The following is a 72,089-nucleotide window of genomic DNA, read 5'->3' as shown; positions in this document are numbered from 1 at the left end:
AAACTGTGTCAAAAACTGTGTCAAAGCATTTTTTGTCAAATTTTGCTCCAAATGGATAAAAATTTGTCAGAGAGCTCTAATTTATCATTTTTAATCATTTTATAACTCAAAACTGCAAAAAAATTGAAACTGAAAAAAAATTTTTCCTTTGACATAGTTTTGTTTTAAAAACTAAATCAAGAGCAAAAAAACTGTGTCAAAAACTGTGTCAAAGCATTTTTTGTCAAATTTTGCTCCAAATGGATAAAAATTTGTCAGAGAGCTCTAATTTATCATTTTTAATCATTTTATAACTCAAAACTGCAAAAAAATTGAAACTGAAAAAATTTTTTTCCTTTGACATAGTTTTGTTTTGAAAACTAAATCAAGAGCAAAAAAACTGTGTCAAAAACTGTGTCAAAGCTATTTTTGTCAAATTTTGCTCCAAATGGATAAAAATTTATCAGAAGGCTCTAATTTATCATTTTTAATCATTTTATAACTCAAAACTGCAAAAAAATTGAAACTGAAAAAAAATTTTTCCTTTGACATAGTTTTGTTTTAAAAACTAAATCAAGAGCAAAAAAAAACTGTGTCAAAGCATTTTTTGTCAAATTTTGCTCCAAATGGATAAAAATTTGTCAGAGAGCTCTAATTTATCATTTTTAATCATTTTATAACTCAAAACTGCCAAAAAATTGAAACTGAAAAAAAATTTTTCCTTTGACATAGTTTTGTTTTAAAAACTAAATCAAGAGCAAAAAAACTGTGTCAAAAACTGTGTCAAAGCATTTTTTGTCAAATTTTGCTCCAAATGGATAAAAATTTGTCAGAGAGCTCTAATTTATCATTTTTAATCATTTTATAACTCAAAACTGCAAAAAAATTGAAACTGAAAAAAAATTTTTCCTTTGACATAGTTTTGTTTTAAAAACTAAATCAAGAGCAAAAAAACTGTGTCAAAAACTGTGTCAAAGCATTTTTTGTCAAATTTTGCTCCAAATGGATAAAAATTTGTCAGAGAGCTCTAATTTATCATTTTTAATCATTTTATAACTCAAAACTGCCAAAAAATTGAAACTGAAAAAATTTTTTTCCTTTGACATAGTTTTGTTTTAAAAACTAAATCAAGAGCAAAAAAACTGTGTCAAAAACTGTGTCAAAGCATTTTTTGTCAAATTTTGCTCCAAATGGATAAAAATTTGTCAGAGAGCTCTAATTTATCATTTTTTATCATTTTATAACTCAAAACTGCCAAAAAATTGAAACTGAAAAAAAATTTTTTTCCTTTGACATAGTTTTGTTTTTAAAACTAAATCAAGAGCAAAAAAACTGTGTCAAAAACTGTGTCAAAGCATTTTTTGTCAAATTTTGCTCCAAATGGATAAAAATTTGTCAGAGAGCTCTAATTTATCATTTCTAATCATTTTATAACTCAAAACTGCCAAAAAATTGAAACTGAAAAAATTTTTTTCCTTTGACATAGTTTTGTTTTAAAAACTAAATCAAGAGCAAAAAAACTGTGTCAAAAACTGTGTCAAAGCATTTTTTGTCAAATTTTGCTCCAAATGGATAAAAATTTGTCAGAGAGCTCTAATTTATCATTTTTAATCATTTTATAACTCAAAACTGCCAAAAAATTGAAACTGAAAAAATTTTTTTCCTTTGACATAGTTTTGTTTTGAAAACTAAATCAAGAGCAAAAAAACTGTGTCAAAAACTGTGTCAAAGCATTTTTTGTCAAATTTTGCTCCAAATGGATAAAAATTTGTCAGAGAGCTCTAATTTATCATTTTTAATCATTTTATAACTCAAAACTGCCAAAAAATTGAAACTGAAAAAATTTTTTTCCTTTGACATAGTTTTGTTTTGAAAACTAAATCAAGAGCAAAAAAACTGTGTCAAAAACTGTGTCAAAGCAATTTTTGTCAAATCTTGCTCCAAATGGATAAAAATTTGTCAGAGGGCTCTAATTTATCATTTTTAATCATTTTATAACTCAAAACTGCCAAAAAATTGAAACTGAAAAAAAATTTTTCCTTTGACATAGTTTTGTTTTAAAAACTAAATCAAGAGCAAAAAAACTGTGTCAAAAACTGTGTCAAAGCATTTTTTGTCAAATTTTGCTCCAAATGGATAAAAATTTGTCAGAGAGCTCTAATTTATCATTTTTTATCATTTTATAACTCAAAACTGCCAAAAAATTGAAACTGAAAAAAAATTTTTTCCTTTGACATAGTTTTGTTTTGAAAACTAAATCAAGAGCAAAAAAACTGTGTCAAAAACTGTGTCAAAGCATTTTTTGTCAAATTTTGCTCCAAATGGATAAAAATTTGTCAGAGAGCTCTAATTTATCATTTCTAATCATTTTATAACTCAAAACTGCCAAAAAATTGAAACTGAAAAAATTTTTTTCCTTTGACATAGTTTTGTTTTAAAAACTAAATCAAGAGCAAAAAAACTGTGTCAAAAACTGTGTCAAAGCATTTTTTGTCAAATTTTGCTCCAAATGGATAAAAATTTGTCAGAGGGCTCTAATTTATCATTTTTAATCATTTTATAACTCAAAACTGCCAAAAAATTGAAACTGAAAAAATTTTTTTCCTTTGACATAGTTTTGTTTTAAAAACTAAATCAAGAGCAAAAAAACTGTGTCAAAAACTGTGTCAAAGCATTTTTTGTCAAATTTTGCTCCAAATGGATAAAAATTTGTCAGAGAGCTCTAATTTATCATTTTTAATCATTTTATAACTCAAAACTGCCAAAAAATTGAAACTGAAAAAAAAATTTCTTTGACATAGTTTTGTTTTAAAAACTAAATCAAGAGCAAAAAAACTGTGTCAAAAACTGTGTCAAAGCAATTTTTGTCAAATCTTGCTCCAAATGGATAAAAATTTGTCAGAGGGCTCTAATTTATCATTTTTAATCATTTTATAACTCAAAACTGCCAAAAAATTGAAACTGAAAAAAAATTTTTCCTTTGACATAGTTTTGTTTTAAAAACTAAATCAAGAGCAAAAAAACTGTGTCAAAAACTGTGTCAAAGCAATTTTTGTCAAATCTTGCTCCAAATGGATAAAAATTTGTCAGAGGGCTCTAATTTATCATTTTTAATCATTTTATAACTCAAAACTGCCAAAAAATTGAAACTGAAAAAAAATTTTTCCTTTGACATAGTTTTGTTTTAAAAACTAAATCAAGAGCAAAAAAACTGTGTCAAAAACTGTGTCAAAGCATTTTTTGTCAAATTTTGCTCCAAATGGATAAAAATTTGTCAGAGAGCTCTAATTTATCATTTTTAATCATTTTATAACTCAAGCTCTATAAGCCAATTTTGGGCTTCTTCCAATGCTTGATGAATTATCTCCATTTAAAAGAACTAGTAAACTTATCACCGCAAGAAATACCAAAAAAAACTGTTCATCCTACTTGCTTCTTTTACGATGACAAACGCACATAACTCAAACTGTTCATTCCCAGTAGGAAGAGTCTTACGTTTTTTTTTCTTTCATATTATAAAACTATATTGATAAAACCAACAATGAAAAGTTTAACCTATATTTACTCAGCAATTGTCTTCCGCCAAACAATGTTATCTGTCATAAAAACGGAACAATGTAAAAGCGGTAGTATTATGCTTGTTTGCTATCCTCCCGCTGTGCACCATCACCATTGCTGCCGCGCGTCGTTTCACATATCAAAATCTTTTGCACTGCTTTGTTGAAAACGTAACTAACAAGACGCACAAAAAAAAAGCAGCTATGAAAACGTCATGCCTTTTAATTATCATCTTTGGTACTTTCGAAATGCTGCCTACCAAAGTTGTTTGTCGCAGTTTAATTGTTGGATTACCCTCGAACGACCATCGCTTGGCATATCGGTAAGACCACATTTCTTTTTCTCCCATTTCTTCGGATAAAAATGTCTCGTTTTACTGATAAAATTCCGTACGCAGCAAAATCCACTGGCGTATCGGATTTCCCGGAATCATTGGAACGGAAGACGTGAGTTATACGGGATCGGATTTTATCACGTACATCACATGCATCGATTTGGCTGCGAACGACGATAAAAGGGATTCTCTTGCTTCGATCACCTCTGGCGGGCTGTTCAGTAAATCGGTTTCCATTCACTTGAGTTCGATACTGCCCGGAAGGGGTTTTCGATACGAAATTTCCATATATACCTGATCAAAAGTGCAGCTCAAGCTCATGGAAAGAGATGTAATTGAATCAATTATTATAAGGCAAGATAAATATATTTTGACAGAGCGTGCCAAAAAGGCGTTCTTCGACGTGAAACGTGTTAAAATTATAAAATACATACACGAAAAACAAATCCCTTATATTTACTTATGCTCTTGCCACTGTTCTTGATATGAGTATTGTCGACATTATTATATCAGAAAAAGTTTAGTTTCTCAGAAGCTAAAAATTCACAAGACTATGGGAAAATTTAGAAAAAATAAATTAATTAAAAAAAATTATTTAGGTACCTAAATAATTAATTTTTAAAAAAATTAAATTAAATCAAATTATTAATATAATTAATTAATTAATTAAAAAATTTTAAATGTTCACTAAATACATTTTAAAAAAATATTTTTATTTTATTTTAAATTTTTACATAAAAAAAATAATTTTATATTTCTTTAAAATTTAAAAATATTTTTTTAAATTTTTAATAATTATTTTTAAAAAATTTTAAAAATATTAAAAAATTAACCAAAAAATGTTTTAATTTAAAAATTCTTCAAAATCGACATTTTGAGTAAAATTTTATCATTTTTGATGAAAGTTTTTTTTTTGTATTTTTTCAATTCTTGTAAAACCTATTATAAAAAATTTTCAAAAGAAGAATAATATTTTTTTTTTGCGAAACACCAATTTTTCATAATATTCGCTGTGAGAAAATAAAATTTTTTGCTCAATGCAAATGCAGCAACGGTGCATTCCTTAAAACATCATATTTGATTTACATATCAAAAACAGTTGAACATTTTGGTATGCATATCATTCATAAAATAACATTTTTTCTCCTCATTTCTTTCTATATTTTTGCATTTTTATCTCCTTTCCAACATGCAACTGCAATTTTTTTGTAGCATTTTTATCGTTTAAATCTTTTTTTATTACGACATCTCTATCCCACTCGCATGTCTTTTCAGATGCAAATAGAATGAATATTTTACTCTTCACTCTTTAAATAGACAAATTTGATGCTTCCATGCATGCATGTATTTATCTTACCTCGCTTTGTGTTCTTAGACAAACACGAGACTTTTAACATCAAATTATGTGCCAGCTAAAAACTTGTTCTTCTCCAGACAAAAAGGAGAATTTAATAACAAAAAGATGAGTGTTTTGGTCCCAAGAAAATGGGGTAAGTGAAAAGGAATTTTGTTAATCGTTCGGCTTTTTGCAACTTTAAACGTGGGTGAATGTTATTAATGGCAAAATAAGAACGAAAAATTATTTGATTATATCGCGATGCTTTTAGCGAAAAAACCGAACAAGAAAACAACGAAATTTAATTTGCAGTTGCTGGCTTGATGGAATTTTTTTTATGAAAACGCTTACAGGAGTAATTTGTGAAATAATTTTTGAGAGATGAATAAAAGTCAAAAAATTTAGTAAAAAGGGGATTTACTACAAATAATTTTTTCACGATGGTTATTAACTACATAAAATTTAAAAATATTGAAATACTTAGAATTTTTAAAAAAATTATCAGGCATTAGAAAAAATATTTCTTTTTATTTTTTTGTTGAAATTGATTTATTAATTAATTGTTTTAATTAATTTTAATTTAGTTAATAAATTATTTTAATGAATTATTAAATATTATCAGAGTTTTTTTATTTTTTTTTAACGTTATACAGGGAAATTTTTTTTATAATTTTTTTGACAGATTTATTTTTTTTTATTTTAAATAAATAAAAATTAATTTATTATTAAATTATTAAAATTTTTTAATAAAATTTAATTTTTTTAATCATCTAAATATTATTTAAAAAAATAAAAAAATATCATAAATAAATTTTTTTCACAGATTTTATTTTTTTTCAATTTAAAATAATAAAAATAGAAAATTAATTTATTATTAAATTAATTAACTTACTAAAATTTTTTAATAAAATTTAATTTTTTTTTAATTTTCTAAATATTATATTTTAAAAAATAAAAAAATTATTAAAAAAATATTATAAAAAAATTATAAAATTTTTGGCAAAAATTTTTTTCTTTAAAAATTATCCCATTTTTTCACCACAGAGAACTTCAAAAGATAAACTCTATGAGACTGAACGAAAATGCATTTTATGTAAAAGTAGATAAGAAAATTGCTTTCGCTAACTTAATTTATGTGAATTTTTTCGTGCAACCAAGTGCTGCTGCTACCATTAAAACCTAAAAGTAATTATCTTGACAGTTTTTCAGCAATACACCACAAAGGTTGCTGTAGACGAGGAAAAACAATTCCCCGCGTACCGAACAACTTGATGAAGGTTTTAGCATAACAAATTCAGGCATTAAACCTTCTCTTCTCTTGTCTTTTTCGTCGTCGTCGTCGAAGACAGACAAAATATAATGAAGCACTTTTAATAATTTCTCGCAATTCGAACGAGTTTTCTTTCGCAAAATCGATACCCTCGACACTATCATGGGAATGCAAAATTATTATTTTATCCATAAATGATGATGGTAAAACTATTATCCTTATCATTTATGGATTGAAAAATAATAAAGAGCGATGTTAATGCAAATTTAATAGTTTTTTTCGCGATGGAAACTCGGGTGCTGCTAATACAAATAGTTATCTACTTATGAAGATTGACTTTTTGATACGTCTAGCATCTCGAGTCAAGGCACAAGATACTCGTTAAGCGTCGGGAGAAATAATAGGAGAATATCATTGCATTTTATTGACAATTTTCTATAAATTTTCTCTTTTAAATGGTCATTGTCAATGGATTCTTCTGTATTTGAAATGGAATTTTCTCTTCTTTCAATATTATTTTGCAGTGAAATAGACGAAGGACTGTGGAAGAAAATAATAAAAATTGCATTGTGTGAAAAAGGAAAATAGTTCGAGACCTTTTCTTTATCTATTGTTCATTTTAAATTCCGATTATTTATTTATTTGATGCTTTTCTTCCGTCATGTACATTTCAGCGATTTTTTTTTAAATAATAATAAAGCCGCGGAAAATTTAATTAAAATTTGAAGAATTACAAAAATGATTTAAAATTAAGAAGAAACTAAGGTGTTTTGAAAATTATTGAAGAATTTAAGAAAAAAAAAATAATTGAAAAATTTACTTTTAAAAATTAATTAAATTAAAATTAATAAATATAAAAAATTTAAATAAATAAATTAAAATATTTTTTAATTTAAATTAATTTTAAAAAAATCAATTTATTTAAAAAATAAATAAAAAGAATAAAATTATATTAATAGGTATATCAAATTTTAATTTTTTTTTTTTATTTTTTTTAATACATATTTTATTTTATTGAAAAAATAAAATTATTGTTATTATATTTTAAATATTATTTTTAATTTATTTTTTATTCTAATTTAATTAAAATAAATTTATTTATTTAAATAAAAAATTATTAATAAAATTAATCAATTTAATAGTTTATTTAAAAATTTTAAATGTATTTATTTTATTATTTTTTTTTTAAATTAATTTTCAACTTAAAGTACTCAAAACTTTTTATTCGAAAAAAAATATGTAAATTTATTTTTTTTTTTATTATTCGATGTCACGCTACTACTTGTCAGATCAATATTTTCGACAATTCCATAAAATAAATATAGCAAACATTGCAAAATGCAAATTCGCTAACAAGCTAAGCAAATTTTGAAGCAATTAAAATTCACGAGTGAATATTTCGACACAATTAAATTTTGTGTACCATTGTAGTTTTTCCCAAATACAACGAAAATCACGAAATTTACATTTTAGTTATTTGTTGTACAAATATTTCAAAATATCCGCCAGTTAAATCATTTTTGCGCTGCACACTTGCACAGCAGGCTGGTCGTTGCGAATTAATTGAAGCTCGCTGGGGGATAATGGTTATTGAATTGCGATGATTGACGTTAATCAGTTGTTTGCCGCAGGTTAAATTTTTTTTTTTTGTAACTTCATATGGGAAAAATGAAAATGAAAAAAATTTCACAAAGAGAGGAAACGAGGATACAAAAAAGTAATTAACATTTAAAAAATTGTTTCCCTGTTGGAACGTGCCAGCCTTTGTAGCTTTTTTTTGTAAAGTAAACATCGAAAATAATCGGGAAAACGAATTAAACTGTAAGCGAAAATCAGGATGTGAAAAATGTTTTTTTTTTCGTTGAATAGCTTAATTTGATAGTGCATTTAATTAAATTCAAACGGAAAATATTTTGTTATCGATTGTATTTCATTTGTGAAGAATGCGCGAATTAATGAAGGAAAAGCTTGAATTTCATTTTGAAATAAACGGATGAAGTAGGTAAGTGAATTAAAATGTATTTTATTGATTTTTCGGAAAATTTAAATATTGAAAGAGAAATGTGAGAAAATTATCCCAGTCAAAAGTTAATAATAATTTTCTATTATTTTGGAATAATTTAAAAAAAAAACAAAAAAAATTAATTCAAAAAAAAAATTCATGAAAATTAAAATAAAATAATGAAAAAAAAAATAAATAAATAAAATTAAAATGAATTAAAATGTTAATAAATAAATATTTTAAAAAATAAAATTAAAAAAATTTATTAATTAATATTAATAATTAAATAAAAAAAATATAATTTAAGTTTGATTGAAAAATTATTTTTTTTTTCTTAATTCTAAAAAAAATTTTTTTTTAATTTAATGTAGAGATTTCTTCTCAATAAAAATTCAAAAGCATGATAAAATGAAGAAAATCTTCGAAAATTTTCATAAATTGTCTTGAATTAAATTTAATATTTATTCTACTTCAAATAGAGCTCCATTTACTTTAATTTAAATTTTCTGTACAAATTACTCAATACAAATTTGTCAATTTTCAAATACGTAAATTTCCAATTACCAGAAATTCAAGTAATCAGGATGCTTTTAAATACATTACCATTAATTTCATTTTAATTTTACAAATTCAATTTGGCTCAACACGCTTCATTCGCACCCAAAAACTTTGTCCATTCCAACTAAATTGAAATCTGTATCATCGCATTATCATCATTATGCAGCAAAAAAAAAACTTGTAAAATGTGGTGAAAATCCAATAATTGCTCATCATTATAATCTACCGCAGTACAGTTCCCATGAAAAAACCGCTAATTGATAAATTTTTAATAAAATCAAATTACTTTCACTTAATTGTCACTCTGATCGCAAAAAATTGATAAAATTGTCAATATTTCGCACCTTTTTTGTGCTGCTCATCATTATTTTCGCGAAACCTACTTTAGTTTTGTATAAATATTTGTCATGGTCTCTCGTTAAGTTTTTTTTTCTCATCGCCATTTGTGTTGATTTTGACCTGCAAACTGGAAATGATGAGCAAACGAAAAGTGATGAGACGAACATCATTAAGTTCCCTTTAAAACTGCTCGAAAAATCTCTTAACACTCTATTAAATAAGGTGATTAAATCAATTAAGTTTGGCCTTGGTACGCGTTCTAGGCTTGCGTTGTTGTCGTAACGGAGATCTAAATGGACATACGCTCAACTATTTATAGGTTAAAATCTCTCTGATGAAACATCAGGTCAGATGCGTACTCGAGATGAAAATTACTTAATCCCATCAATTTAATCACTCTTTATTTAGTACAGTTGCATCTGTATTGCAATTGCAGCTGCTCTGAGGATTTAAAATGGATGAAATTAACAAAATATGTAATTTTTTTTTTTTGTCAAAGCTTAAGTTAAGCTATTGAAGACTTTTTAAAGTCATGTAAATTTTCATAGTTATTTTTTTTTTAATGTTTTTGGAATTTTTGTAAATTTAATATTTAATTAAATAAAACTTATTTTAGAAAAATTTTTTTAATTTAATTTATTAACTAAAAAAAACTAAAAATTTAAAAAAATGTCATCTGGGGCGGAAAATTTTAAATGTGCTTTGGGTAAAAATTTTTAAATGTACATTAGTAAAAAAAACTTGAATGTGCATTGGGAAAAATATTTTAAAATGTCAACTTAGGCAAAAAAAATTAGAAAATATAATGCTTTAAAAACTCAAAATATGCACTTGGACGAAAAATCCAATTGCACACTGGGCTATTTTTGATATTTTCTTATATTTCATCAAAGAGAAATTTTTTTGCAATCGATTTTTTTCCCAAGAAATCGATTTAACCTTTTTTGGAATTGACCATCTTCAGCTCCAAAAAGTTAATCTTATTAAAAAAATATTTTATACCTTAAGAAATTATTTTAACCCCTTAAGATGCTAAAAAAATTAGGATTAGCTACTTATGGGGTTAATATAATCTCTAATGTATAAAATTAATTTTTTAAAGGCATTTAATTTTTTTAAGCTGAAGATGAACAAATATCAAGAAGGTTTCAAAGAAAGAAATTTTCAGGATCTAAAAATGTTATTTAGATGAAAGATATTAGCAAATATCAAAAATAGCCCAGTATTTATGTAAATTTTTCATCCCAGTGCATATTTTAAATTTTTAATATATTATAATTTCGACTTTTTCGCCTAAGTTGACATTTTTAAATATTTACCCCAATGCACATTTAAGATTTTTGACAAATATACATTTAAATTTTTTACCCATACACATTTAAAAATTTTGCCCCAGATGACATTTTGAATTTTTTTTAAATTAAAATTTTTTCAATATGTTTCTTTTAAAAATTAAAATTTAAAAAAAAAATTAAATTAAGTTAATTAAAAAAATTAATTGAAAAATTAAATTAATTAAATTAAATTAAATTAAATTTAAATTAATTAAAATTAAATTAATTTAATTAAATTAAAATTAAATTTTTAAAAAATCTTCTCAAAAAATTTTAAAACTATAAAAAAATTTCCTTTGAAATATTTTTCCAAAATAATTTGTTAATTTCAACCTTTTTTAATTTATAGTGTAAGATGCTGCTAAACTGACATGGCAATGCAAAAGAAGACCACACACAAACGCAGGCACGCACGTACCAACCGATAAAATCAAGTATTCCAGCAACGTACACTTGTTTACATTTGCACTTCATCCGCTATGCCGATCATCTGAGTCAATGTAGCTGACGACGATATGCACGCACGTTCGCAGTCACAAACAAGATTTATGATGAAAAAGAGCTGACATACAGGTTTTTGATGCATTATTCAAGTATTGGATTTTGTATGAAACCGAAACGGAGATTTCGCTGCATGCCTCGTCCAAAAACGATGAAAATCAGGAAATTATTCAAAAACTTCTGTGCAAACAAGATTATAATCTGAAAATATTTTAGGGATACAACGAATGATATGGTAATGCAGCCAAAACACATACCGGCACCTGTTGTTTGGTTTGCCTCATCACGCCGCCACGCAGCTGACTTGTGTTTGCGTTAAAGGTGAATGTAGTTAAATTTTACAACGAGGATCGATAAATTTCAAGCGGATACGGAGTGGAAATAGTTGTAACAGTTGGTTTATTTCCAGCGCTTGATTGCAACTTTTTTTTTCTGAGCGTATAAGAAGATTATTTATGAACTTTTATGACGGTTCATCGATAAATATTCCAAAATGTATCGCAACAATAGGCGGAGTATTTTAAAAGTTTTACATAGAAAAGTTCTCTATGATGTCAGAATGTTGCAAAATGTGGAGAAAAAATGTACGATGTTACTTTGAGATTGTTCCAGATCGATTAAATTACGCAAAAAGTATGAAACAAAGCAGTTGGTAGCAACTGAGTAAGCAATTTGATTCTATTTATTCAAAATTCAGCGGCGTGTTATAGTATTTTTTTATTTTTAATATGAAAATTTTTTTAAAATAAAAAATTTTAAATTAAATTTTAATTTATTTATTAATTTTTTTGTTAATTTATTTATTTTTTTATTGAATATAATTAATTTTTTTGATTTGATATTTTTTATATAATTATCATATAATAATATAATAATAATATTTAAAATTTAAATTAAAATTTATTAAAATTATTTTATTTATTCAAATTAATAATTCAACAAAATATTTTTTATTTTAATTAAATTAAATTATTTTTACTTTAATTTCATTTTTTTTAATTAAAATAATTTTAATAAGAAAAATAAAAAAAAATATTTAATATTTAACCAAAAATTATAATTTTTAAGTGACTTTAAATCTTACGTGATAAAAAATATTTTTATAATTTTTTTTTCATGTTAAAACTTTCCATGCTTCATTCCAAAAATTATCATTATTATCATAAAATAATTTCACTGCATATGCTTAAAATTCACCGAACACGAGAAAATTTTTGGTCAGACAATCGTCCTAATTTACCTCTTTCTCTCTTATTATATCACAATATCCAATATTTGCATGAAGCAACCTTGCCAAACAATAGCGCCGATAATGACAACGAGAATATTTGGCGAGAGAATAAATTAAAAACTTTATCATTAAATTGAAACTCGATGCATCCACGTTGATCGCTATCTTTGTCGTCTGCCTCATCATGACAAACAATAATAATTATCACATTGCTTGTTAAATAAAATATTGAATTGAAACTTGATTATCGGGTGACAAGAAAAAACCACATGCGAATAATTCGAAGGCTGATTGAAATATGAATGAAAATTTCTTTTTTAATTGACAACTGTCTCTTTTTCGAGAAGAAGAGCCTGAATAATAAATATATAATGTCATCCTTCTATTCGTTTGACAAGATGATGCATTTCTGATTGACATGAATTGATACGTGACGCAGGCAGCCAATTGTTATTTTTTTTGCCAGTATTTTGCCGCAAATTGATGAAAGTTGATTGAATTGGAGAAAAATCATGAGCGACGGAGAATTTTCATTTAACTTAAATGTCTGAAAAAAATATGGAAAACAGGAAATTATATAAAAATAAGTTTTGCTCGAGAGTTGTGTTGAAAAGAGGATGGAAAAATTCTTGGCAGAATTTTTTTTTCTTTCGTGGAAAAAATTTTCTTTTGTTATCTTTGTAGTTGTGTTTGTGTTGCAACATTTTGCATATTTTTACAGAAATTTTTAAATTTTATAAAAAAATATTTTTTTACTTTTTTTTTTTTTGTAATTTACGAAATATTTAAATGTAAATGTATAATTATTTTTATTTTTTAAATTTTTGCCTTTTTCTAAATTGAAATAAAATAAAATAATAATAATTTTAAAAATAGCAAAAATTTTAAAAGTTTAAAAAGATAATTAAAAAATTATATATTTTTTAATATTTAGATTTATTAAATTAAATATTCAGTAAATTACATGAAATAATTAAATAAAATTAAATATAGAAAATTAATTAATAAAATCAATTCTTTAGTTAATTCAAAAAAAAAAATTTATTGGAAAAATAAAAATTATTTTTAATTAAATAAATTTTATTGGACTTGCTTACTAATTTTTTTTTTAATTTATTATATTTTTTAAAATTATTTTTTAATTTTCAAATTATTTTCTTTTAAATATTTTATTTAAAAAAAATAGTTTTGAAAATAAAAATTAATATTTAAAATATTTTTAATTAAAATCCACAAAAGTCGCTCGTAATCTATTCAAGTAAAACTTGACATTTTGCTTTTAGGAGATAAAATAATATTACTCAACTTACGAGAACGACATATTTTTTCCACATTATTAATGCATATGTGAACCTACAAGAATTTCCTTGTCATGTCTCGTTTCGTTATTAAAGATTTTTTCGTCGTTTCTTCTCTTTTTTTCTGCATGCGATGCAGCAAAAAAATTTCCTTGCTCTCCATTTTATTGCAAATTCTTTCAAGTAGTCATGTTGCATCTAACATGCAGTTGCCGAGAAAAAAAAACTTTGTAACCTTAAATAAATAAAAGATCAAAATTTCCGATTTGCCGCTCAAAAAATTTTGCCATCTTGGCATTAATGGCGCGCCAAGCCACAGCCAATATGGCAAAATAATTGATCGCAAATCAATTTCAAATTAAAATTCAATAAATAAATAAAAATACCAAAAAGTATCAGCTTCGACCATCGATCAGATTGTCCACAGAGAGTAATCGGCGTGTTATCTGCATATAAAGTAATCATGGTTTTGAAAACATTTTTTTCCATAAACGAATGTTTCTGGCGTTGTACAAAAACGTTTTCATGTAAATCCATTAGAGACATAAAAGGATTTAGACAAGTAGTTTACGATTCACATCACCTGTTGAAGTGTATTTAAAAAAAATGTAACTCTACGATGTTATCACATTACACGTTCACATATTATCGGAAACGAACGTACGAGTCTCTCTAAACACACACTTTAATAGATATAGTCTTAATTTAATCATGTAAATAATTTACTGCTCATTACCACGTAGGTACGTTCAGTATTTTAATTGATCGTATTAGCAGTTGGATGTTTTCTCTAAGTAGCGCTTTTATCGACGAGAGTATTAAAAAAAGATGTTTACAAGTACATGATAAGGTTGTTGTTGCGGAGTGTAATTATGAAATCGTTATTGTTGTAACAGCAGTTCATCGAGGATTAGCTAGCTACTTTATGCAATTTTACAGCAATTTGGTTTACATGTTTTAAAAAATATCTAATTGGCTAAGAATGAGAACGATGAATTCTTATAAAGAAAAAAGTGTTAATTGATTGTAATTAACGATAAAGTTGTAATGCCTTAAATTTCTTTTGTAAAAAAGTGTATGGAGCAGATGTCACTTTGAACTAGTTGGCCATGATTGTCAGTATTTTTCCAAACCTAAAATGGAGAATGTAGTTTTTGAAGATGAGTTAGAGATAAAAAAATTAAAGAACATTATTTAGTAAAATGAAACTTCAACAAATTTTGTTCAGAATTCGCTTACTGAGGTTTTTAAATAAAATTTTCTCATGTTTGGTGAATTTTAAGCATATGTTGTGAAGTTATTTTATGATAAATTTTGGAATGGACAATTTTTTTAAAAATATTTTTATCTTGTTTTTAGTAAAATTTTTATGAATTTTTATTTGCTTTGTTAAATTTTAAATAAGATGTTTGAAAATCATTAATTTTTAGTTAAATATTTACTTCTTAAATCATTTTATTTTTTAACATATTTTTAATTAAATTAAATTATTTTTTATTAAAATAATTTTTAATAAATAAAAAATAATTAAAATTAATTTTTTAAAATCACAAGTTAAATAATTTTTTAAAAAATTAATTTTAATTTAAATTATTATTTAAAAAAATTATCGAACGAAGAAAAACTAACATTTCAAACATAAATTGTATTTAATTAAAAAAAAAAATAAAAAAATATACATAAAAAATAATTATTTTAAAAAAAATTTAAAATCAAAATATTTTTTTTTAAATTTAAATAATATTATTTAAAATATTTTTTTTTATTTAAATTAAAAATTATTTAACAAATCATTAAAATTAAAAACTATTTAAAAAAAAACATTATTAAAAGTTGTTTAAAAATGTTTTAATTATTTTCACTAATTTTATTATTTAATTAATGAAAATTAAAATTTTCTCTAAATAATAAATCTTTTTAAAAAATTCATAAATCTTTGAAAATTCGAATTAAATCATAAATGTACAAAAACTTCTTATTAAATTAAAATTTACAGAAAAATTCCTGCTTAAATTTAAACATTAACATTGCAACATTTTTCCCCTGCTCTTGAATGTCTATAACAATATTAAAATAAAATAATTAATTCCTTTGCGCAAAATTCACCGAATACTCGCAAGTGTTAAAATTGTGTGTCACAATTATGTCAAAACCTCACGTCTGATTGAATTGTAAATATTTCCACTAAATTTTCCTTTTTTTAACGCGCAAGACATTTATCGTGACTTTTATGAGGCGCAGATTATTTCGCAAATTTCATAAACAGAGATATGCACATAAATGGCAAAAATTTAATTAAAATGCAATTAATGTGCATAACAAAAAAATTTCAAACAACCGGTAAGAAGAAAATTTCGCAGACACATTTTATGATTAAATTAAGACATAAAATAATAAATATTCATATGCTTACTCGGCTGTCATGCATATTTATATTTTTTGTTTGCGCGCTTGCATTTCTCGAAAAATGCATAAAAATGTTTACATTTTTTTACAATGTTAATGTTATAATAAATTATCGTGTGTAGGTATATTTTTTACGACAAGTAAATTTGTCAAAAATTTTTCCATTTCATAGAATTTTTATTACAGCTGCTGGGCTTAGCGCGAAAAAAAAACACGTGACTCGGTTTTATTGACGTTCTTCAATAAATTTTTGATGTTCGTTTGACCCGAATTGCGAAAAAAATTTACAAATTAAAATTTCACAGACATGTCACAAAATTTTATTTTACAACAACAACAAAAAAACGAGAAATGCGCAACGCATACGAAAAACAATAAACATCTAACATGCATTTTCACAGCAAAATTTTGTAAAATGTCACCTGGATTTATGTTGTTCGTGTTCACCTAAATCCAGGAATTACATTTTCGGGCCATTTTGTGTAGTTTTTATGCAAAAATATCATTTATTTTAATGAAATGCGAAAGACTTGCATGTCATGTCGTTTCAAACTAAGAGACAACTCTCGGCTCTCATATATCATAAAATTTGTAACAAGCGAGAGAGAAAAAAAAGTATTTATCTCATTAATCAATTTTCATGATCATTGTCTGCTACTGCGAAAAATTTTATAATAAATTTTATTAATTTGCCACAGAAGGAAAAAAATCGGATAAATATATTTCACACTCAATTTGTCATGTCTTGCATCCACATGTCCAAATATGTAATAAAAAAAATAAATTAAATTAATCGTAAAATTGTAGCGGTTGCGGTAGGGTATGTGATTAATTACCATCATCAAGTGGGACTGTGTCGAAGGTTTGTTTGTGTTCATATGGAGATTTGTTGAAAAAATATTATTTTTTTTTTTTGTATAATTTTGATTTTTCATTGGATTATGGAAAAATTTTAAAGTATAAATTATGGTTTGTACATCAATGATTACCCTATTTGTAGGTTGTCAGTAATTTTTCATGACGAGGCGCTACTATTGAGTTATTGGTAATCATTAATTGAAAATTATAAACTTAAGTGCATTTTAGAGATTTTATATTTTAATATAATTTTAAAAAAAAAAATATTTTTTTATTTCAAATTAAATTTCTAATTTAAAATAATTAATTTAAATTAATTGACATTTCAACTTATATTTTATTTTTTTTTTCTAATTTAAATTTGCAAAAATTAATTAGGTAAATTTAAAAAATTATAAAATTATTTAAAAATTCAAACAAAAAAAAGTTAAATAATTTTTTTTAAATAAAGTGGAAAGCGACAATTATTAGAATACTTTTATATAATTGTCTAAGTTTTGTAAAAAAAAAAAAATTAAAAAGGAAAATTTCTTATATTATTCCTTAGATTTTTAATATTTTTTGGAATTATGTTTTATTATTTTTTTATGTATTTTAATTAATTAATTTTAATTAAATTTCATTTGTTAAATGTTCATTAATTTACAAAAATTTTTTAACTTTTTATTTTTTAATAAAATTATATTTTTAAAATTTATTTAAAAAAATTAATTATTAAAAATGATTAAAAAATTAAAAATTAATTAATTATAAATTAATATAATTTATAAAAATTTCTTTAACTTTTTATTTTTTAATAAAATTATATTTTTAAAATTTATTAAAAAAAATTAATAAAATATAATTCAAAAAAATTATAAAAATCTTAAATTTAAACTAAAATGTGCAAAACCTTATTAAATTATTCTTAATTGATTCTGTCATTTTTATCTATTTTATTTATTTTAAAAATTTTATTTAAGATTTTAAGAAATTTAGAAAAAAATTAATTCAATAATAAAATTACTTATTTATTTATTTTTTTTTTCAAAAATTAAATTATTAATTTTTATTTTTTCATCAATTTTTTATTATTTTTTTTTTATAGAAAATTGAAGAAAGTATAGCAAGTTGCTCTAATTATTTGAAAAAATAATTGATTAAAATTAAGTAATTTTATTAATTGATTTTTATTTATTAATTTAAAACTTATTTAATTAAAACTTATTTTTAAATTTATAAAAAAATTTTCTTTATAAAATTTAAAATTAAAAGAATTTTCTAATTTTACTTTTTCAGATAAATTCAACCCCCAAAAATATAATAAAACATTCCAACAAAATAATTTCCATTGTCAACTCAAAACTCAAATAGACAGCAACTAAATCTAATTTGTCGCATTTTTCCTAAACAACTCGAAACAACAAGCAACGAAATGCACCAACTACAAATTGCACAAAAAGCACACACTTGCATATTTGTGTGACTTCATGTCAAGTACAATATCTTGTACGTATGCACAATCAGACAACATTTTTCAAATAATTTACATTAATTCACTCGAATTTTTCAACTTTAGCACAAATGCGTCGCCAAAAACATTGCAACGAAAAAAAATCCGATCCAACACGCTGTGCTAATGACTAGATTAGCTCCAATACCCAATACGCGTGAATATTCTCCGCGATAAATGTGGTCTGATTGAAAATGCACTTATAAGTCGCATGGAGATTAAAATTGATGTGTTTTTTTCAGCAGCATTTTTTTCCCGAAGTGTTTGGCATTTGAAATGCGTTGACTTGTTAATGTTGCTCTGAATTTCGAAAATGATATAAAAAGAGTTGGTTCTATCATCATTCGTAACAGATGCAGGTCGTGCTTTGAATTGTGAAGTAAAAAATTGTTGATTAATTAACTTCTAGTGAAAAAAAGTAAAGTTGTGGTAAAATAAAAAAAGAGAGTTTGTAACCACGGGAACTGCATTTATAATGATGACGATTGTCAAGGTAAAAGTTGTTCTTTTTTTTAATCTTCGGGAATAAAGAAGAGCAAAAAAAAATAATTATTGTGAAAAAGTTTATAAAAAATATAAAAAAATTAATGCAAAAATGCATTTTTTCTACTTTGCAAAAAAAATAAAAAGAAAAAAATTCCTCGAAAAGAATTTAATGAACAAAGTTGAATTTTTTATCAAATAATGCTCATCAAAAAATGCTCTATTTTTATTTTAATTTATTTTTTTTTCCAGAAATTCCTTTTGGTTTCCTGCGTTGTGGCTTGTCTCTCGCACGCGTTCGCCGCTACTGCCCCCATTGTCGTACGTGACACGGAGGAACTCGACACCCATCCATCATATTCGTTCTCGTATTCCGTTGCTGATCCAGCCACGGGCGATAATAAACAACAGAGTGAGACACGCGACGGTGACGTTGTTTCTGGACAGGTAATTTTTTCTTGCTTTTTAATTACGAGGCGCACTTTTTAAGCCAACTAACAAGAAAGACAACGAACGGGGTGAAAAGTTGGGTATTATTACATAAAACAATATCAAATTGGTATCGGTAAATGCCATTACAGTCAATCACCTTTATGGCAAGGCAAGGGCAATAAAATGAAGTGTTTCGTATTTTATGATTATTTTAAATGGCAAAAGAAAAAAAAAATATTTTTAGATTTTTTTTTCAAGTTAAAAAATATTTAAAAAAAATTATTGTTTTAAAAAAAATCAAATATTTTTTTAACGAAAAAAAATATCTGACTAAATTTAAATTAAAAAAATAAAAATAATTTTTTTTATATTAAATTTGTTAATAAAAAAACATAAAAAAAACTTTTTGAAATAATCAAATTCAGTAACAAAAAAAAATATTAAATTATATTATTTAAATATTATTTATTATTAAAAATATTAATTTATTTAAAAAAAATATTTTCTAAACAGAAAGTCTAATTCCTTTGAAAAAATTAATTAATTTTAAAGAAGGCCAAATTTGAATTTTACTATTTATTTCCTGAATTTTTGATAGAAAAAAATTAAAATTGGAAAACTAATCAATAAAATCACAATTAAAATTGACAAAATTTATTATAATATTTTTTTATTGATTAAATTTTTTTTTTACTAAAATTTAAAATAAAATTATTAATTATTTTATTTTAAATTTGAATGTTGCCTTAAATGTTAAAAATTATTCAAAAAAAAAATATATATATACATATATATTAAAAATAATAAAATACAAGACGATAAATAATAATTTTTCAAATATTATTTAGGTAAAATTATATTTATTTAACAAAAATATTTTTTTTTGTTTGAAAAAAATTGTTAGAAAATATTTTAAATTTTTTTTTCTGAATAATTAAATTTTTTAACATTTTAGGCAACATTCAAATTTAAAATAAAAAAATTAATAAATTTATTTTAAATTTAATAAAAAAAAAATTAATTTACAAAAAAATATTAAAATAAATAAATTTTGTTAAAAAAAATCCAAAATTAATAGAATTATTCGAAATATTTAAGATTAAATTTTTAAATAATTTTTTTAAATTAAAAAATATGAAAAATTTTTTATTTCAAAAAATTAAAGCTAATAAAAAAAAGTATAAAATTTGTAACTTGCACTTGCCTAACATGAATTTTTTTCCTTCGTGCCTTTTTCACCCTAATTTTTTATGAATGTCTTTCACGTGTACGGTTTTTTTTAATTAAAAAAAACTAGATCGAAAGTGTTGTACTTATCGATTTTCAATTATTTTCAGTGAAATTGTATTGAAAAAATTCCATTTCATCGACATCTGTCCGTTTTTTTCCAAATACCGATAAGACGCGTTAGTTTCTTTTTTTTTATTTTTAGTGCGACCCACAAATTTCTCGTGCAATAAATTAACTAATAACCATTTCCAATTCCTTATTTTTAGTATTCTCTCGTGGAACCGGATGGCAGTCGTCGCACCGTAGCTTACACCGCTGACCCAGTTCATGGTTTCAATGCAGTTGTATCGAAATCCGGCGAATCGAACCACGTCGAGAGCGTTCCAGTCGTCAAACCGCTTAAATATGTAGCGCCCGCCGCGAAAATTGTAACTGCTCCCGTTCGATACGTCGCTGCTCCAGCTCCCGTTCGGTATGTTTCTGCGCCCGCTCCTATTCGGTATGTCGCTCCAGCTGTCAAATACGTTGCTCCGGCAGTGAAATATGTCGCGCCTGCCGCTAAGATCACCGCAGCACCCGCAATTACCTATGCATCGGCGCCAATTATCTCGCATGCTCCCATTGTCGAGACCCATGCACCGATTTATCATGCCACACATGCAGCGCCGTACATTGCTCATGCTCCCGTCGCCTATAGCACACATGCTGCCCCCTACTTTGCGTCGTACATTCATCATTAAGCGAAATTTAGCGCATATTTAGGACATTCTGATCATTAAATGACTCACGCATTGTTAGTTTTTAAGACTTTTATACTCACTTAGGATGCTTATTTGCACAAAATAACGAATAAAAAGAGAACTTACCTGAAAAAAATTCACAAAAATAATTTTTTTTTCACGTCACGTAATTTATTTATGCACAAATTGTCACTATCATGCACGAAGCAACAGTTTATAAAATATGCAATTCAATATTTTCCAAAAATTCAATCTCAATTTTATTTATTGTCTAAATAAAATAACGACACCACGAGAGAATTTATTCGATAAATTTATTGAAATTTCATTCAACACCCCCGAAAAAAAAAATTATTTGTTTGCTTGTTCGCTCACGGGAACACGATCCAAACTACTACTGGAGTAAAATAATATTTACCTTTTAAATGTTGTCAGAAGTAAAATAAACGCGAACGGCGACAACTACCTAAAATTGTGCTTCCCATTTTATTTCGCGTAGATAGACAGCGAGCGAGCGGTTGGTTGAACATGCGAGAGAGAAATATTTTTTCAAATTAATTTTCCTGCGTTTTGCTTTTACCGAAGGCAAGTCTCTGTGGCGGACAACTACAAGTCAAAAAGTTGCAATGTACAAACACGATGTGAACGTTTAAAGGAGTTTTAGGAAAGTTGTCGTCGTTGATGGAAAATAAAGAGTAACTTTATCGTGTTTTATAATTTTTTTAAAAGAGTTTTTGATTGCTTTAAGGATTTTAAGGACTTTTTTATATTTAAATTATTAATTTTTATATTTTTTAGCACTTTTTCATAATTTTAACGAATTTATTTTTTTTTTATTTTATAAATTATTTTTTAATAATTTTATTAAATTAATTTTTCTCAAAATTATTTACATATTACGACATTTTCTAAAATTTTCAAGTTAAAAAAAAATAAAATAAATGAGTTTTTATGAATATATTTTTTGCTTTTTACTTTTGTAAGCTTAATAAATAAAAAATTTATAATTATTTTTGAAAAATTTTTTAAAACAAAAATTTAAAGTAAAATATTAAAAATTTTTGCAGTGTTTTAAAATATTTGTTTTTCCTTGAAAATCATATTTTAGAGTTTTTTTTATTTTTATTTACTTATTCGAGATAAATTTTTAAGATTTTGAGATGATTTTAAATTTACGACAAAAAATTTATATGTTTATATTTTTTATTTTAATTTTTACAATTTTTTTTTGAATTTCAAAAATTTTTAATAAAAATTAAAGGTAATCCATAAAATTTTTTAAAAAATATTTTCAAAAAAGTTTCATCAAAAAATATTAAAAATGTCAATCTTTTTTTCTTTTTAAAAATTTTCAAAATATTTCATTTTTTATATTTTTCAATAGGTACTTCTATATTTTGTAAAGAAATTTCCATGATTTTTATTAATTTATTTTTTTTTTTTGTAAATTTTTACGGCAAAAATATTTTTATGCTTAAATTTTTTTTTATATATTTTTTTTGGAAATTTTTTTAAGATTTCAAAAAATTTTGAAAATAAATAAATGAAGAGTACAAATTTTTTTATTTTTTTTTTAATTTTTACGAAAATGTGAAAGAAATATTTATCGAGGAGTATAAAAAAGCGTATATTAAAAAAATATGTCAAAACTTTCTTCTTTTTTTATATATTTTTTTTTTTGAAAATTTTTTTAAGATTTCAAAAAATTTTGAAAATAAATAAATAAAGAAACTTTTTTATTTTTTTTAACTTTCAAGAAATATTATCAAAAAATATTTAAAAAATGTCAAAATTTCTTCTTTTTTCAAATTATGAAAAATTATTTTTAAAATTTAATTAATTAAATTAAATTAATTTATTTTAATAATTTCTTAAATTTTTAAGAAATTTCAAAAATTATTATTTTTTAAAATTTATTTTGAGAAAAAATTTTTTTTTTTTTTTTTTCAACAACGGACTAAATTCCTTTAAATAACATTTTTTTTTCTCAAAACGCCTTTTAGAAAAATTATGACGAAGACACACGCAGCACGTTGTGTCACTGCCATATTTTGCTCTTTTGCAAAAGGGATCAGTTAAAGCACACACCTTCAACGTTATATACGTGTCCTTTTTAATTCTCGCATTCGCTCAAGAACATCAACGACGACGACGACAAATGCGGTCGATCTTGTTCGTATCATATCATAGTTTTATGTGTACCTTCCATATTTCATGAGTTATGACGATATTTTATGTTTTTCTTTAGCTGCACGTTAAATTTTACATGAATGGCGCACGAAAGACTGTCAATGCTGTCTATTCTCATCAGGTAACTTTCGGAAAAGTCGGCTTTTTTGTGATATTATTATAAAATTAGTCGGGTGGAATATACAACAGCTGCTTTTTCTGCTATCCCGTCATAATAATATTGTGTGTGTGTAATGAAGAAAACTTGATAACTTTATCTTCTCCTGTATATTATTAATAAATTACCGTCGTTACGGACTTTGATACTTTTTTGTGCATTTTACAAAATATTATACAAGTTCAGAGTATCACGACAAAAACTCATCTTATATCTATATTTATGTTAAAAGTTGCGAAAGTTTAAAGTTTTTCTTGCAAATCTTTTTATACTTACTTTTTTTAAATGCACTTGAAAAAAAAATGAATAAAAAACGAACGATTTATTTTTAGCAACAAATTTATTTGTATTTACTTATTAATTATTATTATTATTATTTTACCTCTTGTATATAATAATAATAATAGTATCATGTAGTTCTACAATAATAATAATAATATTCTTCTTTTTAATATATAATATTATCATTATAACTATTATTTCCATTATTATTAATTAAATTTTCTATTCTTTCGTCTGATTCTGATGTTTTTTCTCCGTTTTTTTTTATTTTTGTGTAAATATGAATGATGTTGAATTTTCTTTTTTTATTATTTACATTTATAAATTATTTTTTTAATTATATATAAATGTAAATTTTTTCTGAGTGTTTATTTTTTTTAAATTAAATAAATAAAAATGGGTTATTTCCAAAGGAACAGACAGGATTTCTACGAATTTTTGTCTATTTTCTTTTTTTTTTATATAAGTACATTAATACTAATCATAATTATATATTGTTATACATTGTATTTAAAATCACAGATAAAAATATTTTTTATATCATTATAATATTATATACTTAAAATTAATACATTAATATAATAATTTTTGGGTATAAATTTATAGTGATTGAAAGAGTTTTGACAAAAAAGGGGAAAAAATTAAATAATTTCAAAAGTTTTTAAAAATCTACATGATTGCACTCACTAATTTAAATATCTAAAAATGCCATTCCTTTATATGAAAATTTTTAAAAATTAAATGAAGATCCACGTTACAACCTCATTATGTTTAATTTTTCGTGGTATACAAATGAAAGTTAATTTTTTTTTTGAAAGTGTCATTAAATGCATAAAATACAAAGAGTTTTTTTTCTCAAAAAGTGATTTTTTTACGTATAGTGTTGCTCTTTTTTTTTGTAATTTTAATATAATTTGTAATTTGTTTCAATCGTGTGCTCTTTTTTGTATTAATAATGTTATTTTTTTTAAATATACATTTTTTTTTAAATCTTCTCATTTTTTTTTCTTTGCACCCTGATTATTTGTACTACCGAAATTTTTATATGTTTTCTTCTAAATGATCTTTTTTTTCGCTAATTTTTTTTTGTACTGTTTTATGTACCAAAAGTATTCTGTCTGAAATTTTATCTTTCAATATTTTTTTTTTCGTATGATTAATATGACACCAAAATGTTTATTAATGATTATGTTACCTAAATTTAGTGTAGTAGTACAAACGTCTAACATCTAATCACATTCAATTTATTTATTTTTTTTTTACTCTGTGTATTCTTGCATTTGCCTAATCAATATGAATATTTTTTTTTATTATTCTACGTCTTCCCAAAAATTGTTATTAGTACAAGTATCAAGTTTAATAGTATACTCAGTTTTCGTGTTTTCATGTTTTTGTTTATTATTTATACTAGAAAGTTGTAGAAAAAGTTGTAATGCTGTATGAAAATTTTATTTCAAGGATAAAATAATAAAAAAAAAATAAAAATAGAAAAATTATATATTTTTAATTATGGACGGCTGTTACCTTTATAATAATTATTATTTCATTGTTTATTATACAGATCCTTTATCTTACCTTGATGAACAACAAACAAAAAAAAATTAAAATAATAAAATAAAAGAAATAAATTGTTTTTCCAAAAAATTATTTTTCTTAATTATTTTTTTCTTTTTCAAAAAATATACACAATTTAATAATAATAATAATATATAATTAACATAATATACATAAACAAAATAAAATAACCATATTATCAATAGTTATCATTAATAATATTTTCTAACATAACTAAACATAAGCTATAAACTATTTTAGTACGATTTTTTTTAGGTATAAGTTGAATTATAATAATCATAAATTTTTAATTCTACTAAATTCAAAGTAAAAGTAAAACATTTGAAAACATGAAATTTACTAAAAAAAATTATTTTAACAAAATAATAATAATAAAGAACAAAAAAAAGGAACAAAATATTACGTAATAATAATATTTATTGTTGGAAGTTTTAGATTCATTATTTTTTTTAAAAAAATGTTTATAGACTCCATTAGTGCGTCTGTGAAAGGATAGTGATAAATATAGTATAGATAAACTCAAAAAATATTTTTTAATAAGGAAACATAAAATTATATCATTTTTGTTGGTATTTATGTTTTTTTTTCTCTTTTTTTATATAAGGATTAGCATCACAATGTATAATATAAATCGAAAGTTCACTGGTAAATCTATACATTTTCATCATTTTTAATATTCATCCAAATTATAGATTTATACTTTTTAAAAAAGTGTTTTTCTGGTATGAATATTTTTTTTAATGATAAGGAAAACTAATATTTAATCGAAAAAAGGTAATTTATAGCGCAATTTTCATACATTTTAAAGTTAATTTTAATTAAACTTAATCATTATTTTTTCTGGTAACTTTTTACATGATTATTTTATTTTTTTTTTCATCATGATTTATTTTTAATTTTCACTTATATTTTAGTCTAAACATTATTTTTTCATTATTTTATGTGTTTATGCCTAAAATCTAGATTTTTTCTTTCATTACATTTAACGCCAAATTTTTTCATGATTTTCATTTAAAAAAGTACGTACAATCGAAAATTATATTTTAAAAAATTAACAAGTTTAATGTGTTTATAAGATATACATCATTAAAATGTACGACATTCCTAATTCCAAATAAATGCCGGGTACGTAACTAATTAAAGCCAAATGAAGTGTTAATTTATGCCAAAATATATATATACATTTGCCAAATATTTTCTAAAGTTTTTTTTTTAATAATAATAATTAATAATTATTTTTTTTATAAATTTTGAATAAATTGAGAAGAGAATTTTTCTTTCAATTTTGAATAATTTTGAATTTTGAACCTCATTTGCTTTAATTATTTTTTTTTTATAATAATATAATTTTGTATTCCTCATACCTTTTTTCACAAAAAAAAATATAATATGAGAGAGCCATTATTTTTATACATTTTAATTTTAAATGTTGTCAAATATACTGAAATATTTTTTTAAACTTATATAGTAGCGACAAAGCGGTGGGATTTAATTTTTTTTTAATTATTGGGTTAGTCAAAAAAATATATTTTAATTTTCTTATGATTTTTTTTTTATCAAGAGGAAGAAACTATTGAAATTTTTAAAGGTATGGGATACGAAGGTAAGTTTAAATTATTTTTTTTTGAAGGTCAGATCTGGATTTTGAATTTTTTTAAATTTTTATTTTTTTAGACCTTTAAATAGGCCATTTTTGTCTGAAATCGATTCATGTGTGTGGTGTTTTTTATTATACATATTTTTTTTTATTTTAATATAACATAACATTTTGAAGTTTTGCAAGAAGAAATTAGAATAAATATCTTAACAATATAAAAGAAACATAGTATAGTGATGTAAAAACAGCTTTATAAATAAATTAATCTTTCTCTATTGCAGTTATAGGTTATTTGAAATAAAATTTGAGTTCAACAGTACTGTATATGGGTACTGATAACGGACACTATTTTCTTGTTTATCATTAATATTATTAGTTTTAACTGTTTATTGATCCCATTTATAATATTTTTTTAATAAACAAAACGTGATGTGGTTGTGAAAAAAATAATTTTTAACATTTTGGATTGTATATTATTTTCTATTGCAAAAAATTATTTTTTTTTATAATTATTATTATTATTATTTATCTTCCATCTGCAAATAAATATATCATTTAATTATTTTAAAATCTATTCAATTAATATTATGTATTCAAGTTATCAACGTTAATAAGTTTCTATTGATTTATTATAGGAATACTGTGTTGCAAAAAGTCACTGGTTTATTTATTTTATGCTCGAGTGAATCAATATTAATTTTATTATTATCATATTGTTGAAAATATTAATAATAAAATTATTATTGATACACAGTTTGATTACATTTTAACTGTTGTTGTTGTTGAGATGCATTGAAAACTATATAAAACAATCAATTATGTTGCATAAATTGAAAAAGTAAATTAAAAAATGTACTTTGCTTAAAAAGAAAAAAAAATAGAGAAAAGAAATAAAAAATGTAACATGAAAAAAATTATTTTGCACAAAGTTTGACTAGAACTACGTTACTGCATTAAATCTATTTTTTTGACCAGCAAAATTATTAGCAACATAATTGACTGCATACAGTTTTTTTTTTGATGTTCTTATTTTTTTTAATTATTTATTTTTTTAATTGTTGTTTAACTTAAAACTCATCCATTTTATTATTATTTTCTGCTCTGTCTTTTCTATATCGTCTTTTCCAATTCAATTCTATTTCTCTGTTGGTCTGCAACCTTTAATCCTTTAATATTATAAAATAGCGTAAAAAATATGCCAAAATTACATTTTTTTTTCAATATTATCATGTAAATTGGTGACAAATGAGGGCCGAAATAATAAATATATATTCAAAATTTGCCGAAAATCGCGTTATTTTCTCCCAAAAGTTATTCAAAATTTCATTTTTAAAATTACTTCAACTGGGATTTTTCTAAAAATTTTTAACATTTCTTGCCTAAAAAACGTGACGTTTAATTTTAAGGATTATTTTATAATATATATAATAAGTATATATCTATTTGTTTTACTTTTTTTTATGTAGAAAGGTACGCCTAAAATTTTTTATTACGATTTTTATCTTTTTTTTTTGCCTAAACTTTAACTTTTACACAATTTTGTTTTATCCTACGTTATTAATTTTGTTTATTATTAATATATGACCACGCATAATGTTTAATAATATGTTATATACACAAATTGTATTTTTTTTTCAAACGAATATCAAATAGTTGTCATATACTTTCATGTCCGAAGATTGTGTAAATATTATACTTTTTTTGTAATTTTTTTGAATATTTATATTTTTTTCAATTAAATTTAGATAAATTGTCACCATTTTACACATTAATTAATTTTAATTTAATTTTATCTTTTTTTTTAAATTATCATTACTTTTCTTCAAAATTTTCACAAAATCCATTACTTTTAATGATTATATTTTATAAGTATTATTTTTAATATTTTTTTTTATTTATTACTCAAACATAGAAAAAATGTATTAATATTTTTTTTTTGTTTAATATTTATAATTATTTTTTTTCCATAATTTTAAAATTATTTTAAAATTTTATATTTACGCAATTTTTTTTTCGTCGAGCTATTTGATAGCTTTTTTCTTTGCTTACTTCATGTTCTTTTCGACACTCCTTGTCCTAACAATGTTCCTTTTTTTTAATTATATATTTTTTTTATTCATTTTTAATGAATATTGATTTTTTTTCCTTCTCTTACAGAAAATTCTTTCACTTGTTGGTTTGTTTTCTCCTTTCTTCTATATAATTGCTTAAGTTTTTTTTCTTATCATCATGCATGTTTAACATCTATTGCATCAGTTTAAAAAATTTCGTGTTTGTACCTAAATCAGGTCACAAAACATATAATTAGGTACTTTTCTCGTTAAATGTTTTTTTTTACATTTATTTTATTTTTTATTATTACAAGTTTTTGGTTGATGTTTAAAATTGATGTTTTTTAAAAATAATAATATATATGTTATAAAAATTAACCCGTTTTTTGTGTTTCTATTGTTTTGTTGTACTGGTAGACTTAAAAAATATAAAATATTAACTTAAATTTTAATTCCTGAGTTGTTTCTTTAAGTTTCAAGAGGTAGATGTTTATTTTTTTGTAGATTATGTGACATGATTCCTGAGCATGATTCATTTTTTTTAGAAGAACTCTTAGTGATATTTTGAGCTTTTTTTCCTGAGAGATGTTGAGTTTTGGCTGCTTTTTTGTAAAGTATGTAGTATATAGTGTGATATTTGTTTTAAAAAAAATATTCCAAAAAGTTAGGAATAAAATATTAATTTGCCTCCGTTTGGTGTAATTCAGACTTGTAATGATTAAGTTGAGACAAAAAAATAACTTGCATAAATTTTTGGAATATTTTTGTTTGTTTGTTAGTTAGTTACATAAGAAAACTAAAGATATTTAACAATAAAATAATCTTATCTGACTAAGTTTTCATTTTTTTTTAATATAAGGCTTCTTTTTAAGATCCTTACAAACTGCATTATAACTCTCTATTATTTTTTTATTGTAATATAATTAATAATAACTAAAATAAAGAAACAAGAAATAATAATAATAGTCGTCTTATTTAAAAATAAACAAAAAGCATTCACATATAAGTAGTATAGTAGGTAACTGTCAACTTTGGGAAACGACGTTAGTTAGCGTTCCCTTGCGTTTTTGCGGTTTGAATATTTAAACTGTTACAAAAAATAAAGAAATATTTCCAGACGCACTTTTTATTATATATGTTGTTTGTTGTATTGTTTAATTATTATTTTTAAATTAAAAAACAATTATAAGCATCATCATTATTATTTATAATATAGGCACCCGGTTTAGATTATTATTTTTTTTCTTGTCTATATGTTGATTGTTTGTACATAATTTAATATTTATTATAATGTTGCAGTAACTTTTATACATTTTTATTTTTAAAAACATTATATTTGTTCTCTTTTGTTATATGTTTATATTTTTTATTATATTTACACAATATATATTGCCTTATATTATTCATTTTTAATAAAAAATATAAAATTATTATTTTTTTTGCAGGTACTCTGTGTTGCGTTTCATCATTTATATATTACTATTTATTATAAATTATAATCTAAGCAGGTATATTTTCGCGTATTCTTAGCTTTTTCTTTAAGTAGTTTGCATTTTTTATTGTAATTTTTATTATTTATAATTTTAAAGAGAACAAATTATGTTGGTATAAATGTATAAAAGTTACGAGGGAGACACTTGTGGTTTCTGGCTATTATTATGTTAAAATTCAATTCAATTATTTTTATTGCAAAGTTGGTTGTTTATGGACTTTGGCGGCGTTTCTTAATGTAAGAATCGTCTTGCGTGAAAAAAAAATTAAAATTTGTTAAAAAGTGCGTCTGGAATAACAGTGTTTGTCTTCTTATTGCATTTAATTCATCATTTAATATTTTATCTTTTGTTGCACGGGAACAAAAGAATTTAACTATTTCTTAGTATTTATCTATATTTATCGGTTTCTTTAAATCATTTGACTATTATTATTATTTTTAATTATAAATTGTTTGATTTGACTATTTAACAGTTTATTTTCTTCTTTTAATTGTATATTTTTAAGGTTTTGATGTGTCTGTTTATTTATTTCTTCAAGGATTTCTATTTTTCATCATTTTTTTTTAATAATATTGCATCTTTGATTTCGGTATATTTCATTTTTTTTTATAAAAAAGATAAAAATTAAAGCAAAAAATTAACTACTTTAACTCGGAAGTTGATTCAATGGGTTATTGTGTGGACTACTGAGTGGATTGTTGAGGGCATTTTGCATGTAATGCGATTTGTGTTCGCGCGCAATGTGACGTCGTACCGTGTTATTACGTGTGAATGTTCGGGAACAATAAGGACAAGGTACACGAATACCTTGATGTCGTTGTCGAATGTGTGCTCTTAGATTTGTCTCGTAACCGTATTGGCGTTCGCATAGTGGGCATTGGAGTTTCTTGCCTAATTGAGGATTTTTTTTATTAATTTTTTTTTTGTTAAAAAAATCGAAAAATATGAACTTACGTATTAATTTTCCGTCAGCCGAGTGAACGTTATCCCGATGAGCAGCCATTGCATTTAGCATGTCGACACTTCCAAGCGACGTATCAGACAGATCCATTTTCATTGAGGAGTTGTAGAGGGGACTGGTGGGCGTTTCGGGGGCAGATGAGGCGATTGGCGATTGATTCGATCGTAATTCCATTTTTACGCGTAGATCTTCAGCGCCAGCCTATAAAATTAAATTGAAAATTATTAAATTTAATGAAAATAAAAAAAAACTTAAAATAATATTATATTAGATTTTATTTAAAAAAATTAATTTAAAAAAAATTTTTAAAAATTAATTTAAATTAAACTTACTTCATTTCCTTCATCCTTTGAACGTTTTGACTTTTCCATGTCTTCGTTTTCGTCGCGTTCAGAGTTAGTTCCATTGTTTCCGGTATGCGTTGTGCTTGGGCTGTGATTCTCATATCGACTGAAAAATTAATAAAATATTAGATAAATAAATAAAAAATATTTAAAATAAAAAAAAATATTTATTAATCTTAAGAAAGCAATCAAATAATTTTTCAAATTTTAAAAACAAATTTTTAAATTTGTTTAAAATTTAAATAAATTAATTTTAAATAAATTTTGATTTTTTTATTTAAAAAAAATTATTTTGCGTTAATTAATTTTTAATTAATTTTATTTAGAATATAAATTTAATTAAATACATATATAATTTTTTCTTTAATTTTTAAAATTTATTTATTTATTTATTTTTAGATTGAATTTTCTATATTTTTGACAATATAAAATAAAAATTAAATTTTAATTAAATCTATTTATTTAAAATAAAAAATAAATTTTTATTAAAAATATTAATTAAACAATTAATTAAAAATTAATTTAAATTCTAAAATTTTAGTTTAATTTATTTTTTAATTTAATTATTTAAATTTTTAAATAAATACAAAAAATTGTAAAAAATATAAAAAATACCTAACTAAATTTGAAATTCATGAAATTTAAATTTTAAAAAATGTTTCAAAAATTTTCAATAAAAAAATTTTTAAATACGAATTTAAAAAAATATAAATTTTTAAAAAATAATTTATTAAATAAAATTCAAATTTAAAAATTATTTTCAAAAAAATTACGTGCTTAAAATTAAAAAAAAACTTTTTTTTGAAATCTTTGAAAAAGAAAAATAATTTTTAATAAAAATTCGTTACTCACTTTGACTGCTGTGGCGAATTCCGTTCCATTTGTTGTGTATCTGCCTCCGTGGGTGCCACACTGCTGGCACTGCTCGCTGGTCTTCCGCTGCTTCCGCTATCGCCATATCCGCGTTTTCCATTTCCGCTAACCGGGCTCTGACTACTGACGGGCGTACCTTTGCTGCCGTCGCGCAAAACGCTTCCGCGAGGCGACTCCTGTTCGCCATACGGGCTCTTGAGCGAACGTTTGCGCGGATGTTCCGGGAAGTTGTGCGGCATGAAGGATGGCATGTAGTTGGGCGCATAATTGGCCAACGCCGAGGGCGACGAGTGCAAAATCATGTCGGTTTCGCGCTTGATGCTTTTCGCGACAAATGAATCCATGGGGCTTCGTTGTGAGTGCGTTTGAGCCGAGGCGAGTTGCGATTGGTTGCGACGCGTGATTGGCACGACGGGATCGTGCAGCGGACTATTTGTCGACGGATGCGGCGCATTGGCGTTTGAATTGAATCGACCGTGTTCCGCAGTGAGACCTTTGACCTGCGATGGGAAATTTTTTCACGTAAAAAAAATTTTTATAAATTTAAAAAAAAAATTACCTGCAAACTTTCGGCGGCTTTCAAGAAGCTCTCCAACGCTGTCTGCGACACATGAACCTCGCCCTTGTACATGAACTCCAGCAGGGCTTGCATGTTGTCGGCTGAGGTAGCTTCTAATATCACACATGTTGAACCATTGGAACTTTGTTGCGCCGTCTCGAACAATTCGGCGAAGTTTTGCGAGCACGCAGCGAGAATCAGTTTGTGTGCTTTGAAGATTTGACCTGCGAATCAAGCGGAAAAATCACGTCAAATATTGTTCGAGAGAAAATTTCCTCGGGCAAATTTAATAAAATCCAATTTTCGATTTCATCCAGTGCGCTCGCATACACATGAAAACTTCTCTTATCAGTAATAAAAAAGTTACGCTGAGCAACGGCGTCGGCCTTGTTCCGCATATACCTAACACGCACAATCTCTACGCAATATTTTTGGATTAGATTCCATATTCTACATTGTTTTTTGAAAAATTTATTTTAAATTTTTAGTTAAAATTTTTATTTTTTTATAATTTTTTTTATTTAATTTTAATTTTATTTAAATAAAATTTATTTTAATATTTTATTTAAAAAAATATTTTTAAATTTAAATTAAATTTTAAAACAAATTAATAAAAAAAAATAATAATAAAAATAAAAAATATTTAAAAAAATAAAAATACAAATTAATAAACCTTAAATAAAAAGTAATAAAATAAATTTAATTTTCTCAAAAAATAAATCAATAAAATAAAAAAATAATAATAATAAAAAATTATAAAAAAAAAAATTATTTTTTTATCTTATATTTTTTTAAAATAAAAATTTCCTTAAAATTAATTTATTCTTATTTTAATTTTTTTAAATTTATTTTTTTTAAGTTAACCCCTATTTTCCAAAATTGTCGAAAATTATCAAGGGAAAATATTATTAAATATTTAATAAATAATTAAATTAAATTATATTAAATAAATAATGGAAAAATTTCAAAAGTCATAAAAAATTAGAAATTTAATTAAAATTATACAATAAATAGCAATAAATATAATAAATACAATAAAACATCTTTTTTTGAAATTCAGATAAAAAAAACTAAATTTAAAAAAATTAAATAATAAATTAAATTAAATAAAAATTTCAATAATTAATAATTAAATAAATAAAATAATTAAAATAAAAAAAAATAATAAAAAAGGTAATTTCGTAAAAAAAAAAATTATTTCGATTAAAATTAATTAAAAAATTTTTAAATTAATTTCAAAAAAAAAATTTTATAAAAATATTTTCACACAAAATCGAAAAAATTTGATGAAATAATTCTTGTAAAATACTTCAATAAAATTTTCCCGCTAATTCAAGCTACTTTTTATTTACTGTAGCAGCTATCTATGATTATTATTACTACTATTATTGTGACTTTGATTGTTATTACATAAGTTGAGTGCGCGTCACCTGTTATGTACTTTGACATGCTTTGATAACGCACACACACACACGACAATTACAACGACCGATGACTGAGTGAGTGATAAGGAAGAAGATTCATAAATTTTACGCAATTCCAAGAAGCAAAAGGGAGAATCAAGTCAATAATGGCACAATATTGCTAAAAGGCACACTTTCGTGCTCAAAATAATTTTTATGGTTCAAAAATCCGTTTGATGTAAAAATAAAGGACGCTACTATTTGATTTTCTTATCGCAATTTGTGAGAGAGCATCTCACGCTAGATTAGATAAAAATCATTAAAATGTCACGTTCTTTGCATTTTGAGACGATTCCGTCAAGGGTTCTTCTGTTTTTTTTTCGGTAAAAAGGGGTTATGAGAGGCAAAAAAGCTAATTTTTTAAATTATTTCCGTACAAAAGAATTTTTGCAGCATAAAAAAATTTCATTGCACATCATCTTCATTACAATTATTAGCCACTTAAGGTTCCCCCTTTTTTTTTTTTTTTGAAGGGACAGAAATTTATGCTGATGACGTTCGTGCAATTCATTGTTTTAAATAACAATAATAATAATGACGATGAAAAAAAAATTATCTGAATATTTCTCATCATTCGCTGCATCGTCGCACGTCGTCGTCGTCTCTCGTATTTGGCGGAAAACTGGATGAATGAACAATGAAGGTAATAAAAATAAATGAAAATATGAGAAGAGGAGCTATTTTTTTTTTTTGAATAAATAAATAAAAAAAAATGTAGCAAAAGGAGTGCATTGCGAAAAAAAAGCAAAAAAAAAAATAAATAAACAAAAAAAAACGTGGAGAGCGAGAAAAGCAGAAGAAGAACATTTCAAATGGAAAAACATATTACTTTTATGATTATTTTTACTTTTATATGCCTCGCTTTATACAACTCCCGAGTTTCATTTATTATTATTACTACATGAGCATCATCGCAGGGCTTGCCATACAGAGAGAAGCTTTTCAAGTATTTTCTGCCTTTTGTTTATTGTTTCGACTACAAAACAAACTACCTTTGTCTGTTCAGGAGGAGGAAAAATTGTAGCAATGTCAAGATTATTCTTTCTATCATTTGGTGAAAAAGGCTCGAATTGATGTGCCTTTTATGCAATTCAATGTCATTTCATCATTTTTTTCCGCTGTAACGAGTGGATGTGGCATTGTTTGATGGAACAGCAAAAATTCAACTTACTGCGGAAATGAAAAGAAATTGCGTTGAATAATGAATTGAAAATGTATGAGCAGCTTTTTTTTTTGTTGGTTACCGAAAATGAAAGTGGTTGACGGGGACTTGATGTATCGAGGAATAAAAATAAGGAAGAATTTGTGAAATTTGAGGAAATATTCGTGGAGAACGATTTTTGAGGTAAGTTTATACTTTTTCATTTTTTTAATTAAAATTTATTTATTTTTTGATTTTAAGTAAAAAAAAAATAATAATTTAAATTTTTTAATAATTTTTTTAAACATTTGTCTGGTTAAAATATTTTTTAAAAATATTTTTAAAAAAAATTAAAATTATTTTTAATGAATATTTTTAAGTTTGCTATTTTTCACTATTTTTTTTGTAAATTAAAAATTTAATTTTTTATTGTAGAATTTTTGAATATTTTTATAAGTCTGTATATGAAAAAATGTTCATTTTATTTAACTAATTTTTTTTTAATAATTTAAATTATTAATTATTTAAAAAAAAAAATCATTTTGACAGAATTGAATCATTTTTTTCAAAAATTATCAAGTCGTTTCAAAAATAAATTTAAATAAATAACTTAAATTTTTCACGAAAACATACAGATCTAAGTTAATTTTTTTTATTATTTTCAGTTTTTTTACTATTTAAAAATATTTTATTTCAAATAAAAATTTTTCTTCATAAGAAATTTTTTCCTATAAAAAAATTAAAAAAAAGAAAATCAAAATTTGGTAAAAAAATATTTTTCAATAATATTTTGGTTAAAAGCCTCAAAAAAGTAATTTTTTGCTAAAAAAAATCTCGAATCTTATCGATTTCATTCATCGTCATCGAGACTTCCCATCACAAGCATCGTCTGTCGCTAACTTGATACTTTTATTTCTAGCAAAAAAAAAGAAAAAATTGTGTCCTGGATCAGAACAATTCGATGAACAATGAATTTATGCATGGCAACGCGTTGTACCTTCGAGATGCGAAATCCGAACCTCATACCACGCGCGATCGTCACATACGACGAAAAAAATATTAGAATTTTTTGGACATTCGGATAAAATGTGTCCACTAAGGGAAAGTTATTTTAATTTGAACAAATAGCATTATTTTCACGTAAGACTGAGCACGCATTTATATTTATATTTATAAACCTGTCTCTTATTCTCGCTCGTTACTCGTCGTAGGTTAGTACAACGATATTCTCACATGTCATCCTTCAACATTTTTTATCATCATCATTCACGAAAATTCATGTGTGTGGATTAGCAAAATTTTTTTTTCTGTGAAAATGTAGGAAGGAGGATATGTTTACATACAATCAATTTTTGCCATTCGAATCGCGCAACGATGCACGATGGTTCGAAAAATAACTTTTTCTTCTAAAAAGTCTTTAAAATTATTATCGATTTTTAGTAAAAAAAAATAAATCAAAATAAAAATATTAAATTAATATTTAATTAATAAATTTATGATAAAAAATTAATATTAATTAAATTTAAATAAAATTTATTTATTTTTAAATTTTTATTTAAATTTACTAAAAATAAATATTTTTTAAAAAATAAATTAATTAATTTTTAGTATTAAAAAAAATATTCTTAAAATTATTTTTTAATATTTTTATTAATTTTTTATTTAAATTAATTTTTTTTTTAAAATAAAATAAAAAAATATTTATTTAAAAAAATTAGAATTAATTAATATTTTTATAAATTTTAATGAATAATTTAATTTAATTTTTTTTAATTTTTTTTATAGACTACAAAACTCAAATCAAGTCACTGTGCGCCAACATCGCTACCGCCGCCGAGACATTTGACCAGCAAAAAAAAAAGTATTATTTTTTCCTGAATAGAAGCATAGAGACGAACGATTGGGAGGCAGATCAAATTAAAGCGAAAATAAATTGGAATGGAAATGACGACGATTGTAATAACAGCCAATATATTTTTTTTATTGTCCGCTGATATGTCATTGTTTTCAAATAATATAAACAAACATGCGTCGTCTATCGAACGAATATCCCGAAAAAATATGAATGACAGACGGATTTTCGGTATTAATTTAAATCAAAAATTGAAATGTACCCGGAATGACGATTTTTAATGAAATTATGACAGGTGCCAGTAACTAACGACGAGACATTGGATTAGTTAGTGCTCGTCTTCACAGAAAAAAAAAATCGACAAAAATTACAATTTCGTGCTTCGCTTGCATATCAACGATTATTATTAGCCAACAACTTTTTTTTTGTGTGTACGTAAATTATAAAAATAGTTCAGTTTAGTTTTGATCTTGATGCAATTCAATGATGACCTAATTTCGGGTGTCCATAGAAAAATGCGTACATTTTGTGCGTTTTAGACAACAACTGACTTCATTATCTTTGTCGACTGATTTTTTTTTTCGTACGAAATGCTCGTTAGTTGTTGCATACGTTCACGTAGTAATACAATTTTTGTTGCGTTACTAACATTTTTAATGCGTTCTTGTTGCGCGATGTGTGTATAACATATTATAAAGTGTGTCAAATGCGACTCATGAAATAATGGATTTTTTTTTTCGGTAAAAATAGAACATGTTAGTTTATGATCTAAGCACATTTGCACAATAATAAATAAAATCTCATGTTACAATTGCGCGTTTTCTTCTAATTTTTCTTTAATGAATCAAATTAAATGCAAAAAAAAAGAAATTACGTTAAATTTATGTATAATTAAATATTTAAAAGGGGTTTTAAAATTTACACGTAATAATGTTAATTTGAGCAGTGCACCTGAACGCACGTCATAAAACATTCTTGATTTATGCCGTTTTTCTGCGAGATATGCGGAGCAAATGAGGTAGGTGAGAAAGACATGTAAGGCACATAAAAGTCGGAGGAAAATGCCAAATAATAATAAAATGATAATAAAAATGAGAAGAAAGAACGTCGTACGTGGATAGCTGATGCACGACGACAAACTCATGGTATTTTATTACTTTTTTTTGTTTGGTAGGGGGATGAAATTTTTTGATATATTCCTTGCTTTCTATTCTTTTTTTGTTTAAATCAGGGAAAAAAATTAATTTTTGCGAAAAAAATATAATAAATTATTTTTAAAATATTTTTAAATTAATTTTAGGCTAATTTCATTAATTATTTATTAATTAATTTTTAATTAAAAAAAATAAATAGTAATTTTCAGTTGTAAATTATAAAAAAAAATATTAAAATTTTTGATTAAGATTTTTTTGTTAATATAAATATTAAATTTAATTTTTTTTTTGACCATTGAAAGATTTTTTTAAAATTGAAAAAACTAAATTAAACTTAATATTTTTATTAAAATTATTGTTTTAATTTAATCAAAAATTAAATAATTTAATTACTGAAAATTTTAATATTATTTAATACATTTTTAAATTATTTTTCAAGTTTTACAAACAGATTATTGTGAAAAAATTGTAAAATTTTCTTTAAAATTAATTTTCTAAAAAATTGTTTTATTTTTAATATTTGTGACATTTGAAGAATTTTTTAAAATTATTTTTTGACTTAATTAATAATTAATTTAACTTTATCATTTCAAAAAAAATATATTTTTTTAATTTTAAAAATTATTTTTCAAATTTTAAATAATTTTTTTAATAATTAAAAATAAACTTTAATTTTATAATTATTATTTTAAATTTTTTAAATTATTATTTTTTAATTTTAAAAATTATTTCTTTTTTAATTTTTAAAATTATTTTTCGTTTGAATAAAAACATTTTGATCTCAGAACTTTTAAATTTTTTAAATTTTAAACGGATTTTTTTTCTTTTTGATTTTTTTTAAAATTATTTTGACGATGAATTTTCTCTTAAAATAAAATTAAAAAAAAATTCTTTCAAAAACATGAAAAACCTTCCACACTTGCAACGACCTTCGAAACAAATAAATTTCAGCTGTTACGAATTTTTCGGCAGACTTCTGGTAGACAGACACAAATTTAAGGGAAAAAATGACGACATCGCCCTAAATATTATTATTATTATCGCCTATATTTGGGCTTATATTTATTGCCGCCTTTCGGTGTTTAGAATGCTAAACAGCAACATCATCCTCTCTCGTGTTCTCTTTTTCATCGCATTTTAATAACCCGCCCGAAAAAAGGATGGCAAAGAAATCATCAAGGATGTCTCTTCTCACTTTTATTCTTTTTTTTCTTCTTCACGGACTTCTAAGAAAAAAATGTAAACAAGGTAAACAAATTTATTTTTATAAATTTTTTTGTACATAAAAAATAATTGTTTGCGAAAAATTTTTTAGGTCTATGGGTTAGGAGAATCAAAATAAAATAATTATCTTAAGCGAACAAAATAATTGCTTAATTAGGCGAATAATAAAAAGGGTCCTTTTCGTACGATGAAAGTACTTTCGAAAAATTATTTAACGAAAAAGACGCAGAGAAAATTACTTATAGTTCGATGATGATTGACAATAAATTGGGAAAAAATATTTTTTTTAACCTAATGGTCGAGCTGTGTGGTCATTATCACGCCGGTTGTTTATGTTTGGCATAATTTGCTCATTACTCAATTTTTCCGGAGGTATGATAAAAAAAAAGGAAGGCAAGGTAGGGGTATAAATAAACATCGTCGTCATCATCATGATCATTATTATTGTCACAACCCGGACCTAACCTACTGCTTGACTTACAAACATATTTTATTATAAGTCCGTACCAAAAAAAAAAAAAAAAAGAATAATAAAAACGACAACATAATAATGTAGTCGTCGTTGTTGATGCCGATATGCGAAAGAGAGTGAGAAAGAAAAAAAAGGAAAACATAAATAAATAAAGATGAAAAATTTGTACCGATAAACACGTACAATCGTACACACAGATAATATTGTCTCGAGACATCCCCATCTCCAAAAGAGAAGAAAAAAATATATGTTGATTTTTTTTCTCTTTGTATGGTCTTTTTTCTGTGCTTTCGCGTATTTACCGTATACACAGAACGTGTTTTGGTGTAACTTTTTCCGTTTCTTTTTATGTTATTTTTATTATTATTATCATCATCATCTGCATGCCCGACATACCCCTGTATCGAAATCTATCTATCTATGACGGAAATGGAAAAAAAAGAAGAAAAAGACGAGAAAAAATTAGAGATACATAAAGAAAATTTTATTATATAGGACACGGTGTCGCCAACACTTTTTTTTTGGCAGACTCGTCCTTTTTTTTTGGTAAACAAACAAGATTATTAGTGAAGTGATTGTAAATATAATGTACCTACACGAGACGATGATGATGACGACAAAATAAAAAAAAATATAAGGAAAAAGGGTAAAATATGAAAAATTAAGTCTGTGTGTATGGGAAGTGAAGAAAAAAAGTTGTTCGTCTGTGAAAGAAGGGTATTAAAGCGGAAATTTGCTCATTTTTTTCTACTTATTATTTTGTAGACGGTGATTTGGATGACCTTGAAAAATTAGATAATTTTAATTTTTTTTAAGGGGAATTGCAGTTGAATTGTCAAAGGTTTTGGAAAATTATCAAAATTATTTTTTTAAGCATAAAAAATATTTTTTAATCATTTAACTTTTATTTTTAATTAATAAAATAAATAAATATTAATATAATTGATTTTTTTGTCAAATAAAAAATATTTCTTAGTTCTTTAAATAATTAAAGAAAAAAAAACAAATTAAATATTTTTTTGTTTTCAATGGAAATATTTTTTACTTAATTAAAACAAACAAAATGAAATAAATTATATCAAAAAAAAAAAAAATAAAAAAAAATAAATAAAAATATTAAATAAAATAAAAATTTCATTTTAAAAATTAATATAAATATGTTTTGATAATTTTGTTACAAGATTTTATAATAGAATTATTTTTTTAATTTTGGTTTAAAAAAATAATTTGTAAAAATATTCATTTAAAATATTATTTTAATAAAATTTATACTTATTTTTTCTCATTTTTATTTATTTTTATAAAAGCAAGGGAATTTATTTATTTTATTTTACTTAATTATTTTTTTTAAATTAATTTTATTATTTTTTGTTTAATTAAGCCAAAAATATTTCCATTGAAAAAATTATTTAATTTGTTTTTTTTTTAATTTAATTTATTTAAAAAAATATTTTTTATTCGACAAGGAAGTTATTTTTTTATAATTTTTAAAGTGCAGAGTTTTTGTTTCAGAAGTTTCCATTCAAATTTTAGACAATATTTTTTTTTTAATATTAAAAATATTTTTTAATCATTTAACTTTTATTTTTAATTAATAATAAATTTTTAATATTAAAAAAATATTTTTCAATATAAAGTAATGATGGTATTATTTTTATTATAAAATTTTTTATTCAAATTATTAATTTTTTTAAAAAAAATTTCGAATATTTTTTTTAATAAAATTTCGATTAAAAAAAAATGAAACAATATTAAAAAAATTCACGTCAAAATCAATTTTTTTCAAAAATTTCACCTTTTTTGACACAAAACAAAAATACATTTTCAGGACAAAACAATCCCAAAAGAGCAAAATTTCCTTTTCCAACAAGACACACGCATAAACATCCAAGAAACAAAATTTCTTCTTTTACTTTTATTTTGTTAAACATTACCATGACAATGACGGATGAGCAAAACTCCAGCAAAATTTAATTTATCAAAAAAGTACGAGGCAGAGACGCACGCGTGTGTCGCCGCACAACAACAACTCAAAAATCGAAATATTGAATTAGTGTCATTCCGAGGCAGCGAGGCAGGGAAAAATGGAAGAACTTACCTCCACACAACAATATCACATCCGTTAATGTATCTGACTCGTAGAGATTTGAAAATGCCATTGCCATATTTGACGAGTAATTGCTCCATTTGAGGCAATATTGCTGTTGCTGATCCATTTTGTCTGAATAGATTCCTGAAAAGAAAAAAACAAAAGAAAAAAGAAAAATTATTTAAAAATTTCCGGTAAAATTCTAAGAATCTTATTTTTTTTTGTTTGATATAAAAAAAAATATTTTAATAAAATATTCAAAAATAAAAAAAAATATTTTTAAATATTTATTTAATATTAATATTTTTTAATTTTATTTTTTTTTTATTTTAAATATTTTTTTGAGTAAAAATATTTCGGTAAAATAATTTCGCATTCGAGACCTTTTTGTTGAACAAAACGCTGATTTTTTTTATTTAGGTCATTGATTTTCTATGCATTCAAATTTGACAGCGACGCACGCAGTACGCACCATAAAAAAAGCGAAGGACGGTGCGGATTGTGTGTAAATGCAAATGTGCGTTGCACGCACCTTTATTTGAACAAACGGAACAGATTGCGTACAAAAAACGCGTATCTCTCGTGCATTCGTGTTGCATACAGAAAAAAATTTGAGCAGACATGAACTTACATCATCGCGTGTGCTATGCGCGTTTTTTTTTCGGTGTACCTACCTAAAATAAAAACGAATTTGATTATAATTGAAATGTCATTGAGACGCAGTTTGTTCGCTTGAAATATTTTTTTTTTAATAATTTTTTCAAATGCATGGCATTAACCAAAAAAATTGTCGTCGCGTTGCACACACGAAACACTCAACTGGTTGTGCAGCAAACTTAATTGCTATTCAAGGGTATTTATTTATTTAAAGTCTTTTGAATTTATTTTTTTAAATGCGTTGCAATGTGAGAGCAAAAAAAATTTTTTTTTTGTAATTTTTTTCAATGCATTGAATTTTTTAAAAAATTAGTTTTAGTGCAATGTTCACACTTTTTTTTAGGTAATTCGTGATTTGTTTGGTATTTGTCTTCATTACGCGCAGCTTTTACTTTCAATAGGCACAAAAATGATCAAATATTTATACAGACGGATGTTTTGTAATTTGTGTCGGTAAAATTATTTGAAACTTTTTTTTTGAAGTTTTTTTGGATGTAGGTTGCAAGGCGATAATTGGTATTTGACAGATTCTTCAGTGCATGTGATTAATCAAGGTTTAGAAACTGGATTGGAAGATTAAATTTATTTGATTTTAAATTCTGTGGGGTCTTAATTTAGTTTTAATTGTACAAAAAAAATTGAAATTTGAGCTTAAAAATGACTAAAGTTGATTTTTATTGCTCATTTTATTAAAGAATTAATTTTATTTTTTAAACAATTTTTTTTAATATTTAATTAATTCAATAAATAAAATTAACATAAAAATTAAAAACTATTAAAAAAATATTTTTAAATTAAAAAAAAAATTTATTTTAAATAAAATTAAAAAATTAATTTAATTTTATATTTTCATAATTTTTTTTTTATTTTATTTTAATAAATTTTTAGATTTTTTTAATTCTATAAATTAAATTTTAATTTACATTATTCAAAAAATATTTTATAAATTTTTTTAATGAAAAAAAAAACTATTTTAACCTACAAAATAATTTAAAAAAATAAGAATTAATTAAAAAATTCAAAATTAATTTTCCATTAGAATAAAAAAAGAATAAAAAATAATATCAAAAAAATATTAATTATAATTAAATATAATTTAATTAATTTTTTTTTTTTTTTTAAAAATTATTCTGTAGTTTGTTTTAAATTATTTTTTTTAATTGAAAATTTTTTTTATTTTTTTATATTTTATTTTTATTTTAAATAATTTAAATTAGAATTTATTTTAGAGAAAAAAAGGTCTAAAAATTAATTAAAATAAAATAAAAATTAAATAAATAAAATAATAAAAAAAATTATTCCTCAATTCAACTAAAAAATGCAAATAAATAATATTTTTAATCGAACGAGACAAAAAATTCATCAAAATTCTCTTTTTCAGGTTCATTAAAATATAACAAGTGCTCCAACGCATTCACATGTTGCTTAATCATCTCCAGCAATGAAGACCTTAATTGTTAGAAAATAACATTTAATGATGTTCATTCATGAAAAAAAGGTGAAAGTAGTGTTCAATGCACCATTGTGTGCTACATTCGTTACATTTTTCGACAAAATTTTTAACTAAAAATTCATTTGAAGCACCTGCCAAAAACCTTCGGATGGAAAAATAATAATTAAAAGTAATTTTATCGGAAAATCGAGGTAAGCTTAGAAAGATGGCGTGCCATCCAATTTCGTGCTATGCGTATAAAAATCAATAACTTTAAAGTGTATCAGTTCCATTAAACATTGTGCGTGTGCCACATAGGTACCTACGATAAAAATGCAGTACACGCCAAAGTATATAACGGAGCAAACGCAATTTTTACACGCACACAGAGACATTAAACAAATGCGTTTGCCCGAATGACTGCGTTGAATGTAAAAAAAAAAATAAAATAACTAGAGCAAAATTAAATGTATATAACGTTATTAGCAAAACATGCTTATGTACTTCTCTCTCCCGCGCACTTCGCACGAACGCATTTCCAAAAGAAAAACTACGAATGTGTGCGTGTTGCCAACTCGCAACAAAACTCGCATAGATACGCATAATTTCGAGTAGGGAAAAATAAATGAAAATTCCGTACGTTCTACGGGCTGTACGGGTATACGTGTCGTATATAAAAGTGCGTGTACGCGCTGTAGAGACGAGGTATATAATATATTGCAATAGTAAGCACAATAAATGATGTACCATTATGCGCATGATGCGTTTTTTAATGCGCATGAACCGATAACACACAATGTGCATTTTTATTTTCTTCAGTTTTTTGGACGTACGTCTGTAGATACACGCGAGAAAAGCAGCAAAAATGACTCAACCGAGGAATTTTATGAATTTATATGAAATTTTTTGCGGGATTTATGACAAAACTCGCTGACAATAAATCCATAAAAGGGTTTATGATGTGCATTTATGGCCTGCAATAAAGGAGAAATTCAATACTTTTTCATTGTTTTTGCTCATTTGCCCGGTTAAAAAGTTTTTTCGAGAATATTAACTTTTTCTTTGCTACAAAAGTGGCAAATTTGAAAGTTAAATGTATTAAAAGAGCTGAAATGGACCACAAAAAAAATTAATAATTAAATTGACCAAAAATATTAATTTTTATTTTTTTTATTATTTGAATTAATTAAAATAATGAAATAAACTATAAATTAATATTATTAATTAATTAATTTATAGAAAATATAAAAATAAATATTTTTGGTCAATTTAATTAATTTTCATAATAATGTCGATTTTAGCTTTTTTAATACATTTTATCATCAAATTTTGCTTAAGAAAATTAATTAAATTAATTTTTCAATATTTTTTTTTATTTTAAAAATAATTATTATTAAAACTAATCGAATTTTCATTATTTTTTAATTATTTTAATATTTTTTATAAATTTTATTTCAATAAAGGAAAATTAAATAAATTTTTTAAATAAATAAATTATTAAAAAATCATAATAATAAAAAAAAAATTAAATAAATAATTTTAAACTTTAAAAATTTTTAAATAAATTAATTCTTTAAAAAATAAAAAAAAATATATAATTTATTTATTTAACTTTATTCACGAGAAAAAACTTAAATATTAAAATTTAAAAAAATCATATAGTTTTTTTTTTAGAAAAAAAAAAAATTTCGTAAATTAAACTTTTTTAACTCTGTAGGATTAAATTTTCTTATCTTTTTTTATTAAATTTTCAAAAAATCATATTAAAATATTTTATTTTTAATTTCAATACATTAAAGTCTTCTCATAAATATGACCATTGGTCAGCAAAAATTTCAATTTTTTAATCCAAAATCGTCTTCCTTGTTGATAAAAACCGCAAAAATCCCCAAACTAACCGCATTCCTGACACTGCATGGGAAAATCTCTCGTATAATGACCGTATAAATTATTGACTAACGGAAAAAGGACAGCAACTAGTTTCAAAACGACAGATAAGCAACAGAAAAACGATGAAGAAAAAGGAAGAAACCAACACATGTCATTTCTTCCACTTGACAAAAAGTCATTTATATTTGATGACGATATACAAATTTTCAACTTCTATAATTGGATAAATTGATGGATAGACCCTGTATTTACTCGATGAATAATTTACTCTGAAGTATATGCATGTTGTCACTTTAAAATTATTTTCTTAAAGGAATCCTCCTGATCAACTTTAAAATATTTATTGATAACAAAAAATGGACTAGCTCACCAACCACTGAATAATTTATCGACAAGGCACACAAAAAAAAACTTTAAAATATCTTGAAAAAAATTTTTTCTGGGCGTCAATGTTACCCTCGAACCATAAACGACGCCGTCGTCCAATGTAGCGTCATCATCGTCATCGCAAAGGAAAAAAGTCAACTTTAAATTGCTTTTGTTGTTTTTTCTTCTTTCTTTCGGTTTTTTAGCAGAGATGAACAACAACAGAAAAACCTGTAAGGAAAATATTTTGCTTCGATGGCAAAAATGAATATAAATCAGTAAAAATGTTTTAATTACTTTCACTCTTGAGACTTTTTCGCATACAGACTATTTTCCCTCCACAAAAAAGTAAAATAGAGACGAGAAAAAAACATTGAAAATTTTAAAAGGAAAAGTTTTTCTCGAACAAAAAAAAATGTTCTGCGTCAAATTAACATCAATCGATCTCCTGGAAAAAAGCATTTTGTTTTGCAATGGATTGAATTTGATGAGCGACTTGTTAATGAATTTATTCAATTTTCTTTGACATGTCACCGGAAGTCCTTGTTTCCGGTGACGAACTTGCTTTGTTTAATTAAAAATTCAATGGAAAATTACCCAGAAAGTTAAATGCAATTTTTTGGGGTGAATTTTCATCAAGATTTTGAAAAAAAATATTTTTTTTTAAATTAATTAATTTATGAATTTCATAAATTTGTAGATAATTTAAATTTTTATATTTATTTTTAAATAAATATAAATAAAATAAAACAAAAAAAAAATAAAATATAATAAATTAAATAAATTTTTGAAATAATTAAATTAAAATTAATTAATTTAAAAATTTGAATTTTTGAATTAAAAATTTAAAAATTATTTTTTTAAAAAATTATTTAAAATTTATTAATTTAAATAATTTATTTCTTTATTAAAAATTTCTTAATTAATTTAAATTTTTATTATTTTTGTATTAATAATTTTTTAAAAAATATTTAATTTTATTTTTGCATTATATATTTTTTTATGTAATAATTTATTTTTTTTTATTAAAACAATGAATTTTTAATTATTTTTAAAAAAAAATAATTTTAAAATAAAAAAAATTAAATTAATGTTTATTTCAAATAATTAAATTTAAAATATTAAAAAATTGTTTTTTGCAAAAAAGAAATAATATAATTGTGAAAAAATCTTGAAAAAAAATTCAAAAGCCTCCAAAAATAAAAAATAAATTATTTTCCAACCAAAAATTCGATATTCTGCATGAAATTTTTCAATATAAAAAATCTCTCATTCTCTTTTTAAAGAATTTTAACCAAATTTTTATGTCCAGGTATTACTTTTTTAAAAATTTGATTTGATTTTTTTTATTACCGGATTGCAAAATTTTCATTCAACGGCTTCCTTCGAGCAAGGATATCATCTACACGATTGGCAGTGCCCGAAAAATACGACAGCAAAAGAAAACAATTGAATTGATAGAACTTTATCAAGGACTCGGTATTATGTGACGAGCGAACAGAAAAAAAGTAAAAATAACGAAACATCACAAAAGGAGCTAAATCCGATTTATAACTGATGGACATTACCGGTGTTGCTTCGTTCGTCCTGTTTTTGGATTTTATTTTTTTTTTCATGAGCAGCGAGACGAGGAACGGGGGAGAAACAGTATAATAATACCTGGCAGCATGTTCATATTACTTTCACTTCCTATATTCAATCAATACGTTTCTCACACTCTTCGGTATCTCGTCTCGCTTCTATTATTTGATATAAAATAATATAATAGAATTGACGTGGATTCGTGTGTGTGGCGGTCTATCCATCATACATTTTTTTTTCATTAATTGTTCAATCATTTTTCCGTTTTGCTTGTTATGCTTTTTTTTTTTGAAAACATTTTCACAGAGAAAAATGCTCGGAGGACGACAACGATGCTGTTACTGATGATGATGATGATATGAAACGACAACGACGATATTGAACGACAGACGCACAAACACTCAAAAAAAATGTTTTTTTTTCTCAATCATTCAATGAGTAAAGAGGCGAGTTTATGTATGAGAGGAAGACCGTCAGAATAGTCGTTATCGTTGTCAGAAATGGCTCAATGGCGGTCAATGCGATGAATGTACAAGACACGCAAAGAAGAACATTTTGAAGGGAAAACTAAATTATTTCGTTAATTTTCAAGAAAAATTATAAAAAATTCAAATTTCTAATATTTTTATTTAAAAGTCTCATCAAATTTGGATTTTAATGTAAAAAAAAATTATTTACTTTATTTTTTAAAAATTTATTTGAGAGAGTTTGGCAGTAATTAAAAAAATAAAAATCAAAGTGTATGTTCAAAAAAAAAAATTTTTTTATTTAAGATTTTAATTTATATTATTTTTCATTTTTCGAATATTCTTTTAATCATTAACTTTTTTTTAATAATAATTAAAATTATTTTTTTTTATTTCTTTAATTTTTTTCTAATTGCCTTTTCAATTAAAATTTTGGTGTTTGAAAAAAATATTTTTTGATTTATTTTACCAATTTTAATTAAAAATTTTTAAATTTAATTTTTTTTAAAGAACATTTTGAGAAAATTTATAATTTTTTTTCAAAAAAAAAGTATAATTGCATTTAATTAAAAAAAAATTGGTAAATAAATAATAAAAAATATTAAAAACGTAAAAATTTTAATTGAGAAGTTAAAAAAATAAAATAATAATTAAAAAAAAACAATGAATAAATAATTCCCAAGTTTATTTTAAAAAAATGAAAAAAAAATTAAATATAATTTTACAGTAAAAATTTATTTTATTTTATTTAATAATTAATTTAAATTAAATTAATTAATTAAAAAAAATTAATAAATTAAATTATCTTATAAAAAAAATATTTATTTTAAAAACTTGACTCAGAAGAAAAATTTATTAAAATAATTATTTTTTTATAAGAAAATTAATAAAAATATAAAGAAAAAAATCTCCAAACTCCGGACTTCAGACTTGATCGTCTCTAAAACTCCCATAAACTACTTTATCTCTATATTTTTTTCCTTTCCTATCTCAGAATTTTGTGAAGTTTGCAAGTTTCATAACCATTCTTTCTATTTAATTTTTTTTTCATGGCAAAAACTTTATGAAATGCGTCTGTTTTTATCCGCTAGCTCGTGATAGACAACATTGGCTGATGCTGCTTGCTGCCAGGCAAACAACACACACACAATCAGAAGGGCAGCACACGCAACGTACTTCATTGCACGGATGAATGATTTTGAATTTTTTAAGAGGATTGAAATAAAATGCTGGCTCTGCTTTGCTCGGCATCGGCATTCTATTTTTTTTGCGTTTTTCGTACGGAACGCGATACAGATGACTCAAAAAGTATTGAAATGAAACAAATACGAAGGAAAAAAGGGGTTTGGGTCACTCTTTCTGAATGATATTCGATCTTATTTATGAAAACAAGTCTGATGTTATTTTTTTTTTCGTGTGTATTTTTTTTTTTTTTTGTAGAAAAACAAGAGAAAAAAATAGGGGAGCTTGTGTCTGACACAAAACTTTAAAAAAAAAATGTTGTACCTCGTTAACTATTCTTTATTGCCCCAAAAATTTTGTTATCAGTTTTTTAAGCATTTTTACTAATAAACGAAAATTATGAAAAACGAACCAAACCTAAAAATGAAACAACGAAAAAATTCCAACTTTGCCAAAAAATAACACAAAATATAGCAAATGACATTGAAAGTTAATGTTTCCCTAACATGCATTTTGGGCGTTTTGCTTGTTGTTGTTGCTATACTGCTTCAGATATTGAGGAAAAGGCACATTTCTTTCGTTAGCTTGTTGTGTATTTTATTACTGTTATAATTATTGTATTTTTTTTTTGGCTGTAGCGCTTTTGTTTTCCTGAACATTATTAGTGGTTAACTGAGTTTTTTTTTCGAGTGGTAGTAATCGTGCAGGGTGCAGCCCATTATTTTATTCGTTTGTTCGCATTTTTTTTTCTTCACATGTCGAGTATATTTAGTGCCTAAGTGATGTGTTGCTCTACTTATTTTTTTATGGCTTCGAATTTGAAGTGAATTCAGGGAAAGAAGGAAAGTGAAGAATCCTTTCTAATATTTTTTTATTTTATTTTTTGGCAATTGAAGTGAAAATAGAGGGAAAGACGGAAGTTTCAAATTTCATGCTTTCTTGCAATTTGTGTAAACTAACACTTTTGGTAACAAGGTTAGGGTTTTATTCACAAAAAAAAAAAAATAAATAAATAAAAATAAAATTAGGTGAGAATTGTTAAAAAGACGGATAAAGATTTTTGTCGTACAAAAATATTATTTAAAATATTTTTTTTTAGATTAATCCTTTGTTTTTTCTCAGTTTTTCTTAGTTGATTTTTATTTTTGAGATTGTTTTCTTTCTTTAATAAAATTATTTTTTTATATAAATTCTGTTATAAAATATATTTCTTAAAAAAAAAATTTTTTTCAATTTTTTTTTAATTTAATTTTTAATTATTTAAAAAATATTAAATTATTTATTTTTTTTTTAATTATTTCAAAATTATTATTTTTATTATTATTTTTAGAAACGTTTAAATTAGGTATTTTTTTTAAACAATTAAATTTAATTTTATATAATTTATTTTTAATTAAATTAATTATTTTTTTGAATTAAAAAAAAAAAAATAAAAAAAATCGTTAAGGTCAAAATTTGAAACAAAAATTTTATTTTACTCAAAATTGTCTTTAGATTAAAATTTTTAAACATTTTTTTGATTTTTTTTTAATTCTTTTAACAGAATAAAAATAAAAAATAATTATTGACCAAAATTAAATATTTTTTAAATTTTGAAACGTATTATTTAATTATTAATTTTTTAATAAAAATTAAATTTTATTTTATTAAAAAATTTTTTGATAAAAAAAAATAATAAAAAAAAAAATAAAAAAGTCGTTAATTAATTAATAAAAAGATCGAAATTTCAAACAGAAATCTTATTAGAACCAATTAATATTTTTAATTATTTTTTTTTACTTTTTCATAGAATAAAAATAAATAAAAATATTACAAAATTTTTTAAATATTTATTTTCTTTTTTTTTCATTTTTATTTATTTTACAATTAATTTTTTTTGTGTTGAAAAAAAGTCTCACAAAGTCAAAAACAATAATTTACAAAAAATACCTAATTTTTTTTTTATTTATTTTAGGTCGCAAAATCTTTTTTTTTTTAAATATCTCCATGAACTTAAAAGCCCCATTTAAATGCACTAAACGCTCTATCAAAAAAAAAACGAACCGTCTCGTAGATTTATTTCCAACACATGCACACCGCATAAAATGATGCAATGCCAAAATTTCCGACGCAACTCACACTCTTCTCCTACTATTTTGACATCTTCATCGCTGCTTCACGTTTCAAATGTTCAAATGCACGTTCATCTATATGTTGCAATCACTCATGAATGTACGTTTATTGCATTAGCGGAGAAATCAAATAGTACGAGCCGAGCAGCGACATGTGTTTGTTGAAGCAATCAAGTGTATGTTACACCCCTTTTCGCTATTATTCATAAAAAAAAATGTGAATGATGCAGATGTGAACGATCCAGATGCTTTGAATACTAATGAATTACTGGATTTCCGCTAAAAAATATTGCTTTCATAAAATTTAAAGATCTTTTTAAATGCACTTTTTTTAAAATCCAATCAAAAAGTATCCTTTACTGCCCTTTAATTTTTTTTGCAGTCATTGGCGAAAAATCCATTATTTTTATTAAAAAAATTTTTTAATGAAAATTGCATGGGTGTATCTGCATTTTTGTGAAAAAACATAAAAAAATGAAATATTGCGCATCAAATGCATGTGCGTTGCACCCTTTTTTAAAAAATAATTCATTGTTATGTTCACTTTTATTGTTCTCTCGTATTTTTCACGTGTTATGATGATCCGCGAAGTACAATAAATGCATATGACGGTCTTTGTCGATTATTACCCTTCTTAATTTTCACCATTCTTCGACATCCAGCTCGAAATTGGCTCTGCCGAAATGTCACGGGTGAATAAATTATGCGATTTCTAAGTAAATTTGGGCATAAAAGAGACACTTTTCCCGTGAATGGTCAAGAAGAGAAAGAATTTTTGTGTGATCAGGAATAAATTAACACTTTTTGTGGCAATAATTTATCCTTTTCACTCGAACAAAGTCATGTCTCGACGTCGCACGAAAATTTCTGTAGATAATTTCGGTCTTTTGTTCCCCGAAACACACAAAAAAACGACACTCACAAGAAATTGCATGTCAATGACAGCTGACTCTACTGCTTTTTGCATTCATTCAATTTCGGATGCCGACTGTTTTTCCAAAATGACGATGAAAAGGAAAGAAGTTCCCCCTTTTACTATTCCGTCTCATACCAATTAAGTTCACTTGCATGTTTCAATCCATTCAATTTAACAAAACGCCGTAATTATACAAACTTCTTGATACGAAATTCAATTTGCCGATGATGTCTTCAAAGGAACTCACCTAAAAAGAAACATGAAAAGAAGAAAATTATTAGTATTGTGTTCGGGCTACTGACATGTGCGAAATAATAATAAAAAAACACTTTTTCTTTTTAAAAGATAGAAGCAAAAAAAGACAGGGAGATGCAATCAAAACAGTCTATTGTTGCATTTTTCGTCGAAACTATTGTTTGTTTTTGGTTTTTTTCAACGGATTACAACCAAAATATTGTTACTGTTTGCTTTAAATTTGCATATTGTTCGGAGAACCGGTTTTCATTTCCTTATTTTTTGAGCAAATAATTGCATTAGCTGGTCATACATCTTTTGTTAGCGTAGTTTGTTTTGAATAAAATAATAAAAAATAGAAATTTTTAGAAAAAAAATTATTTGTTTGAATTATTTGATAAAATATTATTAAATTTTTTAAAATTAATTAAAATATTTTTACTAAATTTAAAAAAAAATATAATTTTATTAAAAAAAATTGAGATAATGTAAAATTGCTTGATTTAAAATTTAAAAAAAAAATAATATTTTCTTTAAATAAATAGAAAAAATAATAAAAATTTTAGAAAAATAAAAAGTAATATAAAAATATTTAAAATAAAATATAAATTAATTTAATTCAAAAATTAAATAAAAATTTTAAAAATCTAGATAATTTTCAATAAATAAAAATTTAATAATTTTTATTTTATTTTATTTTAAATTTTTTTGTATTACTTTTTATTTTTGTAAAATTTTTATTTTTTTTTTCAATATTAAATTTTAATTTAAATTTAATTTAATTTTTTTTTATTTAAATTTAAATTTTTATAATTTTAATTATTTTATAAAATATTTTGCATAAAAAAATATAATTAAAATTTATTAATAACAATTCAATAATTGTATTAATTTAAATTTTTATTCAAATAATTTTTTTATTTAAATTATTAAAAATATAAAAAAAATATTTTAATAATTTAATTTTATTTTATAATAAATATATTTTAATTTTGTAAATTTATCTTTTTTAATTTTTGAATTATTTTGTGATAATTATTTTGGATAATTAACCAAAATAATTAAAAAATACAAATTTACAAAAAAAGAATATTTTTTAATAAAAATTTATAGAAAATGTTTTTAATTATCAATTTATTTATGAAAATATTTCATTTATGCTTAAAATTGTTTACGAATGCAAGCAGTTTTTTTAAGAAAATTTATTATTCCATAAAATAAAATTAAAATTTTAATTTAATTTATTTAATTAATTTAATTTAATTGTAAAAATACTCCAATTTTTATTTAAAAATCCTATAATTTTTGTTTTATTTTATAAATCTTTTTTAATCTTTCAAATTAACTTTAGTCCATAAAATCCTCAAACAATGAAACCCCTTGAATTTACTTCACAAAAGACGGTCCACGCAAAAAAGTGCAAAGTATTGATCGATTTCGAGAATAATGTGCATGCGTAGCTCCGTATTTCGAGAGATGCATAGAAAATGAAAGCGCGTCGGTGTGTCAAGTACAATCGTGCGATAAAAGTTGCATGCAGCGCCTTTATATATGTATGCGTGTGTTTCTGACAAGTATTTAGGACATCCTTTTGCATCCCTTTTATAAATGTGTGTGTGTGTGAAAAAATTCTTCTTCAACGAAAACTACTTTCCCTTTTGTGTATATAGAAATATATGTAGTTTGTAATGTAATCTCTTCATTACTATAGAACATATATGATATATGTAGAGATGCGACAAAAAAAATATTTTGGCAACGAAAAATAGTTCGACAAGGACATTTCGAAATATTTTCTCAAATAGTCTCTTGTAACACGAAAAACCCGAGAAAATTCACTTTCATTCGTCTTCTATATACAAACGCACCAATACAAGCGCATTGCCTGTACGGGTCTCTGTAGGAGCTATACGGTAGGGGGGAGAGGAAAAGAGAAAACCGAACGAATTTTCCCCGGTGCTGCAACATATAGCAGCTCAGCAGTTTAAACTAGAACACTGCTGTACATTTTCAATCAAGGATTGAATGTTCAACTTAAATTGGAAACGCACAACGTCGTTTCGCTCGTATGAGCAGCAGCCATGTGTAGCTAGCTGCCTTTAGGTACTACATAACGAAGCACTGAGAAATGTGACGCCACCATTAATATTAAAAACGAATGAAAAGTGCTGTGCTATGCGATGGCAGCTCCAACTCTTGATAACATCCGTCGTCGTACATACCCCATATACACGTACAGACCATACCTCTATAGCTCCGTACAGACAAATACACAATGAAACTAGAGGTAGAAATTCCCATTCCCCTTGCACTTTTTTTTTGCTGGATGGATGGCGTTCGTGCCGACTTTAATGAATGTGCAAGAGCAGTAAAGTAATAATGTTTTTCCCATAAAACGCATGTGCTCGTCGTCGTCCTCGTGTATGGCTCAGAGCCATGTCACAGCGCTGAAAAATGTTTTTTCCTTCGTACATAAATTCGGTAGCCTACCACCGGAAACACACAGCCAGCTCGTGGAATGGGGTTCGCGCCGTACATTGTGCAACAAAAGTGAATTTTCAATATCGAGGATACTGAAAGTGAAAAGTCGTCGTCGTTGTTGGGAGGAATTTCAAGGGGGAGTTGGAGTGTGGAACAAGCGGGCGCCATGCCATCGTTCAGATGTATCGGATTGTTGTGTTGTTGGATTGCACAAGTGGATGTATAGAGAATTTTGTGTGCGGCTCGGAAAACTCGGAGGAAGGATAAATAATAATTGAAATGGAAAGTTGTTTGGATATCGTTCGTTCGTTCGTTCGACGTTCATTCGTGGGAGGACGACGTTTGTTGTCATTTATAAATGAAGAAAATTCAAAGTGAAAGTAAAAGTGCACCGTTTTAGATTATGTGATGGAAAATTTTGTTGAAGGAAGGGGGATTTTTATTTTTTTGTGAAATCAGGGGCGAATTGAGTTTATTGAAGTGAAGAGGTTTAAATTAGAAATTGAAATTTATTTTTCAAAATTAATTTTAATAATTGGGAAATTTTTAAAATTCGTCAAAATTATAAATTATGTCTCGTAATTGACTAAAAAATAATTAAAAATTTAGCTTAAAAGATAATTTTAAAAAAATAATTTTTAACTTCAGAAGAAAAAAAAAATTATTGAAATTCACTTATTATTATTTTAAAAAATAATTGTTCTTATTAATTTAAATTTATTTTATCAAAAGTTATTCAATTTAATTTTAAATTTGAAAAAAAAAAATTTAAATTATAATTAAAATTTTTAAATGTTGTTTATAGAATTTTAATTATAATTTAAATAAAATAAATTTAAATTAATTAAATAATAAGAAAATTTATTTTTCATAATAAGATACTATATTTTTTTAATTATTTAATCTAATTAATTTTTTTTTAAATTAAATAATCATTTAATTAATTAAAAATTTGATAATAAATTTTTTTTTAAATAAATTTTAATTAAATAATTAAAAAAATATATTTTAAAATTTTTTGAATAATTTTTAAAGAATTTTTTTTAATCGAAACCAGTTAAAGTAAATTTATTTAAATAAATGTCGTCAAAATAATCAACAAAAATTTATATAAATTAAATTATATCTCCAAAAATGAATTAAGTTGATTTTTTATAATTTAAAACATTTTTCAATAATTTTATATTTTTAAAAAATTAAATATATTTTTTTAAATATTTATTTGATTTTTTTTCTTTTTATTTATTTTTCAATGAACATAAAACTTAAATTATTTTTTATTAGAAAAATAAATAAAATTTTTAAATCTACATCTCTGGAAAAAAAACAATTCATGGAAAAACAGAATTCTTGATCTCTTTTGTTATTTTTTAATAAAACACGCATCAATAATAATAATGTCAACTCGAAAATATCAACATATTTTGACAGCACAGCCCTACTGAAAAGTTGTCAATTTATTATTCATCAATTAAAAACTTTTCCTCTGAAACTTTGTCAGAGCGAGAGTCAAAAAATCAATAAAATACGCCCAAAAACGCACGCAATACGCAGGAAAATAATATTTTTTAATCTCTCACCCTTTCACTAAAAACTGTGCCAAATCTGCATGCACTCGCTTTGTTCCCCACACCTTTCGTCGCCCGTTCCCTTCGGCTCTTCCTCGCATACGGAGGACATTTGCACATTTATTATTACGCAGCGTAGTGAATAAATTTTCTAATAAGAACCTCTCTATTACTTCCTTGCCTTTTATTATTTATGTAGAGACATGTCAAGTCATTCATTTTCTGCTTTCTGCAGCGAAATTACTGGCGAAACAATAAACAACAAGAGCGGAGAGCAAAAGGGTACTTTCACCCTAAAAACACATTATTAGATCATGTTTTATTTCCATTCATTCACGAGGACGACAACGACGAGGACGATGCGTATTGCGATCAATAAATTACACTGTATGCTCATCTATTCATCATCATCATCATCATGCGTTAAAATTAAAATTTCATTTAAAAAGCTCGTTTTGTGTGTCCATCGTCGAAAAAGGAGTCGATTTTAAACAATTTCTAATGAAATGAAATTTAATGGAAGAGGGACAATTTCGTTTTTTTTTTCGTGCGATGTTTTTATTTATTAGTATTTGAAGAAGATACAAGTCCTCGTTGTTGTTAGCAGACCACCTGAAACGAACGTGGTTAAGTACGACACTCTCGAATGTGCTCGAAGGTTAGTTGAGTTGAGTTTTGAAGGGAGATGAAAGGTTGCTTCATTTGCTGCGACATTGTTCGCATTTCAAAAAAAAAGAAAGAAAAAAAGAAGAAAGAGCACGTGGTAAAAGTTTTATGTTTAACACGTGCTTTTGTTGTCAGACAGGCATTAAAAGGTAAATAATAATATGTTTTGAGATTTCTAGAAGAAATTTTGATGCATATTTGTTGATTTTCTCTAATTTTTTGTTTTATATTGCAAAAATATTAATTTTGGATTTTATGGAAAATTTTAATCATATCATTCAAGGATAATATTTTTTCAATAAAAAGATTTTTATTTTTTTAATAAAATTATATAAAATAAAAATTGTACAGAAATAAAACTAAATTATATAAAAATTTGTTTTAATTAAATTATGTATAATTATTTTAAAGATAAATTTAAATAAAATATTAAACAACGAAAATTTATCTCATGTAAGAATTAATTATTTTATTTAATTGTAAAATTAAAATTCATTTTTATTCTGAATTTTCGATTATTTTATTCGTAAAATAATAATTTTCATTATGCTTAATTTGAATTATTTAAAATTTATGTTGTTTTAATTTTTCAAAAATATTTTTAAAATATTTTTTTTTTTATTTTCGTTAATATATGAATCATGAAGAAATAATATTTTTTAAGAAAATTAACAAGATTTTTTAAATAAATTAAAAATTATTTATTTTTATATTAATTTAATTTATTTTCCATCGAGAAATATTTAATTATTGAAAATGACAAATTTTAATTTATTTTTAAGAAAACAAATTAAAGTCAATTTTGAAAAATTACATATTTTTCGATGGAAAATAAATTATATTAAAATTTAAAAAAAATAATTAATTAATTAATTTAAAAATTATTTTTAAATCATTTAATAAATTAATTTAAAAATAATTAATTATTGAATAAAATTCAAATCAGTTTTTAAATTGAAAAAAAAATAATTCTTAATTTATTTAAAAAATCTTGTAAATTTTCTTTTTAAAAAAATATTTCTTCTAATATATTTGTTAACTTTTAATATTTTTATTATTCCTTTTTTTAAAAAAATTTTTTGCATGTTTTTTTTTCCAAACTAAAAAAAAATTAAAACAAAAATCATAAATAAAACCTTTCAAAATTATTAACTCATTTCCATAAGCTCATAAGGATCAATTAGCCCAAAAAACAACCAATTTTAACAACTTTAATCGACATTCACATAAAATTATCAAATTTCGTACTATTTTTTTATTACAATTTTTTTTTTGCCATTAAAACATAGAAACCACAAAAAATCAACATATCGATCCGCACATGTTCCGTATAAGTGATGTACTACACTTTTATTTTATTTTTTTTTTTTTTTTGTAAAAAAAAATTACTTCATGCAGCAATGTACCAAGCACTGCTGAACTAACGAAAAAAAAAGAAACAGTAAATTATAGCGCATAATGGATTTCATGTTAATATTTTTTTTTACACACTTTTCTTCTAAATAAAGTAATAAATAGTAGGTACGGTAAAACTAACTCATGCAATATTTTTTCGAATTTTTTTTTTTTGGGCACGTAAAATTACTGCAAGGAACTAGTTGACCGTTAGCTGCATGTGATAGAGCCAAAAACACATAAAAAAATAATAATGGTGTGATGTTATCGCGAGTTATTTACGCATTTTTTGCTATGTCCTCTACATTTTTTTTTATTATTGGAGCGCGCTACTGTCAGAAGCGCTTCTGATTCATTAAAAAGATTGTATTTTGTGTTAAAATATATGCGGGTTGCCGCAAAAAAAAATATTTAGAATTTTTTATTATTTTATTATGTTATTTGTTAACCACTAAAATCGCATGAAATATATTCTCGACATGCAAAACTATCATTTAACGCCGAAAAAAAATGTGCACTAATACTGGATTCCGTTAAGAAACGACTTTGTTCATTTCCTCATTCCATTCAAGTCTTTATTATTAAAAAAAAGGATTTGCATGTGTTTAAAGCGAAAGAAGAAAAAAAAATGATGAAAGAAAGAAAGAGGTGCAGGAAGTTGATATCAATAGAAATGGCACTCCCATTCTCTCTGTGCGATTTTTTGAGGCTGAACAGGTAGAAAATTTACCCCTTTAACGCGTTTTCGTGCTTCGTGTCCTCGAACTTTTTTTTTCATTCGTAACTTAGATTATAATCAAGGTGATCTTGACAAAAACAAAAAAAAAATGTGGAACGAATGGCAAGTGTTTGTTTGTGTTCCAATTTGATTCGGGTTTCTTATCAGAATGTCACATACACAAAATTCGTTAGAACTGCATGTTTGACCTATTTTATACGCAATGCCCAAAAAAAAAACAATGTTATAATTTTTCTTATCTCTAAAAAATTTTTTTTTGCAGTTTGTCACTTTTTTTTAAAGTATAACCCACAAACAAAAAAATATTATCAACGATTTTTTTTTTGGTCGCTAATTTTTTTTTTCTTTTTCTGTGCAGTTTCTTATCGTTTTATTTTTTTTTCGTACGGTTCTCCCGCCAACCGCCTGCATTTTATGTATATTGTTATGATTAATAAAAAATTGTTATTACGCAAATAACCTTGAAACTTGTAGTCGTCGTTTGTCGTTGAACATTTGTGCAAACAGAACCAATTTTCGGCAATGCACAGAAAAGAAAAAGGGGATCAGAAAAAAATTTTAATTTATATTTTAATGAAGTTTAAAAAGTTATACAAATTTTATTTTAAATTATTTTTTTTATTTAAAAAATAATTAAAAAATATTTTTATTTTAATTTTAAAATTTATCAAAATTAAATAAAAATAATTAAGTTTTAAATTTATATTTTTATAAAACGATTAAAAAAAATTTTCATAGAATTTAATAGAAAAGAATTTAAAATTATAAAATAAATGAATTAAAAATTGATTTAAATTTTTTTTTAATATTAATTTATAATTAAAACTAAATTATTATTTTTTTTTAAATTAATTTTTTAAAATTTATTTTAATTTAATTAATTAATGAAAAAAAATAAATAAAATTAATTAATTTAAAAATAAATTTTATAATTTATTTCGATTGGTAAAAATTTTCGAATATTTTTAACATTTTTTTTTATTTTGCACCTTAATTAAATATTTAAAAAATAATTAATTAATTAAAAATTATTTTTTTTAATTAATTAAATTAATTGCTAAAAAATTATTATCAAAATAAATTAATTAAAAAAAAAATAAAAATTTTAATATATTTTTTTTATTTATTTTTAGGTAAATATTTAGAAGCAATATTTTTGTCATCCCTGCACATCACTTTTCGACTCGTGCATGTGAAGAAATGAGTGAGCCAGGAACCATAACAACAATAAATTTATAAAACGTCCTTGAAAAGTCGCACACACGAATTTTCTCTGGCTCAAATCAAATGATGCAACATTCTAGAAATAAATAAAAATTAAGCGAAACAGCAATTCATCCCGTCCATTATATGCATGCATAAACAGCAGAGCAAAAAGTATTTTTTTTTCTTTCACACAAAACAAGAATCACGTAGACTCATCAAAAAATCATCGTAAATAATCATAAAAAAATTATATATAGGAAATGCCAAATGTACGAAATAAAAAAAAAATAAACGAATTCACACACACACGTCGCAAAAAGAAGAAGAAGAAGCGCAAATACAAACGTGGTCGACTGCATATTTTTTATATTGCGCACCAAGAATCGGGTAAGGCGGTCACAATAACGCAGTTTGCAAAAATATCATCGCGCGCGTCGTGTGTCATATACATTAGTTTTTATTTTTTTGGCAGTTATCTATAGCTCTAGCTGTACAACATTGTCTTTGCGTCTCTGCAGCAGTGTCCGTATATATATTGAGCAAACAGTGCGAAGAAGTAAGAAAAAAACGTGTTTACCCGAAAAATTTATTAAAAGTCATACTGAGGAGAAAAAATTCACACAAAATAATGAATGTTTTTATTCCAAAGTGTTTTAAGATTTTTTTTCTTGCTGATCATGCCTAATTATTCGTTAAATTTGTATGAGTTGTGGTTTATTTGAGAAACCAGTGAGAACAAGAATTTCCGTTTAATCTTGAAAGTTGAATTGAAATGCATTTTTAATGGATTCGACCTTGAAAAATTGACATTTATGGATTTTTTTCCTTTCAAAATTTAGAAGAAATAGGTAGGTGCAAAAATTGAAACTAGATTATTTTATTCAAAAGGAAATGCCTTATAAAATTATTGATTTGAGGTAAATTTAAATTAAAATATTTTTTATTTATTATAAAAAATAAATCAATTAAATTAATCGGATAAATTAAAATATTGATTGTACCTAATTAAAAATTAAAAATAAATATTTAATAAATTTTATTAATTTATTTATTAAATAAAATATGTTTTTATTAAAAAATTAATTTTTTATTTAAATTAATTTTTAATGTATTCAATTAAAATTTTATACTTTTCAAAAAATAATTTATTTCATTTAATTTTTATTTAAAATTATTTTAATTTAATTTAATTTATTTATTATTAATTTATATTAATTTATTTTTATGAAATTATTTATTTTTCAGTTCAATTTATTTAAATAGTTTTTTTTTGTTTCTTTAAAAAAAATAAATCTAAAATACATATTTTTATTTTTCTTTCGAGAACTAAAATTATTATTTTTATTTTAAATTATTTTTTTTTATTTTATTTTTTTTTTAATTTTTTATTTATTTATTTTTTTTTTTTCGTTTAATATTAATTTTTTTTATTTTTTTAACATAAAAATATATTTGATACAAAATAATTTTTAATTAAATATTTTTTAATAATTTGGCTTTGAATAAAATTAAATTAATTGCTCTATAAATTAAAATTAAAACATGCAAAAAAAAATAAGAATAAATTTTATAAATAATTAAAAAAAAAATTTCAATGCAACAAAAAAAAACAATCATTTTTCATTCCAATCTAGAACTCACCGCAACTTCATGACTCACAATCAACCAATAAAGAAGAACCTTTAAAAATAACTCTTAAACAACAAACTTCATATGTCAATATCATAACACTTGTTTTTCGTTTGCCAACTACAAAGTCGAGCTCGTGCAACATTTATCACTTTTTTTTTGTGTATAAATTTTGTATCAAAACCGAAATTTTCAGGAATTCTACGTGAATCAATCACTTTTTTGCATTCCCAGAAGACAAGTTCTCATCTCGTTTGCCGAAAATTTGTCCGAAAAATGACTCTTTTGCAATTCCAAGGAACGAAATTCTGTTAATAATAACAATAAAAATCGTGCACGGCACACACAAAAAAATGTAATCTTAGTCTTTTTCTTCATATTCTTCGTTTATATTTTTTTTCGTTCGTTGCGCGGTGTCATGGTGGCATTATCGTGCATTTATTTGTGTATGTGCGCCGCCGCGCCGTATGAGCAAGAATATATGCAATTTTCAATGTCAACCGATTATGTCATATAATGTTTTTGTTTTGACTCATTTTTGCCGAGATAAATTTAAATTTAATTGACGGAAAAATGTCGCACGTAAAAAAATGTACTTTGAACAAATATAAAAAAAAATTAAATTTAATTTATTTACCAGAATCTTGTAAAGAATCGTCGTCGTCGAAGAACATTGTTCTTTGTTTAATTTTTTTTTACACTTTTTTGCGGTTTTTACTTGAATCTGTATCTAAAACAATTAAATTCACTGTTTAATTTAAATTTTACTGCTTTGATAAGAAGCTTTTTAAGTTTTTTCGTGTCACAAGTCACATAAATTAATTTTTTTTTATTTTTTTTTTTTCAGTTGAACCAAAATAAAAACTTCTACTTGCAAATGCACACAAGCAGTTACTAAGCCGCAAACCCGAAAATTCTTGTCCAAAAAAAATTTTTTTGGTGTATGCACAGTCGATGCAATGCGTTGTGTACGCGATAAAATTAATGACTGACGACGACACGACCGATGATGATGAGGAGTGCAAAACAGCGAAAAAAAAAAATATTTGAATAACAACAATTGTGTTTGTATTACTCATACAGTTGCGTTGCGGCGCGTACTCGTGGTGCGAATGTGCAATTTTATAAAAAAGAACCAGTTAGATAAATTTTTGGTGCTAGATGGGGGCAATGGAGGATATTCGTTGCGAATTTGCGGTAGAGTCAGCCGGTGTGACGTTACGGAGTTGCAGAACGACGCAAAAATTGCCGAAAAAATGTTCGGTATGTATGGAGATATGCTTTGGTATGAGTGCAACACGAGCGAGCACTAAAACAATGATCTGCTAGGCTGGAACAGATCTCACTTGTGCAAATAAATGAAGGTTTTTTTTCGGAGATTTCAAGGTGAAATAATTGAATTATTTTTTTTAATAAAAATTCTTTATTAATTTTATGAAAAAAATTTAAAAAAAAATTAAATTTCAATTGTTTTTTTCTTGAAAAACTAAAAAAAAAACAAAATTTAAGATAAAATTAATTCAAAGATTTTTTTTAGTAATTTTTAATAAATTTTTTGTAACTTATAGATTTTTACAAAATAAATAATGTTAATTTTTGAACAATTTATTTTAAAAATTCTTCAAGAAAATGTTAAATTTTCTTCAAAAATTACAATTTTGGTCAATTCAAACTAAAATAAATACTTCAGAAATATTAAACTGAGCTTTAAAAAAATAATTTATAAATTTTTATGATTAAATTCCTGCTTTAAGAACCTCAATTTAAAATATAAAAATATTTTTCTTAAAATTTAAAAATAATTTTTTTTTTATTTTTTTAGAGCTCAAATTCAATTTTTTCCTGAATCATTCAAATTACGAACAAAAAATGTTTTTTTTTTATGTTTTTCAACTAAAAAATATTTATTTATATAATTTTTTTATTTGTTTTATTCTTAATTTTTTTTTTAATTATTTAATTACTATTTTTTTTGATATAATAATTTATAATTATAATTAATTAAAATTAAAATTAATTAAAACATATTATTGTATAAATTTTTTAAATTTAATTTTAATTTTTTTTTTTCATAAATTTTATGTTTTCAATTTAATTCATTTATTTTTTAATTTTATTTTATTTATTTTAATTTTTAATAAAATTACTTAAATTTTTTTTTAATTTAAAATTGTATTTGACTAAAATTTATTTTTTTTATTTCTTTTATGTATTCCAAAATTTGCTTTTTTGCAAAATTTGCCAATTGTTTATTAAAAGTGTGAAAATATTTTAAAATAAATATTTCAAAAATTAAAAATAATAATTAACTCGAACAATTATATTAAAAAAACCCACAAATTTGCATTCTAATGACCCAAAAGTAGTCCACATAGTTAACGCGTATTAACCTCACCCATTTAGCTTCATTTCTTTTTCCTCAACAATAGACGTTTCTTGTCTATTTATTTACTCAAAAAAAAAAAATGTTCCAAAAATGAATGGCTGCAATTATTTTACAACCACTCCGCTCCGTACAACAAATAATAATTATACGGTGATTGCATGTCAGTTCCCAAAGACTTGAAAAATTTCTCTATATCGCATCTCATGCCAATCAGCCAACAACATCGCATGGCATGGCGTGCATTTGGGATTTCATGCATCATCATTATAAACATCGGTTTCAAAAAAAAGTTCGTCGATGCCATCATATAATTATTATAACTGTTTCTAAGACATGTTTTGTAAGTAAGTACATTGTGTAGCGCAACTTCATCAAAAAATGCTTCATTCATTGTTCAATTTTTTTTCTTTTCGTTTCTTTCTTTCTTCCTCGTCTATTTTTACTATTTTTGTATGGAGCTAAATTTACTTACGAAAAATGTTTCATTGTTATAACAGGTACATCGGAGCGACGTATGAGCAATTCAAGCAAAAGAAAGCTATAAAGAAGCGCACTTATTGTTGTAGTTTTGTTGCTGATTCAAAAATAAAAGAAGTGCCCAGTTAGAAATTTTTTGGTGAATAATTTTTTTTAATTTTAATTGATTTTAGCTTTGTTTCGGATTTATTTTAATTTTAATTAATTTTAATTTATTTATTTATCATTTATTAATTTATTTATTTTTAAAATTATTATTTATTAATTAATTAAATTAAATAAATTAACTTTTAATTAATTATTATTAATTTTTTAAATTAAAATATAAATTTTTAAAATATGAAAATAAATTTAATTAAATAAAAAAAAATGTTTTTGAACAGAAAATTTCAAAATTTGTAAATTTTAATATTTTTTTTTAGGAAAAAAATATTAAAGTTATAATATCCATAAAAATTAAAAATTATTTAAAAATTTTAAATTTTATTATTATTTAAAAAAAATTAAAGTACAAATTTTAAAATTTTTTAAAATACGAATTTTTTTTTTTTTTTTTTTAATTATTTCTTTTACATTTTTTTTTAAATATTTATAAAATAAAATTTAATTTAATTTAAATAATTAAAAATTAACAAAAACTAACAAAAGGCCCTTATTTTATCCTTTTTAGTGCGGACTTGGCATTATTTTATTTAAAATTTAATTTATTAAATAACAAATTTAAAATTTAATTAAATTTAATTTAATTTAATTTTTTTTTTTTAATTTTTATTTATTTATTTTTTTGAAAATTTTATAATTTATTTAGAAATTTTTATTTTAATTGTAAATTATTTCTGGTTAATTTTAATAATTTTATGAACATTTATTAAAATTAATAAAAAAAATTATTAAAATATTTTCACCTGAGTACCTCGAAAAAAAATTACTTGCATGCATTAGACACACATACCCACAATAAAATTGAAAGAAATTATTCAATGGTACAAAATTTGAATAAATTTCTAGGTCTCTCGTTATTTTCGTGGTTCGTTCGAAATTTTTTCGATGCACGACTCTTGCAGTGAAGTGCCTCGATTTTTCGACACATGACATGCAAGATCTGTGATGAATTGAATTCCATGCATCTCTTGAAGAATGTTTCTATTTTTTTTTTCAAATGAATTTTAATTGAAGTCCCGTTATCGCAGACGGCGCATGAAATTTTGATTTGTTTGAGTAAATCTCGATGATTTGCTGCAATGTCCTTCAAAAACTATATTAGAACAAGAGCAAGCGAAAAAAAAAATTCACATTAGCCCACATCCTCTATAAATTTAATAAATATTCTGTGTCACTTGCATATCGTGAGCTCCATTTGCCTGTAGCGACGCTGACAGACAACCATAAATCATCACTCATGAATCCCATAAATTTATCATTTTTCGGTACATGAAGTAGTTCGGCTATGACATAATATCGTTTAATTTTTTTTTCTTACATCTTCCTGATGATTCTGCCATTTATTGGCGAATTTAGTCGCGAAGAAGCGTCAAAGTCGAATGCATCGTGCGTCATTCTTCCCCTTGCGGATTTTTTTTTCGTGTGAGTTAATTCTAGTTCGGTTTTTGCAATGCTTTGTATAAAAATAAGAACATTATAAATTCACATAGCACCTCATTTGCACATTTTCTATAACATATCTATTAAAATGTATACGACAGCGCAGAAAAAAAACCCTCGTCGTGTGTGAGAGACTATTTGAACAGAACAGCAAACAGACATGAAATGAATTTTCGGATCGACCTTGAAATGCTTCTCTGCACAATTTTTGCCGCTGCTGCTTTTATTATTAAATTAACAGAACTCGCGATTTTTTTTTTGCAGTGCAAAAAATCATTTATCAAATTAAAAATAAAATTTTATTTAAAAAAAATTAAAAATTTATTAAAAATATTTTTGTGGCAAAATTTATTTTTTTTTTAATTTTTGAAAATTAATTTAAAAATTTTGTAATAAAAAATATTCATTTTTATTTTTTTTATTATATTTTTTAAAAATTATTTATTATTAAATTATTTTTAAATATTCATCTATTATTTTTTTAAATTAATTATTTATTTTTTTTAACAAATATTTTTTTATTTAATTTATTTTATTTTTTAAATTTTAATAATTTTTTTTTTTCATTTATTTTTATTTTTTTAATTTTTTATTTTTAATAAAATAAAATTTCGTGTCGAATAATGCATAATTTTTATCACCCGTCATTGAAATTAATTCCCTAATTCAATTTAGAAGATTTTTTTTTTTGTCGTCTCGAAAAGTCGTCACGTTGCCTGCAAAAATGAAGCGTTTTTCAATCAAAGTCAACACAAAGAAACGTTCAATATGATTGATATTCATGCATGCAGCAATTTGCACATCATTCTCTTCAGTACTTTGTTCTCGTCGTGTCATTTAGCCAAAAATTCAAAGTCAAATGTTAAAATTGTTTTGTCTGTGCATGCACATTGACAAGACGCAAGTAGTAGCTATAGAACAGCCAAGAACAACGACGTCGACCAAAAAAAAATCATTTGAGACAGACTTTATTTGCATTTCAGATTTGGATGTGGATGTGAATTGAAATGCATTTGCGTAAATAACGTCTTTGACTTTGACCGTCAATTTTTTTTGGCAAAAATAAACAGAGGTTGGTTTCTGGGAAATCGGTTTATGGAAGTTTAAAATATATTTTTGGAGTGATATTAAAGAAAAAATTTACAGGTGTCATATTTTTCGTGAAATTCTATTTTTTTTTTAAATTTTTATTTGATTTTTAATTTATTTTATTCAATTTAATTTAATAAATATTTTTAAATTGATTAAAATTTATAAAATTAATTTAAAAATAATTTTAAAATATTTATTCAAAAAAATCAAATTTAATAAAATATAAAATAAATTAAATTAAATAAAAATTTGTTGAAAAATTAGAATTTCATTAAAAATAAATTAATTTTTATTAATTTAATTTTGATCATATTAAAAAAAATAATTGCTTATCAATATTATTTAACAATTAATTATTTTTGAAAAAATAAAAAAAAATACAGGTTAAAAATTTATAAATTTAAAAATATTTTTAATTGAAAAAATCGATCATAAATAATTACAAAATCATTTTAAATTTTTTTTAAATTTGATTAATTTTTTATTTTAAAATATTTTTTTTAAATGTCTTTTATTGTCAAAATTTCATCTGAATTTTTTATTTAATTTAATTATTTTAAAAATTAAATTAAATTAAATTAAATTAATTATTTTTTAGACATCAAAAATTAATTAAAATAAATTTTTGCTTAAAATCCTCTAAAAAAAATTATTTAAAAAAATCCTTCAATATTTTTGGAATATTTTTACGAAAAAACAAAACAAAATAATTCTACCGGATGCCAAATGCCTAAAATCTCAATGAAACATTTTTTGTGTGTGAGAGTCAACAACAACAATGACTTTTAAAAATAATTCTATTTAATGATCTTCCATCTAATCTGCATAACTACAATAACCGCATCTTCTAAAATTTTCTCTCTACGAAAAAAAAACTTTTTGTTGGTAATCTACAATTACAATCAACAGCAAATCCAGTTCTAAATTTCGTGAACTGTGTGAATATTCACGAAATAGAGAAAAAAAGTAATAAAATGTGAATTAAATGGATGGAGTGGTTGCACTTGAGTGAACATGTAACAAACACTAAAGCGCTTAGAATACAATTATTGCATGTGTACTGTAATTGCTTGAATGCGTTTTCTTCTTCTTTTTTGGTTTTTTCGTCGTTTCTAATGTATTTCCTTCATTTTTGGCGTACAGTTACAAACTTTATTTATGTGCACTGTTTTCTTTCCAGTGTCATGATTTTCCTGCTCAAGTCTTTTAATTATTTATCGCGCGGGCACTTTTTGTATGGTCATCATCTCTGTTGCGGTCGTTAAGCTTGCTGCTTCGGATTCTAAGCATTATTGGTTATTTTGGGCAAAATTTAAATTGCTAACATCGCAAGTAAATCATAAAGTTTAAAAGTTTTTTTGAACTCTTTTAATTGTACGTTGCATGTGTGTTTTTTGTTTTATTGTTTCTTTTTTAATAAAAACGAAGATTTATTAACTAATTCACCTTTTGCTGGTCTAGTCATCATTTTTTTTTCTTGTGGTTTCTTTGCTTGCTTGATTTTTTTTTATGAAGCTAGCTTGTTAGATGATTGTTCCATTCACTGTTCATGTTGGTACGAACTTGCATCTAGGCACTAATAACAGAGGAAATCGTTTTTTATTGCCCGTGTTATTGTTTGGAGAAAAATGAAAGAAGAAATTAATTTAATGTACGTGATGATGATGATGATGTATCTTTGAAAGTTGAGCAGCAATTTACTGTTAGAATAATGATTTTTTTTCACAATTGAATTTTTAAAAAAAGTTAACATTAAGGTTTTTTGTTTAAATATATGCATTTTTTGAATGATTTCTAACGGAATCTTTTTTTAATGTCTTAATTTAGGCAAGTGCAATTTAAAAATAATTTTAGAAATAATACAAAAAAAATTTAAATGATTTTTTGTAAATTTTTTTTAACTTAAAATTTTAAAATAAAATAAAAAAAATAATTTTTATTTTTTTACACATTTGATTGTTGAATGAAAATAATTATTTTTTATTTATTATTTAAATTAAAATTTATTTATTAATAATTATTTTTATAAATTTTATTTTTATTTATTTTTTTCCAAATTTTAATGATTTTTGGCAAATTTTTTTTATTATTTTAAGATTTAAAAAAAAAATAATTTATTTGTTCCGAAAATATTTATTTTTTTTTTAAATTATAAATTAATTAACTTATTAATTTTTATTTTTAGAAATTTATATTTTATTTATTTTAATATTTTTTTTTTAAATAATTTTTAAAACCTACTTTATTTTTAATTAATTAATTATTTTTTTTTAATAAAAAAAATTTTTTTTTTTAAATTTAATGGTAATTTTTTTAAACTAATTTTTAAATCAATTTTTAAACAAAAGAAAAAAAATAAAATAAATAAATTTTTTTATTAAAAAATATAAAAATTATTAATTTATTATTATTTTTTAAATTATTATAAAATTATTAAAATTCATATAAAAATTTTCGTTTTGAAGAATATTTTATAATTTTTTTATAAAAATTTTTTGAAGATAAAAAATTGCAAAAAATTAAATAATAAAACACTTTTCAGCCAAAATTCAATAACAATATCCCCATTATCTAAAATTACAATTGCTGCCTTTAACGATTGCATGATTCATACGAACTGTACATATTATTTTTTTTTTGTCAAAACGCAATCTAATAGCAAACTAATGACCAAGCAAGCACACGCGCTCATGTCGCATATATTCACCCGAAAAGAAAAAAAAATATCTTGCAATTGGGCCATGCTGTCGACAAAAATCAATAGTTTTTTTTTGTGTGTATTAGTAAAAATGTCGCTTGGCAAAACACGCATATCTTGCGTCAATGTTGCAGTATCTGCATTTCCACTAACTATGAATTCAACAACGGGGGGAAGCAGTTATATGAATCATTTCCTGGAACAAAAAGGCAGTTAATCCTGACTCATGTGGATAATAAAAAAAAATAATAATTTATTTTATTGCGATTAACTTAAATTATTTTAACATTAAAAATTAGCTTTTGTATGAAATGCAATGAATTGCAAAGATAATGTTCATGAATTTTTTATCCAACCAAAAAAAAACAAATGATACACTCGCGGTATATGAATGTTAGAGTATACAATAAAAATTATATGACCTTGAATTTTTTCGTATGTTGTACATTTTTATAC

General features: G+C 23.6%; 2 protein-coding genes across 2 annotated transcripts; one reads left to right on the top strand and one right to left on the bottom strand.

Moving 5' to 3' along the window:
- The first annotated feature begins 18,974 nt into the window (after nt 1-18,974).
- Nucleotides 18,975-21,381, top strand: LOC134828486 (cuticle protein 19.8-like). The gene is made up of 3 exons (XM_063841465.1): nt 18,975-18,989; nt 19,232-19,426; nt 20,908-21,381. Exons 1-3 carry the CDS (start codon nt 18,975-18,977, stop codon nt 21,379-21,381), a joined length of 684 nt encoding a protein of 227 aa, XP_063697535.1.
- A 9,982-nt stretch (nt 21,382-31,363) lies between these two features.
- On the bottom strand, nt 31,364-64,385 carry LOC134830158 (zinc finger protein chinmo). The gene is made up of 7 exons (XM_063843549.1): nt 64,016-64,385; nt 42,868-43,002; nt 33,464-33,687; nt 32,884-33,404; nt 32,020-32,137; nt 31,681-31,888; nt 31,364-31,617 (listed from the first exon to the last, which is right to left on the bottom strand). The coding sequence occupies exons 1-7, from the start codon at nt 64,050-64,052 to the stop codon at nt 31,373-31,375; spliced, it is 1,488 nt and encodes a 495-aa protein (XP_063699619.1). The 5' UTR covers nt 64,053-64,385; the 3' UTR covers nt 31,364-31,372.
- Nucleotides 64,386-72,089: the final 7,704 nt, after the last annotated feature.

Source organism: Culicoides brevitarsis, chromosome 2 (genome assembly GCF_036172545.1).
Source record: "Culicoides brevitarsis isolate CSIRO-B50_1 chromosome 2, AGI_CSIRO_Cbre_v1, whole genome shotgun sequence".
Classification (NCBI taxonomy): domain Eukaryota; kingdom Metazoa; phylum Arthropoda; class Insecta; order Diptera; family Ceratopogonidae; genus Culicoides; species Culicoides brevitarsis.
This window is presented reverse-complemented; position numbering and strand designations above follow the sequence as displayed.

Coding starts and splice junctions, on each gene's coding strand:
- LOC134828486 (XM_063841465.1), top strand. Junction 19,427..20,907: donor GTGACGTTGTTTCTGGACAG/GTAATTTTTTCT, acceptor CCTTATTTTTAG/TATTCTCTCGTGGAACCGGA.
- LOC134830158 (XM_063843549.1), bottom strand. CDS start 64,052: ATGTTCTTCGACGACGACGATTCTTTACAAGATTCTG. Junction 43,003..64,015: donor CGATTCTTTACAAGATTCTG/GTAAATAAATTA, acceptor TTTTCTTTTCAG/GAATCTATTCAGACAAAATG. Junction 31,618..31,680: donor GGCTGACGGAAAATTAATAC/GTAAGTTCATAT, acceptor ATCCTCAATTAG/GCAAGAAACTCCAATGCCCA.